The sequence below is a fragment of the Archocentrus centrarchus genome, chromosome 9, assembly GCF_007364275.1.
Source record: "Archocentrus centrarchus isolate MPI-CPG fArcCen1 chromosome 9, fArcCen1, whole genome shotgun sequence".
In the NCBI taxonomy this organism is placed as follows: Eukaryota; Metazoa; Chordata; class Actinopteri; order Cichliformes; family Cichlidae; genus Archocentrus; species Archocentrus centrarchus.
The window spans coordinates 308,983-369,930 of record NC_044354.1 but is presented as its reverse complement, the minus strand read 5'-3'; the positions used below and the strand labels follow the sequence as shown (position 1 = coordinate 369,930).

The 60,948-nt window shown below is 43.3% G+C and overlaps 4 protein-coding genes across 7 annotated transcripts; all 4 read right to left on the bottom strand.

Annotated features, from left to right (window-relative positions):
* Positions 1 to 212: 212 nt before the first annotated feature.
* On the bottom strand, positions 213 to 11,758 carry LOC115785806 (protein transport protein Sec24C). The gene is made up of 21 exons (XM_030737678.1): positions 11,409 to 11,758; positions 10,409 to 11,095; positions 10,074 to 10,132; positions 9,382 to 9,435; positions 8,980 to 9,091; positions 8,685 to 8,812; positions 8,439 to 8,574; positions 7,720 to 7,829; positions 7,437 to 7,549; positions 7,164 to 7,355; positions 6,631 to 6,727; positions 6,447 to 6,551; positions 6,199 to 6,366; positions 5,329 to 5,425; positions 5,102 to 5,250; positions 4,801 to 4,939; positions 3,838 to 3,959; positions 3,566 to 3,745; positions 2,752 to 2,949; positions 999 to 1,088; positions 213 to 648 (listed from the first exon to the last, which is right to left on the bottom strand). The coding sequence occupies exons 2-21, from the start codon at positions 11,046 to 11,048 to the stop codon at positions 508 to 510; spliced, it is 3,030 nt and encodes a 1,009-aa protein (XP_030593538.1). The 5' UTR covers positions 11,049 to 11,095; positions 11,409 to 11,758; the 3' UTR covers positions 213 to 507.
* Positions 11,759 to 12,299: 541 nt separating this feature from the next.
* Positions 12,300 to 18,631, bottom strand: LOC115785956 (uncharacterized). 2 transcript variants are annotated; one of them, XM_030737911.1, is made up of 7 exons: positions 17,336 to 18,631; positions 16,866 to 16,949; positions 15,899 to 16,171; positions 15,579 to 15,737; positions 14,132 to 14,404; positions 13,300 to 13,461; positions 12,300 to 12,941 (listed from the first exon to the last, which is right to left on the bottom strand). In XM_030737911.1, the coding sequence occupies exons 1-7, from the start codon at positions 18,603 to 18,605 to the stop codon at positions 12,649 to 12,651; spliced, it is 2,514 nt and encodes an 837-aa protein (XP_030593771.1). In that variant the 5' UTR covers positions 18,606 to 18,631; the 3' UTR covers positions 12,300 to 12,648. The 2 variants fall into 2 exon arrangements, with proteins under 2 accessions (XP_030593771.1, XP_030593772.1); XM_030737912.1 differs by having other exon boundaries at positions 16,866 to 16,946.
* Positions 18,603 to 23,527, bottom strand: LOC115785957 (sialidase-like). Of its 3 annotated transcripts, none has more exons than XM_030737913.1 (7): positions 23,480 to 23,527; positions 21,560 to 22,253; positions 20,522 to 20,577; positions 20,233 to 20,313; positions 19,874 to 19,963; positions 19,664 to 19,759; positions 18,603 to 19,195 (listed from the first exon to the last, which is right to left on the bottom strand). In XM_030737913.1, exons 2-7 carry the CDS (start codon positions 22,191 to 22,193, stop codon positions 18,626 to 18,628), a joined length of 1,527 nt encoding a protein of 508 aa, XP_030593773.1. In that variant the 5' UTR covers positions 22,194 to 22,253; positions 23,480 to 23,527; the 3' UTR covers positions 18,603 to 18,625. The 3 variants fall into 3 exon arrangements, with proteins under 3 accessions (XP_030593773.1, XP_030593775.1, XP_030593774.1); XM_030737915.1 differs by having other exon boundaries at positions 20,522 to 20,574; XM_030737914.1 differs by having other exon boundaries at positions 23,455 to 23,490.
* Positions 23,528 to 24,887: 1,360 nt separating this feature from the next.
* Positions 24,888 to 26,168, bottom strand: LOC115786046 (nuclear factor 7, brain-like; the record flags this gene model as incomplete). Its single annotated transcript, XM_030738054.1, has 2 exons — positions 25,102 to 26,168; positions 24,888 to 24,894 (listed from the first exon to the last, which is right to left on the bottom strand). Coding segments are annotated over exons 1-2 (1,074 nt in total), but the record flags the coding sequence as incomplete, so codon positions are not given.
* Between the last annotated feature and the right edge of the window lie 34,780 nt (positions 26,169 to 60,948).

The following is a 60,948-nucleotide window of genomic DNA, read 5'->3' as shown; positions in this document are numbered from 1 at the left end:
TATATGAGCCACGTGGACTCATTAGACTGCTGCACTTTAGTCTTCCTGACTCACAAACGATACTTGAAACTTCACTTCTTGACTAATAATTAGAGCAGCACCGCGAGAAAAACACACAGAGCTGCAATAAAGGCTGAATTCATTCATTTATTGGACATATTTCTCACACAGAAACACACTGTGGGCATCTCAGACACACACACACACACACACACACACACACACACACACACACACACACAAATCTCAGGCAAAGATTAGAGGGTTTTCCATGATAGAGGAATAAATTATAAAGATATTAAAAACAAAGCACAGATTGATTTGGAACAAAAAAAAGTGACACAAACAGAAAGAACAGCACACAAATGTCACCACGTGCTCCTTATTTATGTGACTATAGACGTTCTTTATTACTGGATCGCATTAATGTCTAAGACAGCGTCGCTCCCTCTGCTGTTGGTGTCTGAGGTCGATCATCGGTGGTGCTGAAATATGAAAGTGTGTGCATCACTGCAGCAGGCGGACAGAGTTGACATGGAGATGGTAGAGGAAGTCTGCGTAGGACGCGCCTCCATTGGGACTCTTGTCTTCCACAAGGTGGCGCTGCAGGGCCTCCTCGCAGCTGTCTCCCTGCTTAACCACCCACAGCTGAAAGAGAACGACACACAGGAGGTTCCAGCTTTAAAAAAAGCTGCTTTAAATACACAAACCGCAGGTAGGACGGGACGGGGCTGAGCGAGGGCACTTCCTGGGTTTTCAGCTCTCAGGAAGGTGGAATCTGTAAATTATGATGCATACCTGACCTACCAAAGCAGTTCATGCTCCAGATAAAAGATTAAACGGCATCAGGATTCCTCAAAGATGCAGCGGATCTCAGCGTGCAGCTTTCCAAAGCAGAGCAGGAACGCGCTGACTGAACTCACTGGGAGCAGCGTGCTGACGCGATGCTGTCTAAAAAATAAGCTCCGCCCTCAGCTGGAGCAGGAACAGCAGCTCACCTTGCGGGTGCACGGAGCCCGGGAGCTCAGTGTGTCGATGAGGGAGCGAATACCGACGGACAGACGGTTTTCCACAACCGGCAGTTTGGTCTGCAGGAAAATCAGAACAAAATGAGATGAAAATGTGAAACAGATCTTTTCCACAGGAGCTGCAGTGGACTCAGAGCTGGTCAGAATTCAGTTAAAGTCTGTGTTTACAGAACAAATCAAAGAGTTCAACAACTCCTTTCTTAAAAACATGAATTTTTATATACAGTAAAAACTATGTTTATTTTATTTTTGCCTCTAACATCTATTAACTTTATGTTAAACCCCCCACAGATGAAAACGATCACACCGTGTTGGTTTTATAATTCAGTCATAGAAACAGAATATTTTCCACCCCGGGCTCACTGACGCTGATCTGGAGTAACTTTAAATAACTCGCGGTGCTCGCGGCGGCAGCGGGCCGCCTCAGTCTCAGCATCAAACATGACACCGCTGAAGCCTCCTGGAGCACATCTGTCCACAGCTGCAGCTGCTGTGGACAGATGTGCTCCAGCTGCAGGTTTCCGCCCGGTGAAGCGAACGGCCAGTGTTCAGTTAGTACTGATGGCGCCCCCCGGAGGCAGACGTGTCTGCTCGTTCTGCTCGTGAACAGTGATGCCGTTTTATTATTTCTGTGTGTTTTCTAAATGTATTTATTCTATTTCTCTCTTTTATGTGAGGATCTTTATCCTGGCATCTGTTGTGAACGGCAAAGACCGAATTTCCTTGAACAGGGAAACATTAGATGAGATAAAACTTTATTTATCCCTTTAGGAAGATTCCATCAGGGAAATTAAAGACAATTAAACATGTTTCTGTAATGCGGACATGACAATAAAACTTCAATTAAACTGGTAAAATGTTTCCTTTCTCTCTGGAGTTTTCCCAAGTGTGTCATCCCACAGCCACGCAGACAGGATCTGAGAGATGGAAGAAGTCACTTGGATGATCGATGCATCTCTGCTAACAGATACTCCCAGTATATATCCCAGTACTGACTGGTTTTTCTTCCTCTCACACTAATTCAGTAAAGTTATTCTTAAAGGAAAAATCGGAATAGTGTCTGTTATTTTGACCGCACACTGACGGTGCTGTCGGGATCAGTGCCTGACATTAAACACACGTCTGTTGTGTGTCTGTGACCCCACAGGGTCAGAGTGCAGCGGTGCACACTGCAGGATCTCACTCTCTGTGACGTATCTGCAGGATCAGAAAGCTGCACACTAACAGGTTTCTGACTCGTGGTTACTTCCCTGAGAGGAATATTCCCTGAGTGCAGGTTCCAGCATTGACAATAAAATAAAATTGGAAAGATGTAAAACTGAAAACATATTTCTTCAGCAGCAGCCTCCCTTTATGCATTTGATTCCACTTAAATCAGCACTCAGCTTCAGTCCACTGAGCTCGTGTTGGGGCTCAGTCTCTGCTGCAGAAACTAAATCATCCCTCTGATTCCCGTGGTGATGATGTGAGGAGCGACCGTGCAGTCAGCGCCCTCATAAACGCACAACGTTTCTGTTATTGTGATGGAGTTGTTTTTGAAAACATAATGCTATTAAATACGACTCACTTTCATGGATTTTATGACCTCAGTTATTATAGGGATCACATTTTCAGATTAAATGAATACACTGAATGAATTTATCAATATATCTTTGATGATATCTCTGCTGGCTGATGTTACATTTATGCTCTCTGTACATCCATCGCTCCCTTCAGTCCTCACCTCTCCGGAGGGCAGGGATGAAAAACAGCTGGTGTTGAAGAGCTCAACCAACGTGCATGCTGGGACTTGGGTGCCCACCCACAGCAGCAGGGTGAGGGGTGCGTGAACCAAATAAAGACCTCTGGGCTCCAGACTAGCAGCAGAGCAGCGCAGCGCCTCCTCTGGTTCTGGAGGGTTGGAGCTGCCAGCTGACAGAGGCTGCAGGTGACAGGTGAGTGAAAACCTCAATGAAATAACTCTGCAAGCACAAACTGTCAGAGCCACAGAGGCAAAGCTAACGGTGAACATTTAAAGAGAGAAATCACTGACTGCCAGGCTCGCTATTTTAAGAGCGCAGTCTATGCTGACTTGTTCAATGGAAAAAGAGGTCACAGGTCACCACTAATGCAGGGCTGGAGAAACGTTAGCTTGTCGATGACTCATCAGCACCATGGCCAGTGCCGCCTGCCTGTGACTGTAATCGGTTCTTAAAATAGACAATACTTTGCTCCATATACAGGAAATCAATCCTCTGTTACAGGAATCATACTAATAAAAACTGTAACTGAAGCTTTTTACTGTCATGCATGAAGTGAATGACCACAGGAATCATTTCTACTTGCTCCCAGACCATCCTGTCACAGATGAACTTCTTCATATTTCCCTCTGCTTTCTTTCTGAGTTACTTCATCATATCCAACATTTGGCTGAAGCCAGTTTTATTTATTTCCCTGCAGTTTTTCAGCTGTAGTGTCACACATCAGCTTCACCCTGACAAACTCCCATATTAACAGAATAAAGACATAAGAGGCAAACGCGTGTTGATGGCACTGACCAGAGGCAGCAGCACAGGGTAGAAGTGCGTGGCGGTGCTGCAGGTGTCCATGCGCAGCACCTGGCAGCGCTGCTGCAGGCGCTGATGGACGGAGCTCCTCAAGCCCGGCAGCAGCACCTCACTCTTCCTCAGGCTGTTGATGTAAACAGGAAGAGCTCGCAGATACTGTGGAAGCACCAGCTGCAGGGCAAACAATGCAGTGTGCACGGTCAGCAATATAATAAAAACCATAAACAGCAGCATTCATGCACGTGTGTGCATGATGTACTCACCTGCCCCGCAGACACTGAAGCAGAGCAGCAGTGTTTCCGATAGCACGCCAGTGCCTCTGTAACCTCTGTCTGCAGCTCCTCCCGCAGCTCCTGCAGGGGGCGCTCCAGCGCTGCACAGTACACTGAGCAGACGGGAGAACGAAGGTGTCATTAGGATCTTATTTGGAGCTTCAGGTGGTAATATTAATATTTATGGAGGATGTTGATGCCTTAATGGTTAAAAGCAGAGACGACAACAGAATCTGTACTTCATGCTGATCATTGATTCCCGTGTTAATGAACTGCACGCTGCATGTTTATGGAAGCTCGATAACAAAAATCTCCTTTGCTGAATTTTTCTAAGAAACTCTCCCCTGATGTGCTTCAGTACAAACACTGAGCCAAGAACACATCAGCCAACGCCCTGCTGTGGACGGCTGCACCGATAAAGAGATGAAATTAATACTGAGTTCAGCTTATTGGTGCGGCCTTAAACAACAGTCCTGGATTCCCACTGGGATAATTCATTTCAACAGATTTAAAAAGACAAGTTCATGTTTGCATGAAAATATTGCCGAATATTGTACATTTATAACTTCCAGGCTTTCATGCATTAAATATGTTGGTATTTTAAACCAAAAGAAATTCATAATCGACATGATCGTGATATACTGATATTTACTGTACTGTGTAGATTATAATGTCTGAGGCTCCACCTGGATATCTGGGTGGGTGTTGTGGTGTTCAGTTATTTTCCTTATTAAAATGCAGGCAGCAGCTCTGGAGCCTGACGTCACTTTCACTAACAGCAGTGATCATCACACTTCAGTTCAGCCCAGTGTCGCTCTCTCTTTCTGGCTGCAGCTCTCTGAGTCATCATTTTACCCAGCACACCTATTTCCTTCAACATGATATTATTGATATTTTTAGAAAGTGAGAAAAGCTCAGGGGCAGCTCTAACAGTCTGCAGTGCGACCTCCTTACTCTTCTTGCAGTAGAAGGTGAGCAGTGTTTGGGCCTGGTAGTGACGGAAAGTGTCCTGCAGCTGCCGTGAGCACCGCAGGGTCACAGTGTGAACCCGGGTCCTCCTGTCTCCTGATTGGAGGGTGTAAGATAGGACGACCTGACACACAGGAGGGGACAAACGCATACATCAGTTTTAGTGTGTAGCTCCATGTGAACTGGCTCTCAGTATGCAGTTAACATGAATATCACCTTATTGGTTAATTACATGTGTAAAAAGCTTCACAATGGACAGTCAGTCAGCTGGTGGTCCTGAACCCACCTGTATGGCTACGCCTCTCGACTCATCCAGAGCTCTGCTGTGTGCGAGCTCCACAGCCAGCGTGGTCCACCTGTCCAGAGTAGCCATGGTGACGCGTCCAGGGTTAGGACCGGGGACGAACAGCCCGTAACAGCCGGACACTCGCAAATCTGGAGACACACGAACTAATAACGTTAGCATTTTTCAGAGCGCTCCCCGCACGCTCACAATAAACACACGAATCTCACCTTTGCTGACAAATATCCTGAGCTCAGCCTTGTAGCCTGTGTCCGTCTCCACAGTCCTCTTCAGATCAGTGCTGAAACGCTCTCTGTCCAGTTCCCCCTGCAGTACAAATACATTTACAACCAAACATCATGAAACGTGTTCCAGATTTTCACCTCTGACCAAAATACAGAGAAAAGAGCTGCTGCACAGCTGAACGTGATGCCCCTCTGACTCACTCCAGTTTGCTTCAGTCTATCCTCTTGTCTGTAGATCTAAAAATCTAGATTTTCTTAGTGTTATTCTAAGTGTAATATACAACATTTAATTACACACATTTTAAAGAAGGTTTGGTATAGTGAAGCTGTAAGGAGGGAGCAGGATGTCATTAAACTTTCAGTTTGAGCTGCAGCAGCTCGTCTGTTGGACCGAAGCACACGGGTCAGCCTTCGCTCCCCGTGTCATCACTGAGCCTCAGCGGCCTCTGACCCCGTCGCTGGTTCACTGCTGTTCCTTCCTTGGGCCACATTTGATAGATCCTGACCTCTGCAGGATGGGAACACCCCACAGGAGCTGCAGCCTGGAGATGCTCTGAACTAGTCGTCCAGTAATTTGATTTCAATCAAACTCACTCAGATCCTTTTGTTTTTCCATTTTTCTGCTTCTAACACATTCAATCTGAGGACTAAATGTTCACCTGCTCCCTGATAAATCCCACCCACTAACAGGTGCCATGATGAAGAGATAATCAGTGCTATCAGTGCTCATAATGTAAAGCCTGATTGATGCACATACAGTCTACTGTACTCTAATGTAGAAATGTGGCTGTAACAATATCCAGGACTGCAACTACTTACTTTCTAGTGACACAGAAAGAAAACCTGCTCATTTACCTGAAGGTGGCTGTAAGTGTGCAGAGCTCCACCTGTTAGGTACGGAATGTCCCCGGGCCAAGCCCCGCCCACATCTTGGTGGGAGAGGACAAACAGATGAACGCCACATCCCTGACGGACGCACTCTTTGGCCACTGAAACGGCCGATTCTGATGGCTGAAAGATGGACTGAGGGGAAAAACATGAAGATCACACTGCATCCCTGCTGCCCACAGGTTTGAACTGCTTACAGCATGGAGACAGGGTACCTTTGGTTTGTTGGTGCCAAAGAAGCCTGAGGAGGAACTCGTGTGTCCAGTCTCTATCAGAGAGGTAGTATGGAAGATCAGCAGCTTGCCAGGACAACTCAGACCCTAGTGTGTAAAACAATCGATTATGATTTTATCAATAAAACACACAAAGAGAACCCTTTACTGTAGCACTGGGCCCAACCTGCAGTACAGCGAGCCCTGCTTTGACGGGCAGCTCCATGGGAACTCCACCGGAGTCAGCGCCCTCTGTGTTAAACTGAGGAATCAGCTGCAACACGCTGCACGGAGGAAGGACACACAACAACAGACACGAAGGACACAAGATGTTATTTTAACATCAAATCAAAAAAAATGTGTCTACCATGATCTGAGTCCCAATACTTCATAAAACCAGCTCACTGGTTTCATTTTTCTAAATGAGAAAAGATAAAAAATAAAATGTAACATGATGGAGTTTGTGATTCAGTGGGGTCAAATTTATCGCTGCGTTATCACAAATAACTGATATTAGTGGTCACAGACCAGGTACCCATCTACGAATCAACCAGTTCAAAGGTCACACATCTGCAATAATCTCCAACCACTGTTTCCCCCTAGGGTAACATCAGAGGCACCACAGAGGTTAAAGCACACTGAATAAGATCAGCTGCCTGAAACTCTGTGCAAACCAAACAGTAACTCTGCATCAGTTTATCATTCAAACAGATCTGTTACCTCTCGATGCTGCTGACACAGTCGTTGAGGGGCACCAGAAGCCCCTCCCTCACAGGAAGCTGCAGGTCTTCTGTTTCTGTGATGACCAGCATGTGTGGGCGGGACAGTTCGGGACTGAGGTCATACAGGTGGATCCTGCTGTCATACGTCATCAAACCAACACGGACCTCCGACAAAGCGTCTCCATCCTCCCTAAAGAACCAGGACGAAACCTTAGAGACGCCCCCGGATTCATCACATCTGCACAGGAACACCTCTGAACACCTGTTTCACCTGCTCATGGAGTTAAGCAGCACGAGTATCTGCTGTGTTACAAATTCCAAGTGTCCCCCTCTCAGCGCCGAGGCAGACACGTCTATGGCTAAAAGCAGTGCAGCAGGTTCCCCCTGAAACAATATGACACACGTGATTTTCACATGAGACCCTGCCTCACAGTTACGGTTCTCAGAGTCCACATTCAGGAGCAGCTGATGATGAGACACATGAAGAAAGAAGAAGAAGAAACAGCCTTTATTGTCCCACAGAGGGGAAGGAAGGCGTAGGGAGTGACGCTGACCTTCTGAGAGCTCAGGATTTCATACGACCCCATGCTGAGTTCAGGCCTCTTATCCTTATCAACCCGCACCCCCTCTGCACCTTTGGTGGGCTGGTAGTGCTGCCACGGCACTACAACACAATCAGAAAGAGCACAGCTACACAACAAGGAAGCAGCAAAACACAACAAACTGCATTCAGCTTAGGTTCAACAGTTCATTACATTGAAATAGCTTTTAAACGCATTTGTTTAATATTTGTTTAATATTTAATATTTTCCATTAATATTTTAATCATTTTTGCCAAGTATCATCTCTTAATCATATGATTTATAATCATTATTTATGGAGCACTTATAAAAATAACAGTCACAAAGTCATAAAAATAAGTCATAAAATCTTCATGTTAAAAGAAAAAAATCTTTTTGTAAAAAACAAAACTGCAGTGTAGAAAAAAATACAGGAATTCTTAAAAGGAAATAAAATAAAATTCAATTAAATTTTATTTTATTTAAAGGAAAAAGGAAAAAATCTCCCATGAAAGTTTCTTTCAGGATGAGACTTAAAGGGCCGGATTATCACTCCAAATCTCTGCCCCTGAGCCAGATAAGCACAGACCCACAGACCCACACCACCACTGACGGAGCTTTCTGTGTGTGAACTTGATCACATATATATATAAAAACCCATCCACCTCTTTTTGCTGAGGTTTTTGGTATTATGAGGAGTATTTAAAGCTTACCTTCACTGAGTTTACCACAGAAGGGGCAATAAAACCTTTGACCACAGTCCTGCCAGCCCATCGCTGGACACATGGAGGCGCCGCACCGCCCACAGCCCACAACACACTCTGTTTCTTTGCACAGTGGGAGCAGCTGCTACAGGCAACAAACACACATGTTTCACACACATGTTCCTGCGTCCTCAGCAACCTAATTTCTAAGTGGAACATTAGAACATTCTGTAACAGCAAACAGAGAAAACCAACCTCTTCAGCACTTTGTTTTGCTAGAGGGGTGACCAGAGCTCCCAGCGGCAGGCGGCTAAGCAGAGCGGCCTGACCTTCACAGGGCACGCAGTACGAAGTGGAGCGGATGGCAGAAGGACTCGCATTACCTACAGCAGAGTTAAACACAAAGACGGCATGAAGGCTGGCCGATGGGAGGGGTGGACAAAAAAACTGGCACATCAAAATATATTATATAAGTGAATATGCCATCTGCAGCCAAAGTCCTGAATAAAATACATTTGTAAGGGCTACAGACTGTGCTGTGTGTGCTCACCTCTGTCCTCCACGATACAGGAAGTAGTCGCCAGCGGAGGAAGACCGGAAAAAGGCTCAGCGATAAAAACCTTCCCCTCCCACTCTGCCCAGTCCTCCGCCATCACCTTCACCTGAGGCAAACAGAGAGAAGCACAATATGGTAACATTTCACCATATTTAAACAGTCTGTGTGTGAAGATATGAAATTACTTTTTATAGATACAACATTAACAAGTTCATACAAAAGACAAAAGGCACTGATACACAAACTGGACCTGTTACTGCTGTACTCTCTGTCTCTTTATGCGTCATCCTTCAGGCTAAAAGCCTGAGAGAGGTCGGGCAGGACACTGACCTTCACTTTGAAGGAGCGTGTAGGAGTTAGTGAAGAAAAGGCAAAAAGGTGAGAGACTGAACTTACAGCGCTAGGCAGGAGCTCTGGGTCCAGACCATAACGGGACTCAGAGTTAGGAGACTGCAGAGGAAACACAAACTCACGTTCACCCAAAGACGTCACATATCAGATTCAGCATGAGTGAATTATTTCTACAGCTGCTAAAAACCAATTAATAGAGAGAAAAGAAATAAAACAACTAATCACATCATTTTATTAGGGGTGGCTGTAGCTCAGTAGGTAGACAGGTCACCTACTGATCAGAAGGTCAGCGGTTCGATTCCTGGCTACTCCAGGCTACATGCCAATGTATCCTTGGGCTAGATACTTAACCCCAAGTTGCTCTCCAACCGTCCCGTCGGAGTATGAATGCGTGTGAATGTTAGCTAATTAAAAGCACTTAGCTTAGTAAACATGGAAGTGCTTGTATGAATGGGAGTGCATGGGTGAATGTAAAACATGTTGTATAAGCGCTTTGAGTGCTCTGACTGAGTAGAAAAGCGCTATATAAGAACTATTTACCATTATTCAAAGAGAGGACTCGCTGCAGCTCTCAGTTTTGCAGCAGAGTAAACTCATATGAAGATGTTACCTCAGAATGACAAACTTATGAACAAATTTGTTACATTTATGGGTTCTATAGACTAGATGAGACTAAATGATTGACTAACATATGATTTAAAAGATACGTGCATATTTAGTATTAGATGCTTCCTCACCGGAGGTGTGAAGCTTTTGACCTGTGCAGCAGCACTGGGAGCAAACTGGTTTATGCTTCCTGGGGAGAAAGAAGAGATCCAGATTAGTAATAAGTGATCTATTTTTATCCAGACTGCAGCACATGTATTAAAGAATAAGAGCTGCACTTTGATTGGTACAGTAACATCGTTCATGCTGAATTAGGAAGCTTCCTTGCAAAGCTCTGCATAGTTTTAATGAGCTCATTCCGAATGATACGGTGATGATATTCTCTTGTGATGCTTCTGGGCATGTTTATCTTAAAAATCTTTAAAAGATATTACAAAAGGATGAGACTCTGTATTAATAAACTCACCTCCAGAGTGTGGTGGAAGTGTCCACTGAGGTTGCTGCTGAGTGGGAGAGGTGGGTGAGGCGTGGCTGTGAGTAAATGTAACGGATGACCCGGCATTTGCTCCCTCAAATGCAGGCTGAGGTATACACTGTGGACTCTGGTTTCCAAATGATGGAGGCCTGATGGGCAAATGATTCTGATGTGGCGACTGTGGTCCATTCACTGAACCCTGCTGTGTGTAGGGATGCTGGAAATGGTGGGCTGCTGCTTGGTAAGGATTGTGAGGGAAATTAAGTGACACACGCTGGGTGTCGCAAGGCTGCATGCCTTCGTTCATATTTCTTCCTTGGCTTGCAGCCGGAATCGTGGATGAAACATCGGGAATGACTCGCTGCACACTCTGGTCAGCGTTATTAACATACGGCACACTGTGAGGAGCGTTGTTGTTGAGTGAAATGGCAGTGAGGTCCCTCTGGAAGTTGGGGCTGGACACCTGGATGTGGCTGTAGCAGGGAGTAGAAGGAGATCCCGGGTTGAGATGCTGAAAGCTGGGCAGAGGGTCATAGAGGTGTCCTGGAGGTGAAGCTGTGGACCAGCCCTTTTGACCCACCCACGGCTGGCAGGGTGTCTGGCTCTGATTGGCTGAGGGGACGTCCATCATGCTCCATAACCATCACTGATAGGCGTATTGCTCTGGGGAGGCGGGACCTAACAAGAGACAAAACGGGAAATCTATCAGGAGGGTCGTAATGTGATCCTGTGTGCTCTGCTGGCTACACTTCGAAATAAATTACTTTGTAAATAAAACGCAGACTTTTCGTTATGACTTTACTAGCTATGATTTTTTAAAAGCAAATTTTATCAGAAACTATCGAGTCACTGTAGCACTTAGCTGTCACTCGGATAGCACCTAAACTCTCTGGAAATAGGCCAGTAACCGACTCCAGATAAGCAGACATGAGAACATAAAACGCTCAGAATTCAAGGAAAAATTCACATTCCGTTATAAAAGACTCAATACCGTCAGACATCAAAGGAAACGGCGGCTCAGCGTGCGGCTCTTTAACGTTAGCGTCTTCATTTTCGCCTCCGCAGCGCCGGAAACGAAACGCTTTACGTTATGCAAAAATCTTTAAGAAAAATCCACAATGAGACAGTATTACATTTTTGAAGCTTTTGGTGATAGCGCCAACATCACCGGTTACCGCTATACACCTGAGGGTTACCGCAGCGGGAGCATCATCACGCTAGCATGTCTCACAACACATTTCCGCATGTCCTTTCACAGTAAAAGCCTCCTAAAATTACTAAATGTTTCGGCATATTTTTCTTTTAAACCTTACGAAGGTTCAGTCACCCAGTAGCTGAAAATGTTTGGTTCTCTCTTTTTTTTTGGTATACACAGTAACCGAGTTTGTATATTCTACTTTATCATCTGCACTGAATGTTGCAATATGAGAATAACAGTGCTGAGTGACAGCCTGAGGGTGCCACTGTTTTGCAGTGAATAGCACTCACTGCTTGGTGAAGGCTGCTGGTTTGAAGCTCTTGGGAGGTTTTCCTGTGCCTGCGTGGGTTTAGGTTTAACAGAACAGCGCAAAGGCATGCTTCTTAGGTTAACTGATGATTATAAGGGTATGCCCCACCTCTCTCTGTGTTATAGATAAGATACAGGGATGAACAGCAGTTCTGCCTCCAAATAAGCACTTTCCTTTTGAAAATTTAAGACATCGTTTTGCTGATAGCTTCATATTAATATATGAGATAAAATTCAAACATTCTGAATGATGTTGCTACTGCTCCTGTTCTTTTACTGGAAATACAAACAGATGTACAGAAGTAGTCTGGATTGCACAAATATCTACAATAACATAACTGAGGTAGTATTTGTTCACAAAAAAGTGCTACAATATCATTCTTGGCACTTTATTTTTGTGAATTTATTTAACAAAATCAAATGAAGTATCATGTGCCAGTGAACCAAACAAATAACCAGATAGTGTATTCAAAATTGGTCACAGTACCCCAGAACAGCATTCAGCTCATTCTGAATAAAACTGATTTTGTGTCCATGAACAGTCTGTTAAACAAATTTGAAAAAACAGCTGCAAATAAAAATGAAAAATGGTCATTAATAACCTTTTACTGGCAATGATGATAGATATTCTCCTAATGTGATGAGAGACAGTGATATAGAGATTAACAGAAAGATGAAGACACTGGAAACAAACACAGCTTTGACTATGAACAACACATCAGATCTACAGCTGTTGGTAACATGCTGAACTCTCCTCTGCTCGTCTCGGCCTTTTCCTGCTTTTTGGTGAATCCTGGGAACAGTCACTTTGTCTCTGCAGGGTGGTGATCCTGTTCCTGACGTAGTCCTTTACACCTTTCCACGAGCGGTTCCTCAGAGCTTCTGGCTCGGCCTCAAGACACCTGACGCAGTCGTCCTTCTGGGGCACCTTGTGCTCCTGAATCAAACTCATCATGTGTCTCTCCACAGCACGGACCTCTGCCTCCCCCCACGTGTGTTTGGTTTTATGGTGGGAATCTGTGAGGATGGACAAACAAAAACACTTTCACCTTGTTTTGACCACAAATTAAGCTTGGACAGAATCTTTGCCTCAACTTCCCGCTGATCTGTATGAATGAGAGCTTTCAATTTCACTGTATGACAGCGTAATTTCATCTCATATATACTGTGTAGATATTTCTCAGAGATACTGTGATGATATCTTTAAATACAATCTGATTGTATCTGATTCAAAGGTGGCTGACCTGCTATCGTGATTCTAGTATTTTTCTTCATCTATTAGAAGTTTGTGTGACTGTGCTGTTATCGTGATGAAGGAAGTCTCAGCCAAAGGTGAACAGAAGTAAATGAAGTCTATAAAGATGTCCACTGTTACCTCGTCCACCTGATTTGACAGGTCTGGGACGTGCATTCTTGCTGGAGCGCGTTGTTCCTCCACGTCCTTGTTGATGATAAGGAGGAGCTGCTCCATCTCCTGCACTGGAGGAGTCACTGTGATCCCATGAGCCAGCGTGCTGCCTGCTTACAGACTGTCTCACTGCATCGAACACAGAGACAAAAACACACACGAGTCTTCTCTGTGTTGTAAAGCCACAAGTCAAGAAGCTGAGTGTCAGCCTCTCCATTAAGATGTGTTATCAAGTTACTTTCTGCTCACACAACAGGGTAGATTATTATTGTTCACAGCTGATTGTTGGTGGTTTAACAAAAACCTATCAAAGGACGCCAGAATACCAAACAGTGTAACAGATACTGCAAAGGTGGTCACAGGACCTTAAATCAGCTTAAAATGTTCAGCTAAACCTGATCAGAAATGTAAATGTTAGCATCCATGAAGAGTCTGTCAAAAAGACATGAAAACAAAATCAAACATTCATACAGCTGCAAACTACAGATGCCAGTGCCGCCCCTGAGCCTCAGTGACTTTATTCACAAATCAAAATATTAATAAATTCAAACTACTGTCACTTTGCATCAATCACAAAGTTAAAGGTTGCTGCCCGCCTGGCAGGGTGACAACGAGGGGGTAAAAACTATTACTAGCTAACTGTTTACTAGAAATCTTAATCATAATGTGGCAAAAGGCACACGGACACAGAGAGGAGGAGAGAGACGAGGAGGGAAACATGAGGAAATGAAGAGGAATGATGGAAACAGGTTTGGCTGTTAACGACATCACATCTACAGCTGTTGGTAATGTGCAGTACTCTGTTGGGGGTCCGCCTTTCTGGGCCTTTTCCTGCTTTTCGATGAATCCCGGGAGAATCCACTTTGTCTCTGCAGGGTGGTGATCCTGTTCCTGACGTAGTCCTTTACACCTTTCCACGAGCGGTTCCTCAGAGCTTCTGGCTCGGCCTCAAGACACCAGATGCAGTCGTCCTTCTGGGGCACCTTGTGCTCCTGAATCAAACTCATCATGTGTCTCTCCACAGCACGGACCTCTGCTTCCCCCCACGTGTGTTTGGTTTTAAGGTGGAAATCTGTGAGGGTGGACAAACAGATGAACGTGAGTGATGAATGAGAGCGTTTACCCCAATGCTCAGAATCAGAAACAACCAGCATGACTGTGGAGGACACTGATCCTGGATCAGATGTTTTGGGAAACATCCCTCATGCCTCATTGGAACTGCAGCTACTTTTAAAACACGACATCACTCAAAACTGTAAAACTAACGGAAAAGTCTCGAGGATATTCGGCTCTGTGTGAACTGTAGCTGCACTTCTCTCTGAGTGGGCGTGTGTGGCTGTGATAGGGTACCTGTTATACCTGATACTCCTAAATGTAATCAGCTCTAACTGTGCACTGATGTTTCTAACCTCTGTTTTGTGCACAGTGACAGCTGCACATACGTGAGATGATGAATGAACTCTTTGTTTTCTAATGAAACAGCAGAGTTGAGCCAAATGCCCCCCAGTCAAAGTTGCTCTGGTTGGTTTTATTCTTTATCCTCTTTGGTCACCACAGGAAACTGTTCATCAGTTACAGCTCACATTATCTGTGGTTCACCAAAAGCTTCAGCTTCAGATCCTGTAATATTTTCCACTGATATGCTTCCCCTTGGCCAAATTATTAAAAGTCACAAAGTCTCTCTCCACTATTATAAGATAAGGTTTATTTGTCACATGCATTATGCAGAGAACACTGATATTTACTGGGTGACCCTAAAAGCCTCGCTGCTGTTTTCTCACTTTTTCTCTCTTTAGGCTAAACTACTGCAATTCTCTTCTTTCTAGTATAAAAGAAAGTCACTCTCTCACCCCCAGCTAATGAAGTCTGCAGTCTGATACTGCCTCGTGTTAGCAGACAGGACCCCCGTCTGTATGTGTCAGGATTCATTTGCAGGTTTTACTGAACACATTTGAAGCACATCAGGGTCAGGCCCCAGTTTAAAAAGCAGTAATGTTAAACCGCAGAGCAGCACGGCCCTGCGACAGGCTGGCGACCTGTCCAGGTGTGCCCCGCCTCTCGCCCTGTGACGGCTGCTATAGGCTTATTATAATTTCATCATGTCTTGTAATTTCTATGTTTGCTGTTTGTCCAATTTTCTGTATTATCTCCATTATAACTGCTTATTTAAGGTTTAATGTTCTGTAAACTTTGTCAATAAAGACATTACTCAGGAAAATGAAGTCTATAAAGATGACCGTTACTACCTCGTCCACTTGATTTGGCAGATTTGGGACGTTTAGTCTTGCTGGAGCTTGTTGCTCCTCCGTGAGCTGGTTGATGATAAGAAGACGCTGCTGCACTGCCGGCACTGGAGACGTTATCATGATCCCGTGAGCCAGCCTGTCCACTCGTAGGCGGTCTTTCTGCATTGAACACACACAATATAAAATAAATCAAGTCATCAGGTGCAAACAGATTACAGATTTTACAGCCACTGAAGAATGAGCAGAGGAAGAGGAGATGTAGAAGAAAAAAGGTTTGGCTGTTAACACATCAGATCTACAGCTGTTGTAATGTGCAGTACTCTGCTGGGGGTCCGCTTTTCTGGGTCTTTTGCTGCTGCTCGGTGAATCCTGGGAACAGTCACTTTGTCTTTTCAGGGTGGTGATCCTGTTCCTGACGTAGTCCTTTACACCTTTCCACGAGCGGTTCCTCAGAGCTTTTGACTCGGCCTCAAGACACTTGATGCAGTCGTCCTTCTGGGGCACCTTGTGCTCCTGAATGAAGCGCATCAAGTGTCTCTCTACAGCACGGACCTCTGCCTCCCCCCACGTGTGTTTGGTTTTAAGATGGGAATCTGTGAGGATGAAATAAGAGAAATAAATGAAGTTGAAGTCGATGGTTTAGCAAAGACTCAAATAACCCAGAAATGAGGGAAACTCCAGTTTCCTGTTTCAGAAACAGAGCCAAGTTAGTCTCAGGTAAAGTCCTGAGGTCACACTCTGTGAAGCTCACCTTTCTTCAACAGATTCGCTCCGACTCAAACGTCTCAAAATAAAACCTATAGATATACATACAACACATCTTTGTGCCTCTGTGCACAATAAGGCAGCTGTCAGCCATTTCCACAGCACTGAAACACTTACAGCATGATACAACACGATGTGCTGCACTAATCAATGGAGTAATGAACAATATGTTTAATAAAACTGGAGTAGATGCAGTTTAAAATGCAGAGACTCAACGTGTGTGTCTACTGAGGTCAATAACTGTGTGTTATTATAGTTTTAATGTTCACCTGCAATCATTATGAATTTAGTTACATTGTGTAAATTCTCTGGACGAGTCCACACAGACCGCTGTGCTTGCCGTACGATGACGAAATTTATTATTTAATCTTTGACCCGAGTGGACCCCGGAGACTCGGGAATCGAGTCTTAAGAAATCTTTGGCATCATTTACTTTTTTCTGACCAGCTCTCTCTCTTTTCTCCCTTTTTTGTCTTTATCTAATTTTTCACTCAAAAATGAAGGAAGGGTCCCCGTTATCACCTCTGACAGATTTTTTGGAGTGTCCTCCGGGTGCCTGAAGATAAAAAGCTGCTGGTCCATCCTCACCGTGTTTCAACATCTCTGCTGGAACCAAGACAAAAACATTTTCTCAGAAATCGTGTTTCACACATTTCTTCAGATAAATTACAGCTGCTTGTTATATTATAAACACTGATTTTGAACCACACTTTTTCTAACCAGGTAAAAACGTGTAACTTTCCTACAGATGTAACAGGTGCGCTCCATGTATCAGATTTCTAGTGGAAATACACACAGTATAGCAGTAAAGCTAACTTTATGTTATGGGACTCGAGAACAGCTGGAAATCTCTAATTGGCTGGAAGCGCTCATTTATTCCTGAACTTCACAGAACAGAAACTTCAGACTTTTGGAAGTGAAGCCGTTTCTGATCTGTGTTCAGATTGAATAATAAAAGCCGGCGTCGGCCTACATTTCACCCACATCATTACCTTCAGACTCCACTTCAATATCATCCAGCGTGGAGTCGTTGCACTGCCGCAGGATCTGGATTTTGTTATTGGGCCCAAAAATTTGAGTTGCTTCATTTTCATCCAGGTTCATCAGCTGCAGCATTTTTCCAAAATGCTTACGGATGTTTTTTGAAGTCAGTACTTCAGAGATCTGGGCTCCACAGTCTCTGATAAATCCTTGGATGCATTCCGACCCCCTGTAGGTCGACAGAGTGTTTGGTCGGCCGAAGAGGAAGGGATTCTTACCGGGGACCCCGCACGCCTCACGAGACTCGGCGAGAAGCTCCAGAGCCGACACAAACGAGGGCTTCAGGAAAACTGGGACCTTCCTCCCACCGTCCCCTCGTACGTCCACTCTGGTGAAGAACCTACACATCACTTTTTCCAACTCTGTGACAGATGGGTCCAAGTCATCAGGCGCGTCAGACATTATTCGTGACGTGAAATCCATCAGCTGGATTGTGGACACCTCCCGAGGCTTTCTCCTGTTGAAGAGGATTGTCCGGGCGAGCATTACGCGGGCAAGAGCGACATAGTTTCCAGTAGAAACGCCGTCTCTCAGATTCTTCTCAGCCGTGAGATGAACCTTCTCCAAGTGGAAATACAAGCGCTTTACGTCCTGAGCAACGGGCACCTGCTTTGCTTTGTTTGATTTACTTTCTCGGAGGCTTTTTAACGCGGCTGAAGAAACAAGTTTGGTCCATTTCTTCTGGTACACAGAGAGGAATTTTCTAGCAGACTCGGCCTGCTTTGTATCACCAGACTTTACGGCATTATTCTCAACAATACTGCAGGTCTTCTGCAGGCTGTGACCAAGCTTGATCGCAACTGAAGGAGAGGCGTATCGTTTGGTTTCTGAATCATAGCCTGCCAGGACGTTCACTGCAGCCAGCACGTGTCGGAAGTTCGAGGGATGAAAGAAGTCCTCCAGCTTTTGCATTGGGGTTGTTTTCTGAGCCTCGAGCACAAGTCTCGCTATCTGACGGAGGTGTTGTCTTATGTATGCCTGCTTGTTCGCGTCACGGCCGTAATAATTGTGCATGTATTCCCCAAACTGCAAGATGATCCGGTCGTCCATCACAGCTCGCGTCACGTCGTCGTAGATCATATCGCTCAGAATGCTCCTGGAAACGTCGCTGATGCCGCGGCTTTCACAGTCCACAGACGCCAGCACGCACTTCGATGCGATCCGCTTTCTTCCGTACTCGGATTCCTTTTCGTTCTTCCTGTTCTCCGTGCAGGACCTCATGTGTTTGAACAGGTTTCTCTTCACAAAAGACCATGACAGTGAAGACAGGGCAGAAAGTCTTTGGCCCGTCCGGCCACCTTCGGTCTCTGTCGTACAACAAGAGCTCCCTCTCCTGTTTTCAGAACTTTTTTATTATGTTCAAAGTTTCCTTGGTTTCTTAGTTTTTTCCATATATTCTGTCTTTCCTTGGAGTGTTTGGGATACTGAAATGCTGCAGCAACCTCCGGTCTGTCACTGTGAAGTAACTCGAGATGCCGCGACAGTTTTAAGACACACTTGGAGCAAAACAGGCAGTAATTCCTTTTGTCGTAAACGCGATACTTTGAATTTGTTCGTCTGGTAGCTGGTAACACAGGAGTCTGTGATGCTGCTGCCTGACTAATCATAGGGGTCTTATTTACAGGAGTGACACTTTTAGCCGAAGAACTTCCTGATTTTTGCTCCTCTGAGGCGGGTTCCTCGCTCGCGGGGGACGCTGGATTGCTGTGACTAGATTCATCTGAAGACGCTTCTTTGGACTCTGCATCACTGCCAGGTAAGTAATCACGATCATCATCCTCCCCCGACGTGTCAGAAGCTGTGTCCTTTTTCTGAAAGAAGTAAAAAGATGTTTTTTTTAATGTCACCAACAACCTCTGACTGAAACATGTTGACTGAAACTTGTTGCCAACTGCAGATTGTTACTAAGTTCTTGTAGTACGTGTTGCTGTAAATGTGTAGCAGCATTTCTGGGGAGGTGGATGTGAGATAAAGTGTAGGACATTCAGTTTAATGCAGTAACACAAATGAAACTTTACTGGAGGAAGGAAACACCAACATCTAAAGATATTTTGGATTTGGTGTTTTTAAGGGTGGTGGTTTGTGGCCTATGGATGATGACATCATCGCGCTAGATGAAATCCCTCCCACCACAACAGAAATGATCTATAGTATAATAGAGACGGCTTCATTACCACCACCACTCTCAGTGTTTTCATGTGACTAAGATGTGATTAGGGGTCACTTATAATCATTAATGATAACTTCATAATGTAATACTAGACAGTGCAGGTAAATACAGCTGATTCTGCAGGTGATGCCGGATCTTCTGGCGTATCACAGGCGTCGTTTTGCTCGTCATCGTATGAAGGTGAAGAATCTGCTGAACGATGGGACTGAAAAAAACAATAAGAAAGAAAAATGCATTCATGGTGTTGAACTGTGACACACAGCATATCAAAAGCCTGCAAAAGCATCAATGTGCAGGTAATAATTTACTGTGCAGTTACCTTTGACCTCTCTGCAGTCTGATCACAGTGGGCTGGATCATCCACGGACGGCTGCCCATCACTGCTGTTATCAGGTGGCAGAGCTTCCAGCTTAACAGGAGGACAGTGAAGTAAACAGGAAGCAACTATTTTAAAGCTGTACTGAGTAACACCCACCAACCATCTCTAAGACAGTCTGACTGCATCTCTGTGCTACATGGAAACAATGTAAACATCATCACATGTTTCTGTTACTGCTGCTGTAATGTGGACAGTTCTGATCACAGATGTGACATCAGGGTTTCAACCACGTTTGATGGGAACTGTTTAAAAGTAACAACGACTTCCTTCAATGAATAAAATCTGCTTTAAAATCTTACAAGTTTGTCCATCTCTGCCAGCTGTTTGAGCAGCTGAGCGCGCTGCTGTAAAACATCTGAACGCCGTTTTTCATGACTGGCCTGAAAGCAGACATAAAGCATTTTAAGATAAAATAGAAAAGTAATGATCTCTGATGAAGATCTTTAATTCATCATGATGGTGGTTAAAAGTCATTTTATGTTAGACTTCAAAGTGGCTTAAAATATCAAACTCTGTAAGAACAAAGAGGAAAAACACAAAAAGGTCAAAGAGCAAAAGTTTTTTTGTATTTGCTGTAATTTTTCTCACCAAAGTCGATTTATTTGCATCTTTGTTGGCGTGAACGGAGTCATTTACAGCTCCTGCTGAAAAGAGTGACGTTAAACACAAGAACACAAAGTGTTAAATAACTGCAACTTTAAACAGGTCAAACAATCTGCAGCGTTTTAGTTCACGTTTTAGGAGAGAGTGCACAACAGGCAGATTTGACTGTATGAGAAAAAGACTTTAAAACATTTACGCTTGCTAAAAAAACATTAGCAATAAGCCAAAATGTTATTTTGAACACCATCACCAGTCCAGAAATTCACAACTGCATCCTTCATGTATTTATTTAAGCCAACTGCTGTTCAGGCCAAAAATACCTCATCTGGAATATATGAAAGATTACAGGAAATATTTACAGAGACACAAATCCTGATCAGATTGTGTCAGCAAAGACTTCTGGCATAAAAATCTGCAAATCAAACATGTGGAGCTACCTGCTGTGATGATCCGTTCTCAATAAAGGAGGAGCTCAAATTGGCTTTTTATTCATGCAGCATTAATTAACCCTCTAAACACAATAAGCACAAATCTGTGCATGTATTTCAGTCAAGTTGCACAAAGCCTGGGTCTATGTATGGATCCTTATATGGAAGGAAACCGAGTTCATAAACATCTGAAAATATTAATCAAGAATTTAATCACAACTCAACTCTTAAAGTTTAATCTTAATATCCCAATTTCATACTTTTCTAAAACACCAAATGTTCACCTCAGTGTATATGTGCTAATCTGTGTTTGATCATAAATTAAAAAAAACTGCATTCAAATGTACCAAATTCAATCACAGGACCTACAAATTCAAGAAAGGTCTGAAAAAATCTGGTTGTTTTTGCCCAATTTAGCCTTTAAGGCTCCAAAGTTTCTCACACACCAACTGAAGTACTGAACACTCAGCAGTTTGGATCATTCAGACCCGTCACATGGAGGCATCTGTTTGTTTACATCAGCCCTGCGTGTCTACCTGCATTAATGAGATGAAGAACATGAGTGTAACCTGCAGCTGTTACAGCTACATCTTACCTCTACACTGTGATGGAGGAACCCACTGAGGCTGCTCCTGAGAGGCAGATGACACGTAACTTTGAGTGTTTCCTCGAACATGAGCTGACTCCATGTTTTCTCCTTCAAAAGCAGCTTGATGCTGTCTGCATGACGGTAGGCTGGGGCGTAGATCCTGAATCCCACTCAAGCCCTGACTGGATATCGGATTTTGAAATGCCTTGAAGGGGTCGTGGGGTGAGAGGACAGATAAATGCTGCGGCCTACAAGGCTGCAGTCCTTGGTTTGATTGGCGCAGAGATGATGAGGTGACGTTTTTTCCTTGAGTCGCTGTTACCATAATCGATGAAGGGTGATGGTTTTGCTGACCGAAGGAAATGGCCTGGGAGAGATTTGGGATATCTGTGGCAAACAGCGAGCTGGACGATGGCATGCTGACAATAGGAGAGCCTTTGTACATGGCAGCATGAGGGTTGTTTCTGGAAGATAAGGAGCTCAAGTTGCTCGTACAGCTCTGATTGGGCGCCTGCATGTGGTCATAAGACGTGGAGAGCGGGTTGATGAGCGGTCCTTGAGACGAAGCTGCTGACCAGCCATTCTGGGTCATCCACGAGGGACAGGGAAGTTGGCTCTTATTTGCCGTCGGGTTATCCATCTTTGTCCAGAACCATCAAAGTTCACTGACTGGAGCCTCTTTCTTCCTTGAACACGGGTCCTAACAGGATCATAAAACACAACTTCATTACTTTTCTGTGGTTTTGAACATAAACTGTGATGTAGCTTCATGGTTTGGAAATTAATCTTCAACACAGTGAAGACAGAAAGAAAGGACAAGAAAGTGAAATAAACAAGCAGAAAAGCCGAGATTAAAATAATTAACACCAAAACATTTTGGGAACTGCACACAGCTCAGACAACATGCAGACGCCTACAACCACACAATGTCACGGCACAAGGGGAAAATTTACTTAACTAGCCAAGAAGCTGCTGGATGCACAACATCCTTTGTTAAGTGTGCACATTTTCTTCTTACATGTTACTGATTAGCTTCAAAGTAACTGAGATCCTACGATTAATGACGATTAAATAAATGTCAGAAATTCAACTGTTTTTAGATGTCTGTTACTAAAGGGCCTCCTCAAACCAATTACACTCAGCTCTGTTTTAATTCAGTATTCTGATTTTACTCGGTTCTCAAAGCACTTTGCAAATTCTGCCTCTTGATGAGATTTTCATTATTATTACGATTTTTAATGTTTTATGCTCACAAACCCGAAGACACATGAAAATATGTAACCAATGCGCTCTTCGCTGGTTCATATGATCTCACTGTGAGCAGTTTTCAGGATTCCTTCTTTCATATAATGAAAGGCAAATAAGCTGAAAATAAAGAAAAACTTTCCTTCTTCAGCATATTAATTGAAAAACAGTCCACTAAGTAAAACTGCTGCTAAAACATCTAAGTGATAGATGAACAAAATGAAAACACCATTCCTCCCACCATGGGAGTGAATGGGATGAAACAATAGATAAACAGTGCTCTATTCACTGGTTAGACTGGAGACACAGTCCATTTTTATAGTCCGGAAAACTTAGCAGGAAAACGTGTTTTCGTTGAGGGTCACCGACCCTCGAAGCTGCAGCACACTGAGTCTCTGCAGTGCAGACATTACTGAGCATCTTTGCTCACAGTAAGGATGGACAGTTACGACTAAACTGCTGCAAAATGCTCAAATCAACAAAAACGTAACTAGCTTAACAATCATGTGCTACTATTTCAGGTGTCGGACTAGCTGTTAGCCGTTAGCACGTTCAGCTTTGAAAATCATGCAAATATTCTTAAAACTGATCCTGGCTCCAAAATGACCGACATGGACTAAAGAAAGAGCAGGAAATTAATTTAATTTTCCACAAACCGCTTAAACATCAGGAAAACCATACCTGCGGCCATCACCGGAAACAAAGGTCGGTGTTTACTTCACAGCGTCACCGAGAGTGTAAAACTTCCGCCGGATTTTTTCAGAATAAGAGACATTTCTACAAATATAAAACACAAACTGGAATTTCATTTAAGAAAAAAAAAATCAACGATCCAAATGTGGAAGAAGATCTGAGCTCTTTTACTTGAAAAGAAGGACTGAATGACTCAACTCAATAACATTATCTTCTGGCACATGTGGCGTCTGGGGGTGTAGAGAGGTCTCCGGTTCAAATCCGAATAACCCCTCACTTAGAAGCTAACACAGATCACACACAGAAAACGGGGAAGCGAGTAAAGTTTGATCATATGAAAGAACTATTGAATTAAAGTAACTGTTTCTATATTCTAACTGTGTGCCATTCTTTTATATGCTGAAGGTAAAATACTTAAGCAAAGGATCCCCCTCTGGATTCTTGATATCTCCTCCTGCCTCTGTCCTCCAGATGCATTTAAGGAATTGAGACATCCTTCAGCTTGGCGTGCCTGGAGAACCATATACCAGCAGTAACTCCTCCCAATTTATAAAATTTCTCTTCCAGTTTAGAAAAACAAACTTTGAGGTGTTTATTTATTTTCACCTTTACTGGCTTGCACAATTAGGAGCAAACTGTGAAGTGGTCTAAAACATGCAGCAAACACACTTAATGTTTCCCCTTCTAACAGAAACTGCTGGCTGCAGGTGTGTTGAAATGTCACACCAATGTCTACTATCCATGTTCCACAGGTGATGCTATAAGAGAGACCGACAGACTAGAGAGAGTCGGGGGTGTAGCTCAGGGATAGAGCATCTGAGATCTCATCTGAGAAGTTAAGTGACAGGGCTGCTGTATGGATTGCAAATGTAAACAAGATGGGATAAAACATTTTCTTCTGGAAATGTTTTTTACAGAAAGGGCCAAGACAACAGTTTTTTTTTTTGGTTTATTTTTTTTATGGGTTTTGTGAGCAACAGGGGTATAATTAAACCAAGAGCTATTTCATAGTATCCACCATTTTCAGAGGTGTCAAAAGTACAGACATTAGTAAAGGTACAAATATTTGTGTTAACAATACTCCACTAAGAGTTGAAGCAGTGATTCAACTTCCTTATTCAAGTAAAAATAAAGAATACAGCCTCTTAAATGACGATAAACAGCAACTTTAACAGCATAAATGTTCAAGAATGATCAAACCAATGTTTCTGTTCATATACATACAGAACAATTCTCTCAGACAGTGAACAGTAATCTGTACTGACACACAGGGGAAACAAACAGCAGCTCAGTGATTATATCAGCATCAATAATCTGCTTCAAAAATACCAATAAAAAATTACTTCAGTGCTTTCAAATGAAAACATCAGAAAGTAACAAATGAAAACAGTTTTGTTTGGCAGCTGAAAAATAAAGAAAATATACATGTGATCAAAAAAGTCTCATTGTGTGCTTTGGGAATATCCTGAACATTATATAAAACAGAAAGATGTCCCATCATGTCATTGGTGCTAAAATCTGATTCTTTAAGCCTAAATAAAAAAAAAAACACATAAAAAAATCACCACACAGACGTTAAAAAAGAATCACTTTACTGTGAAATCTGACACATTTTGATATCACAGGTTTTGGTGTCTCCTGATTTTCCAACACTGAAATATGGGAAGAGTTTCTCAGTGAAAGTGTGTCTGTGAGTGCAGATGTGAGTCATGTCTTCAGGGTTGTAGAAGGACACCTCCCCCCTGTCATAGTCCAGCTGGACTCTGATCCTCTGGAGACTCTTCTTCACTCTCACAGTCTGATTGTTACCATTAGTGTATTTTCCACTGCGATATATAAAACACCAGAATCCATATTTTGGTGAAGCCAAACGTTTTTCCTTCCTGTCAGCTGACTTTTTAACTAAACCCACACTCCAGTCAGGATGGTCTCCCACCTCCACCTCCCAGCTGTGTTTCCCTGAGCTGAAGCCCTCAGAGCCTAAAACATTGACATACTCAGTGTTTCTCTCTGGATTGTCAGGAAGCTGCTGCTTTGTGTCTCCACGTCTCACACTGGTCAGATCATCAGACAGACAGAGACAGGGGTTTGCAGTGTTTGGGTCCAGAATGACAGGACTGAAGTGGAGCTTCTCCTTGATCTTCTCCCACACTCTGAAGGACAGGTTGCCCAGGTGTTTGGCCACATCTATCAGTGCTCCTGAGAGCAGCTGTGGATCTGACAGTGAGCTCTGGGCTCTGCTCTGAGTGGCTTTATAACTGCTGAGGAATGGCACGCTGTGTTTCTGCAGCTCTTCTTCAACAGCAGAGATGCTGTCTGACAGAGAGGAGATCTGCTCCTCAATCATCTTCATCTCTCTGCTGATAGTCCTCCCCTTCTGCTCCTCTTCCTCCCTCAGAGCTGCCAGTCTGGACTCCTCTTCCTCTCTCAGGAACTGGTGGAGCTTGTTGAACTCTGCTCTGATCTGCCTCTCTGTGGACAACAGCTGCTTCTTGGAGTGTTCAATCACTTCATTGTAGGTTTGCTCCACTTGTTTGTTTTTATCTTGTTCCCAGAATTTCTGCAGGCAGCTTGAACAGAAGCTGTGGCTGCAGCTCAGAGACACAGGATCTCTGAAAGTCTCTGAGCACACATGGCAGCTCAGGAAGTCTTTGCGATGTGTGGATTTCTCGGCCATTTCCTCTGTTTTCAAATCTCACCAAACTGGATTCCCTTCAGTTTGTCCGTTTCAATCCTCACAGTAAAATCAGTTCAGAGATCTCATGACCTGTAATGGTGTCCAGGTTACAGTAATGCTATGATCTGCACTGAAATTCATAATCTGCACTTGTTGAATCCAGATCATTCACTGGTTAATTTTAATTCTCTGTTATCTGCTGTTATAAACCGCAGAATGGGGTGTGGCCTGAAAGCTGAAACTTACCCTTAGTCTCTGACTTTAAAGTTTATGATCAACTAAAATGGAAAAGCTGATTCAGAAATGTAAATGAAATGTAAATGAAGATGAATAACTGATATAGAATTTTTAATTCACTGTTTAATGTCAGTAATGATAGTTGAGTGTCTGTCCTGGACTTTGTTGCTCAGTGAAGTTTATTTTTTATTTTCTAATATTGTTTTTATTGTTTTCAGATCAACCCATTTTTTTTTCCACAGGTGGTCTGATCCAGCACGAGCTGATGTGTCTGAGATCTCTTATTTTTTATTGCACATCTTTCCTATCTATGGACACTGGTTTGTACCAGATATTAAATAATTAATTTTTTTATTTTTATTATCATTTTTTAAAAAGCCTGTCATGTCTGGCAGTTTTCACAATCAGAATGATGATCTGAATGCACTGATTTACCAACATATTTGCTTTTACAAGAGCAGCTCTATAAGTTTTCTACAGGCTACTCTTGTTAATGTTTGTAGTTTTATTTTTTATTTTATTTATTCATGCCTGGCCTGACAGGTAGGAAGTAAGGGGTAAGAAGAAGAGGGATAAAGAGAAAGAGAGAAGGAAAGAATAAAATAAATAAATAAAAAAAAGGAGACAAAACAGAAAAATAGATGCACAAACAGATATGACATACACATATTCACATGTCTATACACATGAATATACACATACACACAATCTTGCTGTGGTTTGTAGTAATGTGTGTATGCGCCTCTGTCATAGAACGTACTCAATGATGAGGGCAAGAAGCCTCAACCACGCCCCTAAGGATCCCGAGGCAAACAGGAAAGGACCCAGGGGATCCACGGCCCACCAGGAGCTCAGAAGACCCAAGGCCGCACATCCCGATGGCAACTGCGCGCACACCCCAGATGAGGAAGGAGGGAGAGTCCAGACAGAGCCCCCATGGTCAAAGGGCAAGAGTGCAGAGAGCTGGAGGCAATGAGCAGCCCACCCCACTGTAGGCCAGCACCACCAGCACGAGCCGAGAACGTGGCCCCGAGGCCCCAGGCGCCCGAGAACCGCCCGACACCCAGCAGAGCCCCCCCCACGCCAAAGAGGCCCGAGCCATCTTTATGCCACAACTGCCAAGGGAGCGGGCCAAAAGCCACACCAAGACATCCGGCCATACACCCCAGAACCCACAGGCACCCACAGCCCAGGGGTGGCAGTGACGATCAGTGGGGAGCAGCAGGGAGCAGCAGGGAGGGGTAACTCTCCGTGTTCTACAGGGGCAAAGGCTCAGCAAGCCACAGACCCAAGCCCAGCTGTCCACACACACACACGCACGCACACATACACCGCAGTCACACACTCATGCACACACACACGGACCTCACACATACACTAACTGTGGGTGTACCAGCACAGAGCCAGCGTCAACCTAGGGAAGCTCCCAACCCATCCCCGAACCACTAGCCAATCCCTACCCCAGGCTCGGTGCATGAAACCGGGGTGTGGGAAGACCCGCTCACCCACTCAATGTGTTTGGAGTGATGTGTTGGGTGTATGTGAGTGTATGTATTGGAAAGAATGTGTATGACTGTGTGAAAACTACAGTGCTATCAAAATTGGAGGGACAGATGTAATATGAGCACTGAATAACAGCACCCATCCACACCACCCCCCAAGGCCCTCAGTGTCTAAGATGTAAATAAAATTGAGGAGCAGGCAGCAGTGAACAGACAAGTGGGGCCACCTCAGCAGCGCCACCCACTAATCACTGTGTGACACACCAGCCCCTCCAAGACCCTACGTGTTTGTGTGATTTGTTTTTTGAGTGGGAGGAGGATGGGTCAGGATACATATGACCGGGAGGTAGAAGACTATCCCCGGAGGGAGAGAGCCAGCTAACTACTGGCTCACTAAACACCCCAATTCCCTACACCCAACCGAAGGGCAAGGAAGGCGGGTCCAAGGTTTCAAGTGGCCACACCCCCAGGGGACCACCATGCTCAAGGCCGGCACCCACCACCCACACTGCAGACAAATATGACACAAACAGACACCCCCACCCCTACACATATATACACACAGGATGCGTGGGCACCCCAGAATTGCAGAATGCCAGCCAGACATCCTGATGCAGGATTAAGTTTAAAGACTTTACAAAAGCTAAAATGCAGTGGTGGTCTAGAACTTCCAAACTTTTATCACTATTTCTTAGTCAATAGATTACAGTATGTTTCAAGGTGGATCAGCTCAAGCTCTTTAGGCAGCCCATGGCTGGATCTAGAACAAATACTTTGTGGAAAAATAAAAACCTTTCATTAGCCCCAGTATTAAACATCATAACTGTTATAAAAGCGTTAGTATAAACACCTCTCCGACAGTTATTTTTAAAATTTCGCACTAGTCTAAGTCTTCACTTATCCCCTGTAAACTAACACCCATTTGGAACAATCCAGATATTTGTCAGAAAAAGAAAATGCTGAATTCTGTTATGGCGTGATAAAGGTATAAATAATTTAGAACATATTATCCAAGATGGAAACCTTATTACATTCCAAGAACTTGTCTGTGTAGATTCTCAGTCATCCAGGTCATAGTAGTCTCTGGAGCTTGAAAAAGGCGACTGGACTTCTTTTTGTTTCTTGAAGACGTTTCACCTCTCATCCGAAAGGCTTCTTCAGTTCTCAACCAAATGGTGGAGAGACCCAGGTATTTAAACCCCTGTGGGCGTAGTCCCATGGAGGTGGTTATGACCCTCTATTGATCATGTGCGTGAACACATGTGCCCAGGTGTGTAGAGGGCGTGGGTCATATTTAATCAGTGGTTTCAGTTGAAACCAATTTAGGACTCCGCTCCATTGTTTCCTGTGGCCTATTGAGGTCACTGGAACAAAGGTGTGAATGGGGGTTGAGACGTCTGGGAAGGGAGCTCAGGACAGCACTGTAAGCGGGGGAAAGATGGTGACGTAATCCACCTCCTCTGTTCAATGATGGTTGTTCACAGTGGACATAGATGGCTTCTTTCACTCCTCTTTCAAACCATCTGTTTTCCCTGTCCAAAATGTGAACATTGGCATCCTCAAAAGAGTGCCCTTTTTCCTTCAGATGCAGATGTACTGCTGAATCTTGTCCTGTCGAGGTGGCTCTTCTATGTTGTGCCATTCGTTTGTGAAGAGGCTGTTTGGTTTCACCAATGTAGAGGTCCGAGCACTCTTCACTGCACTGAACAGCATACACTACATCGCTGATCTTATGTTTGGCGGGTTTGTCCTTGGGATGAACCAGTTTTTGTCTTAGGGTGTGACTTGGTTTGAAGTATACTGAGATGTCATGCTTGGAGAAAATTCTTCTGAGTTTCTCTGACAAGCCTGACACATATGGGATGACAATGTTTTTCTTCTTGTCCTTCCTATTCTCTGTAGTTTGTGTTTGGCCTTCATTCCTGTGCACCTTAGCTGATTTGATGAAGGCCCAGTCGGGGTAACCGCATGTTTTGAGGGCTTTCTTAATGTGTGTGTGTTCCTTATGCTTCCCTTCTGCCTTAGAGGGAACACTTTCCGCACGGTGTTGTAGGGTTCTGATCACCCCAAGTTTGTGTTCCAGAGGGTGGTGGGAGTCAAAGAGGAGATACTGGTCTGTGTGTGTGGGCTTCCGGTAAACTTCAATGTTGAGGCTTCCATCTTCCTCGATAAGCACTGCACAGTCCAGGAATGGTAACTTGTTATCTCTGGTGTCCTCCCTGGTAAAACGTATGTATTTATCCACTGAGTTAATGTGACGAGTGAAGGCTTCTACTTCTTGGGTTTTGATTTTGACCCAGGTGTCATCTACATATCTGTACCAGTGGCTAGGTGCCATCCCTTTGAAAGAACCAAGAGCTTTACTTTCCACTTCCTCCAGAAGATGGAAGCCTCAACATTGAAGTTTACCGGAAGCCCACACACACAGACCAGTATCTCCTCTTTGACTCCCACCACCCTCTGGAACACAAACTTGGGGTGATCAGGACCCTACAACACCGTGCGGAAAGTGTTCCCTCTAAGGCAGAAGGGAAGCATAAGGAACACACACACATTAAGAAAGCCCTCAAAACATGCGGTTACCCCGACTGGGCCTTCATCAAATCAGCTAAGATGCACAGGAATGAAGGCCAAACACAAACTACAGAGAATAGGAAGGACAAGAAGAAAAACATTGTCATCCCATATGTGTCAGGCTTGTCAGAGAAACTCAGAAGAATTTTCTCCAAGCATGACATCCCAGTATACTTCAAACCAAGTCACACCCTAAGACAAAAACTGGTTCATCCCAAGGACAAACCCGCCAAACATAAGATCAGCGATGTAGTGTATGCTGTTCAGTGCAGTGAAGAGTGCTCGGACCTCTACATTGGTGAAACCAAACAGCCTCTTCACAAACGAATGGCACAACATAGAAGAGCCACCTCGACAGGACAAGATTCAGCAGTACATCTGCATCTGAAGGAAAAAGGGCACTCTTTTGAGGATGCCAATGTTCACATTTTGGACAGGGAAAACAGATGGTTTGAAAGAGGAGTGAAAGAAGCCATCTATGTCCACTGTGAACAACCATCATTGAACAGAGGAGGTGGATTACGTCACCATCTTTCCCCCGCTTACAGTGCTGTCCTGAGCTCCCTTCCCAGACGTCTCAACCCCCATTCACACCTTTGTTCCAGTGACCTCAATAGGCCACAGGAAACAATGGAGCGGAGTCCTAAATTGGTTTCAACTGAAACCACTGATTAAATATGACCCACGCCCTCTTCACACCTGGGCACATGTGTTCACGCACATGATCAATAGAGGGTCATAACCACCTCCATGGGACTACGCCCACAGGGGTTTAAATACCTGGGTCTCTCCACCATTTGGTTGAGAACTGAAGAAGCCTTTCGGATGAGAGGTGAAACGTCTTCAAGAAACAAAAAGAAGTCCAGTCGCCTTTTTCAAGCTCCAGAGACATTCCAAGAACTTATATCAAAATATAGAATTGGCATCGGTAGATTTCTGGAATATCAGCAACTGAAGTCCATCTTACAGGGAAGATTTAATCTCAATCAATTGAATTTAGAAATTCTCATCGCCTCGGGTTCTCTGGGGCCCTTACTCCTCAACTCGGGGGGCTCGGCCTGGGACCTCCCTCTCCCGTCTGCTGGGGTGGGCGTGTCTTTGGAATGAGTGGCTGCAGGTCTTCGTGGCTCTTGATAGGCTGCTGGTGGCTTGGGTTTCCTGGGGCTTTCTCTACCCTCCTCTAGCTTCTGAAGGGCGGAGCTGCAGCGTTCTGCCCTCATTGGTAAGTACATTTCATGACACAGACACAAACATCCATGCGATCACAACACAACAAAATTGTTGGTTTGTGTAACCATGCTTTGCTTGTTTTGTTTTTCCCCACACAAACTTGTTTTTGCAAGTATTGTTAGTATTTTTTATGTTCAACAAGACTATCGAGGCATTCTGGAGTAAAATGTTCCTCCCAGTGTCAAAAAGCTTTGTCTCAGTTGCAGGTCACAGATGCTCCAACAGGATAATGACTAAAGATTTGTAATTTTGTTCATGCTCTTCTAATTTGAATCTCACAACTCATCAATACAGTTTGTACTGTTGTCAGTCAGAACTCTAGAGCTCTCACTTTCCTGGATACTGTCCAGCAGTGAATTCAGTCCAATTACCTCAAACTTGAAATATATATAAAAGAGTAAAGCCAGTAACACACTGTCAGTGACAACAGTGAAATTGACCTTTAATTAAAAGCCAATATTAAAACATGTTTATGTTCATGGTTTAGTTGAAACAAATAGAAATACTACAGGTGCATGTCATGGTACTGCTATTACACCCAAGCATATCCTATGAACTCATCCACCAATTTATTAGGTACACCTTGTTAGTTATGGGTTGGTCCCATTTTTCCTTCAGAGCTGCTTTAATTCTTCATGGCACCGAATCAACAAGCTGCTGGAAACATTCCTCACAGATTTGTGTCCATGTTGACATGACAGTGTCACACAGATGCTGCAGATTTGTTAACTGCACATCAAAATTTCCCATTGTCCACATCCCAAAGGTGCTCTGCTGGACTGAGATCTGGTGACTGTTGAGGCCGTTGGACTGCAGCATTTTTTCTTCTATTGTCCACTTTTGGTGAGTCTGTGTGAGATGTAGCCTCAGTTTCCTGTTCTTAGCTGTGAGAAGATTTAAACCAGATTTAGATCCAGATATAATATCTACCAGTAATATCTGGTAATATCTACCAGTATCCAGATTCTAATTAAATCTATTTAAATTGAAATTGGTCAATTAAAAACAAAATACATCCTTTATCAAATAAATACTTTCAGGTTTTAACAGGAAAACTTTGGTATGGTATCAAAAGCAGCTTTGGGCTTAGTGCTAATAAATCACTGGCAGTGTGAGCACTTTCCAACAAAATGTAAGAAGACAGCTCAGCAGAAACCTTAGAGTTTACAAGGTCAACTCACATGTGATTATTAATAATAATTATTGGACTTGCACTTGCATGTTTCAGCACTGAGCCTTAAGGTTACTTCAGTTTTATACACAAGGTCAGATTGTGTATAAAACCGCTGTGGATGAATGGTGCAGGAATCAGTACAGATACACACTCATGTGCACATAAATTTAAACACGATCTTGTGATGGATTATTATTTTGAAAAGTGGAAAAAACATTATATAGTAGACTCATTTGGAAAAATGCTTTTCAGAAACATATGCATGATATTATTGGACCATAATTATAGATTTATTGCTGCAGCTACTGAGGATTTTAATTATTTATTGATTGCGCAGGTAGCATCATCTGTAATAAAGCAGTTTATCTGTAAAATAATAAGTAACTAAGGTGGCTGGTGCCATCATGCCCCCTTGTAGCCATGCCTCTGATCTGGACCCTATCATACATAAAACTGTACATCAATGCCTCTTACTGTCCTTGATGTCCCACCAAAGAGATGCTTTCAAAGTCATGTCATCTTTTCTGCAGGATCATCACATGATCCAAAGTATGATCATATGATGCTTTTTTCATTTTCTGTTACTTGTGATTGAGGTGATCTGCCAGCAGAGGGCAGCCTTTTATTTTTGCCTCTGCTGCGCTCCCTTGTTCTGATTTGCATTACATTTCATTCCACTCTGTTGTATTAAACTCTGCTGCATTATGATATTACATTATATATATATCAAATTAAAATCACCATTAACGTTCAATGTAAAGGCCTTCACAGAGCTCATCAGCCGGGGTCAGAAGTTTAAAGACGAGTTGATGGGTTTGCTGTGAGTTGGAGGTCACATGTCTGTGACACCTGCGACCTGCAAGATGCATAATTCTTCATCAGCAGTGAGCAGAGAATAGTGATTAGTGATAGTGATCTTTTGGCTCCCAAGTGGCTCATCAGATTTTACTTAAAAAAAATGTGTAAATGGATTACTAATGTAAAAACATACATCACATCAAATGTTTCTTTATATACTCAACATAGAATAGAAGGGTGCCAGGGAGGCTCAGTGTTAGAGCAGGCAACCACATAGGCCTACATGCTAGTAAAAGCTGGCATCGCAGGTTCAAGTCCTGGCCTGTGCTTTTTGCCACATGCCCTCCCCCATCTCCTCTCCCGCCTCACCATCATAACCTGCACTGTCAATAAAGCTGCTGTGGCCCAAAAAACCAAAAAAAACAGAATAGAGTGCTCTAAATACAAACTATAAAACAAAAGACTGACACTCAGAAAAACCCTCTGAGGGGTTGATCCTGTTTCTCCTTCCTGATATGACCTGCCCTGTTCTTCTAATTGCACTGATGGATGACCAGTTTGTATATTTCAGTGCAGGTTGTTTGTGGAGCCTGCTTGATATGAAATTTTAACTTTGCAGTCTATGCTCTGCCTGTCTATCCCATTAAAATCTGTCCAGACTTTACTATGTTTTCTGTCACTCATTTTCCTCGCCGTTCCTGCGTGTAGCCTCTATGTAAAGCGCAACTTCCTCTGGCTCTTTCCTGTGTCCGAGCAAACTTTGCAGGAACCCCTCCCTCTCTGGTGTTTCTGTACTAACTGTGCGGTGTGTCCGTGGACACTCCCTTCCTGCTCAGTGTAGACGCACAGATGCTGCCACCAAGGGCGTAGGAAAGAGTTTACTATTGGGGGGGACCAGAGGTGGGAAGTAACGAAGTACAAATACTTCGTTACTGTACTTAAGTAGATTTTTCAGGTATCTGTACTTTACTTAAGTATTTATTTTTCTGACTACTTTTTACTTTTACTCCCTACATTTTTACGCAAGTATCTGTACTTTCTACTTCTTACATTTTCAAACAGACTCGTTACTTTTTAACGTCAGAGAGAAGTTTGCATTTCCGGTCAGTGCGCCGTCAAACATCAAACGATCTGAGCCTAAACGGAGGAATAATAACACATTAGAGACAATCGTACTGCGTATCCTCCATCACCGGGGCTTATCTCGTACAAAGGGATTAAATACGCAAACCCATATAATTAATGTATCATTTATAGCGCTATAATCGGGCCGGACCGAGTCCGTAAGTTGCGCTGCGGCACACAAACAGCTTAGCTAGCGCTACTGAAGAGGAGCGAGCACGAAGGGAGTAACGTGTGGCAGGTAAATGCAACGTTTTTAAATGCTCAACAAATATCAGCAAACACACAAAGTGTGTGCAGTTTGTCACACAGTGTGTCTGCTAGCTAAAAGAAGAGCTGCTGTGTTTCAGGGAGAGCAAAGAGAGAGAAGTTCACTCAGAGATGGAGAAAGAGGACAGGAGAGGAAGAAGAGAGGTTAGATTTAAAGGTAAGGACTGGAAAATAAACTGAAGTATGCTGACTTTGTGTAATTCAAAGATTGGATGAAAATACTACAGTTTAGTACGTAATAAACAGGTTATCTTCTTGTACTGTATTTACAGTAAAGCTCTGTGTTGGTGCACTTTGTGTTGATGGTCAGAGTTACAGGTTACATCAGTGCAGCAGAGATGAGTTTGAATCAAAGCTGCTGATGCTGAGATTCATTCACTGAATCCAACATTTCTACAGCCTGTATGGTGTCAGTGTAGGGGATGGAGATCAGCTCAGAGAGCTGTGAAATACTGGGTTACATCTTTGTGAGTTCAGTTCATCCACACAGAGCAGTAAACCTCAGAGCAGCAGCAGCAGGTCAGCTGATCACAGCCTGCACACCAACATCATTTACTGCAGCTACAATAGAAAGCTGTGATTCTTCTCCCCATGCAGAGCCACTACAGCTGATCTTAGGGTTCCTCCACCTTCTGAATCCCACTGTAACCCCTGAGTATCCTCATGTTTGTGTTTAGGTGGAGGCACAGTCACCCTCTACTATGGAGGACACAGAGAACAGAGCTGTGTTTAAATTCACTTTAACAGTTTGTGTCCTACATAACAGATTCAAGCTGAGTGCATTCATTAGGATTAAAATTTAGATTGGAATAACATTTGTATTCTCATGTACTATTTTATATTATTACAATAATATATAACGAGGTTCGGTTTGTTTTACACAAAAATAGCAGGTAGAAACATCCTCCAAAAAACTACTTTTACTTTCTTACTTTGAGTACATTTCAGAGCCTGTACTTTTTTACTTTTACTTAAGTAGAGAAGTTGAACCAGTACTTCGACTTTTAATAAAGTATTTTTTAACATAAGTACTTGTACTTCTACTTAAGTACAGAATGTCAGTACTTTTGCCACCTCTGGGGGGGACACATATCAGAAACCTGACAGATCCGTAAATACTCTGAGCAAAGCATGAAAAAAATGCCATTTGATCTTTTACTTTCTTCTTTTTCAAATGCTTTAGGGAAAAATAGTGTTGTGTACACCTATATTATTGCATGTATAATTTACACATGTATATGTTTTATAATCGTAAGACTATAAAACCACCAAACAAAATGGCTTAAGTCTTTTATCAAGCATAATGACCATGCCATTCCAGGCTGTACCCTTACTTTATCAGGTGGCCGCACTGGTATTAGCAAGCTAACTACACTGCCTGGCCAAAAAAAAGTCGCCACCAACAAAAAGGTCACACAGTAACATTTCGTTGGACCGCCTTTAGCTTTGATTTCAGCGTGCATTCGCTGTGGCATTGTTTCAATAAGATTTATTTCCATCCAGTGTTGCATTAATTTTTCACCAAGATCTTGCAGTGATGATGGCAGATTCTGACCACTGCGCAAAGCCTTCTCCAACACATCCCAAAGATTCTCAGTGGGGTTGAGGTCTGGACTCTGTGGAGGCCAATCCATGTGTGAAAATGATGTCTCTTGCTCCCAGAACCACTCTTTCACAATTTGAGCCCGATGAGTCCTGGCATTGTCGTCTTGGAATATGCCCGTGCCATCAGGGCAGAAAAAATCCATTGATGGAATAACCTGGTCATTCAGTATATTCAGGTAGTCAGCTGACCTCATTCTGTGAGCACATAATGTTGCTGAACCTAGACCTGACCAACTGCAGCAACCCCAGATCACAGCACTGCACCCACAGGCTTGTACAGTAGGCACGATGGGTGCATCACTTCACCTGCCTCTCTTCTTACCCTGATACAGCATCACTCTGGAACAGGTGAATCTGGACTCATCAGACCACATGACCTTCTTCCTTTGCTCCAGAGTCCAATCTTTATGCTCCCTCACAAATTGAAGGTTTTTTTTCTGGTTAGCCTCACTGATTTCTTTCTTAAGGCAACACAGCCGTTCAGTCGCAGTCCCTTGAGTTCCCTTTGCATTGTGCATGTGGAAATGCTCTTACTTTCACTTAGGCTATATATATATATATCTGTAAGACTCTTTCAAAATAAGACACTTCTATTCACAACAGTCAGGTTCAGACAATGTCTATGAAGTTTACATCTCTGCACAGAGGTAGTCGGGTACTGTCATCTTGACAATAAAGGTAATTTCCCAAACTATTATCACACGGTTGGAAGCACAGACTGCAGGTCCTCTTCCCTGCAGTCTCTCCAGTGCTCAGGAGGTGGCGACTGCTCTGACAGTAAAAGGAAGTCTGCTTGGATAGAAATTGCTGAGAAAAAGGACCTTACTTCTAACTGAAACTGTGACCTCAGTAAATAGTTTCCTGACAGGTCTCAAGTCTTATTTTACACAACATGAAGTTGATTTTGTAACCCAGGGTCTCCACTGAAGTCAAAAAGCACATTAAAGCAGGTTTTGCTTTAGACCCTGCCTACATCAGATCACTAATGTACGAGTCCCTCAGTTATTTCAGTCAGATCCAACCTCAGCTCATCATGTGACATTAAATCTGTCAAGTAGATATCTGCTTAAATGCAATAAATTATCTTTAAACATTAATAAAACCCACTGCATTATATTCTGTTCTATGAAAATTTGTAAAAATGTTGAAAATGTATGCATCACGATCAACGAAAGGATCGTTGAAAGAGTCCAACACACAAAAATTTTAGGAATATGTAATGATGATTTTTTAAATTTCAAAAAAACATATTGATGAATTGACAACCAAATTATCCAAACAGGTTGGCTTGTTTTATAGAATTTGACATTATCTCTCTCTTGAAGCTCTCATAACCTTGTATCACAACTTATTTGAACAACATTTGAATAACTGCAATATCATATGGTGTAACACGTATCCAAGCTATCTTGATAAACTGCTCACTTTGCAGAAGAAAGTGATACGCGCCATAGCATGGTCTGAGTTAAACGCTCTCTCCGATCCTCTCTTTTATAGGCTTAAGCTTCTGAAGCTCACTGAGAGCAACACTTTTCATAATGCATGCATGTTTATTGTAGTACACAGACTAAATAAAAGGCTTTGCCAACTTATTCCAATAATTCATCTGACCCACGAACACAATACTAGAAGGAAAAATCCGCTGAAGGGGAAAAAATACAAACTGAGAGGTCCGGAGATCTGGAATGAAATTAACAGCACAATACAAAAATCATCTTCTCTAAAGATATTTAAGAAACTTTTGAAAAATGAACTGTTACAACATTATACTCAGACAAACTCAAATGGCTGCATAACAAACAGTAAAACCAGAAATAAAAATCAGTATATATTATAAACTAATGTACATCCATTATCATCTAATAATTATGTCTAATATAATGTCTTAATAATATCAGGATAGAAAGTATAAGGATGAATTTGTCACCTCAAATAACTGATTTTTTTTGTGCTTTGTTTTCACACTTCTTACAGCTGTATTCACAATCAATGTGATAAGGTTTGATAAGTGCAATATCATGTTCAAACAATAACAATGTGTGACACCAGGTAAGGGAATGTACGAGTGTATGTGGAGGATGTGAAATAAGAATAATGTTTTGACTAGATGAGAGTGTGGGGGTATGGACTAACTGTATTGTTCTTGTAATGTAATGTTTTTTGTTTTGGGGGTCCCTGTATGAGCTAAAGCAGCTTCTTGGGAGTGCCCCCCTTTTTCCAAAATCTTACAGGGGTGGTGTTGTGCACATGTGTCTGTCTTAGAGGGTTTTGTTGGTTCTGTAGGATTTTGTAAATAAATAAATAAACAAATAGAATGCTTGAGCTGAAGCTTGACGACAGGAGAGTACGTTTAAAATAATGTTAAGGAATCTTGTAAGAAAAAGGTTGAAACTAGTAAATCAGTTTTCTAACTGGGGTAACGGAGAAAAGGAGCCGAGAGGAGAGATTTCAGTTGTTCACAGTGGAGTGGGCCGCAGTAAAGCAGGAGAAGACGGAAATAAAACCAGAGAAAGGAGGAGCATCATCGGGGAGCAGCAGGTCATATTCATGGAGGATCACATTTTAAACACAGCTGAATTATTCTACAGTTTTTTTCTTCAGAAACTTCAGCGCTGGGAGACGTGAATCAAGGCCACCAGCGATACTCTCACAGGCTTTGTTTCGTTAGTGTGGAAAAATACACACAAAACTGTGATGTGTTCTCACACACCCACATATTGACACACACAAAAAGCAGGAAAAGATCGCATAAACATACAAGGCTTATCAAACAGACCACCCCGAGGAGGATCTAATAACAACATCTAACAACAAAATACAGACTTTCATCTGAACAAACGAGCTGAATTTGTTCTCCCAATTAAAGATCATTTGTGTGTGTGTGTGTGTGTGTGTGTGTGTGTGTGTGTGTGTGTGTGTGTGTGTGTGTGTGTGTGTGTGTGTGTGTGTGTGTGAGATCATTATTCTGCTGCAGCAGGCGTGGAGCTCAGCAGACAGATGTGCAAAAACAAACAAGTGTGTGTTTAAGACAGCAGGGATGAGACAGGCGTCGCTACCCGACCACTGCGATCTGCCAAAGACACCTGGAGCCACCTGTCACACACACACACACACACACACACACACACACACACACACACACACACACACACACACACACACACACACACACACACACACACACGCTCCTCAATGATCTCTCAGGGAAGGAAGCTAATTTGTTTCACCATGGAGACACGAGGTGGAAAAGACACTTTAACCCTTGGAGGACTCTCATGTATATGAAACAAGGCAACCTATGTCTCTCTCTCTCTCACACACACACACACACACACACACACACACACACACACACACACTCTGCTGTTTGCTCGACGTTTTTGCTTTATTAATCACTTACAGTCCCGTCATTCAGCTAATATGTGCTGTGTACTGGGGATAGTTTTGCACAGCTTGCATTCTCGTACCTGCAAACAGTCCTCAAGGCTTGTTGTTAATATTCATATCCTGCCCCCCAACACAGAGCTCACAGAGGCCGGAGGAAGCTGTGAGCAGGGGTGGTCTCTGCCCACCCAAACGTGTGTGTTACTCACACAGTAAAAAGTAAAGATAAAAAAATGTCTGTTCACAAATGGAAAACAAAACATTAAGTACCTTCATCATGTCGGGTGGTGGGCAAACTACAGCCTGCCTCCAAAGGCACCAAGTGGCCCCCACCTTTACTCATCATGTTGGAGACACACAGAAGCAGACCTTCACTGTATGAGCTGATTTCACGCATACACACGTCTCTGCCCTTTGAAGAATCACACACTTATGAGGCAAACATGGCTGCAGCAGGGTTACTCACACTGACAATGTAAAGATGTGCATGGATACAAATTTATACACATCTGTGCAAGCTGAAGATAGAAGCAGCAGATTGACTGAGGTTCTCCCACAGACATGATTACTAATAACTTCTGAAAGCATCTTCTCTATAGATAAAGATACGTTGTACAGAAGAAGGTTTCTGATGTTAGCTGGTTAACTTCTTGCTTTTTCTTTGATTTCTGGCTGCAGCATTTCTTTTCTTCACAGTAACACGAATGTGAAAGAACAGATATTGTTGCATGTTGTCATGAGATCTCAGGCTGATCTTTATCTGTATTGTTAATGATCATCATTAAATGTGAACATTTCTACTTTTTCTACTTTAGACTGAAAGGACAGGAAACATTTATTTTTTATTTTCAGAGGTTGGTGTCACTGGCCTGACCTGCTTGAGACCAACTTGAGCTGCATGAGGCTCATAAACTAAAATAAAAATGACACCATTGGTATGTACCTACATATCCACACATGCACCTCCAGGACCAGCTCTGACTGTCACAGCTGTCCGAGCTCACAGCCTCTGGACAGCCGGGTTTGTGTGACCAGCCGTTTTGGGTGTCACTGATTGGACCGTTACTCCAGCTGGAGCTGCAGCCTCGTCGGAGTCCTGTGGCGAGTTCTGCATCATTAGCCGCCATCTTGGCCCAGATGCCTCCTGAGTCCTGTAGAGGGAGAAGGAGGCCAATTAATGTTGATGTGAGGGGACGTTTCATTGGAGTGGAGAGGCTGGAGGTCAGCTGTGAAGGTCAAACTGAACTCATACAGTGAGCCTACAAACCTGTATTTCCAGTTCAGTTTGAAATGAACAGAAGCTGACCTGAGGTCAGTTCTGGGTGGTTGAAAATGGTACATTGCTATGGTGACTTCTGCTACTGACGTGTCCTACTCCGGATTATGGGATGTTCAAGATAAACCCACTCTCTAATGACCAGATAATTCCCTGGAAAACAGCGTCACCGTTCCCTGAGGAGCCCATGGAATGTGGCGTGTAGATGCTTAAGTGACTCTGTAGCTTTTAGAGGCCATCAGAATCCTCCGTCTTTCCCTGATGAAGCTCAGTGAGACAGGTTATCATCACAGCAGACTTTATTCATGCTTGTAAATCCCTGAGTGCCATTCTACTCAGACCTACACATGCCTTAATGATGGGGCAGTGATACTAATACACCTATTACCTTATGCAGCTTTCCTTTTTGTGAGCTTTCGTCTGAATGCTTTTATGCTCCCACTGACCATCACAGCATTTTCGTCTATCACACACACAAACTGCTGCTTTGGTTACAGCTGATCTGTTTCTTGTAGCGTGTTTTAAGAGTTTTTAAAATATCACATGCGTCCCCCAACCAGTTTATTAGGTACACCTGTTCACCTGCTTCTTAATGCAAATGTCTCGTCACCAGCAGCCCAAAGCATTTAGACATGTTGAAGATCACTTGAAGTTCAAACTGAGCCTTGGAATAGAGAAAACTGAATGGGGCACAGTTGTTGGATAATTCAGAAACTGCTCCATCTCCAGAGTTCACAGAGAATGGACCAAAAATGAGAGTGAGAGGCAGCTCTCTGTTCAGACTGTGTTGCAGGAAGGCAGCAGTGACTCAACTCACCATCCAAGGTATGCAGAAGAGCATCTGTGAATGCAGAGGAGCATCGAAGCAGGTGGGCTACAGCAGCAGACGACCACACCGGGTGTCTCTTCTCAGCTAAGAACAGGAAACTAAGGCTACAGTTCACACAGGCTCACCAAAGCTGGACAACAGAAGGCTGGAAAAAGGTTTCCTGGTCTGATGAGTCAAAGTTCATCATACCAGGCAGGTAGAAGCAGATTTCTTCATGAACGTGAAAGCATGACTCAATCCTGTCTTGTGTTGAACATTCAGGCTTCTGCTGGTAGTTTAATGGTGTGGGGGATGTTAGGGTCATTCTGAAGCTAAAAGGGGTCCAACCCAGTACTACCAAGGTTTACTTAATAAAGTGTATATTTGTATATTTGGCCTGAGTGCAGATGTTAGTCTGTAGATTTTCTGTAGATGTGTTTCTGGATGGTGATCTTTTTCCTGAAGCTTTTTTTAAAAAATCCCTAAAAGTGAAAGAAAGTTGGAACTCAGTGTCTGAGCAGAAAGTTAAATCCAATGAAAATGCAGCACTGAGAGGAAGTATTGTATGAATGCAGAGATCAAGATGAACTTTAAATTTAATGCTTGCATGTCAGAGTATTTTAGAGCCCTGGAGAGTTTCACTGAGCCCCTGTTAATGTTGTTGTGACCGTGGAGCTAATGCAGCATCCTGTCATGTTGTTGTCCCTCAGAAACTGTTGTGTGCGCGCTGAGTGTCTCACTAAGGGGGAGCAGGGGAAGGAGGGGGTCATTACAGTACATTAAGAGGGGGATTATTCTGACCATGCTGACATCAACATGTTAGCTAATTGACATGGGGGATCTACTTGCTGCTTACCAAATCCTCTTTGGGCTCAGACTGAATAAAAACACTTAAGGGGCGAATGCACGTCTGCAAGCGTGTACTTACAAATGCAGTGAGACCTTACAGCTGTCAGTCCATGTGAACTTTGCATTACCAGGAGAGCTGCAGTGTGACAACACAAATGTGCAGCTGGATCAGATATTAAATGATTTTCAGCTCCCAGTACAAAGTCTGTGTGATGTCAGATTGTACCCGTGTGGGAATCGTGCAGGTTCAGTGAATCCACAGACAGTGAGTGGGCGTCACGTGTCCCGGCTCAGGCAGTTCCCACCAAACAGTTTCTCCAGCAGTGAGAATGTGTCTAAAGCATTTGAATCTCTGGGTTAGTGCTGCATATGAGAAAGGGCAACGGTATTAATGTCAGCAACTTATGACCCACTGATTCAAGTAGTTTCCCTGGAAAGGGACCTCACAGCTGGTATAGAGTATGTGTTACACCTGGGGCACACCTGGTCCATCACAGGACCAGCACAGACATTCCTAAAGCCAGTTTAGAATCTGCTAACAAACATCACAAACATGGCTGTGCAGTGTGAGAGGAACCAGCAACTCCAGCAGGAAGTTTGAACCTTCTGCCTAAACTTCCTCCTGTGCAAATGCAACATTTTAACAAGTAGATTTTGGGGCCTTTGGAGGGTTCAAACATCTCATGTGCACATTTGAGTGTTTACTGAAAAAGTGACCAACACTTTGACAGGTTGGTCTGTTTGTCTTTAGGCTGAGAGCAGTGACAGTGAAACGAGCTGCCTGAAGAAGTATTCTGATTTAAACTGGAGCTGGTAAACAGCTTCATCAGCCTGACGATACATTTCATTTCAGGCCTTATTTTAGGAGACATGGGAACCCTCTTAAAGCCTCAGAGACACTGAGGTCCTAAATAACTTTTAGTAAGAGATGAAAAATCGTGTGAATGACTTTATTTAGAAGTCAGGCTTGTTGAGTGTTTATTTTAAAGTGCACAAACCCCACTGATTGTTGGCACGTGGCCGTGCAGGAGCCATAAATATATATGACTGTACTGGATCTACACATGTTGAAGCATCAGTGAGGTTCACAGCCTCGATTCGGTGGTGCTGGACTGAGTGAACCATCAGCCGTTCGATCCCGAGGCCACCTCGAGCGTGACCGTGTTTGAAATGGCCGAGGCCGCTCCAGCTGCAGCCTTCACCTGGGTGTAGCTCAGTGCAGAACTGTGATGTAATTTGTTGTGCGGAGCAACAAGTTGACATTCGATTTGTGTGTCACGTGCTCAAGGCTGAGCTGCTGTATCTGTGACAGTGTGACTCATAAATTCATAGATGATGTCAGGTCAAAGTAACAGCCTCATCGCCGCCACGTCCTCACTGTCCTCTTTATTTCCTTTTTTTGCCACTTCACTCGTCTCCTTGTTTCCTCTTTTTTCCCACATCTTCTGTTTTGGTTTCCTCCTCTGTATTGATTTCCTTTCTTCCCTCATCTTATTTTTTCCTTATCTCTCTCATTTTCAATTTCCTTTTCTCCTTAAATCCTTTCCCCATCTTTTCATTTCCTCTCTTCTGTCCTCATTTCCTCCTCCCTCTCCTTTTCCCCCCCTCTCCTATTTCCTCCCCTCTCATCCAGCCACCAAAGGCTCAGAGGAGCGTCATTGTGGAGCATCTCCAAGCTCAGGGCTCCAGATACAACACACCCAAAGCTCTCTGCTGGGACGGAGGGAGAGAGTCTGACAGAGAGCATTAACGTTAGCAGCAATAAGAGCAGAACACATCAGGAACTTTCTTCATCTGCTGCACCTTCTCTTTTTTCAAGAGCTCTACTTGGAAAACATTTGAGAAAACGACATATTTTAAGTGATTGGCTGTAAATTACAGTGAATACAATAATTTATTTCTCAGGGATGATTTTTAATGTGAATAATGGAGGGTATCAAAGTCAGAAAGTTTGGATTTGTTTTAGAGTTTGTTTGCCTAGAAACACTAATTCACTATGATGTAATAGTGTTTTTGTGTGTCATCCACAGGAGGATATAAAGACTAAATGATGTCTGCATGTGGACATGCCACTGAGGGGCGTCGAGTGGGAACCTGTCCCCACTGACCTCAGGAGTCACGTTCCTGATGAGTTCATGGTTTCATTCTCTGCTTTCAAGCTTTGATGCATTATTTTGTAAATTATTACCTCATTTAGATTAAAATGGATGATAAAGTAGGGAATGCTTTTGGGTGTATGAGCGTGCAGCATAGGGCAAAAGACCAGTGGGAACATCCACAGTGACGCCTCCCTTTGGTTTGTGTTACCTTTAGCTAGGGCTACGTTAGCACCCTGATGGGTGATTATGTTCACTTCCAAGTCTAAGATGACCAAAAGGCCAAAGAGCTTCAAAATGACGTCATGGATGACCTCATGCGGCTGTGGTCATCATTTAAATGATGAAGATGCACGCCTGCAGCTGGTGATCTGAAACTGATGGTAAACAAACAGTTTGCAAAGAAAGTCATTAAAAAAATATGGATGTTTCTAATTGGTAAACAGATGTAAATAAAAAGCTCAGACATTTTTTTCTCTGTTAGGGTGTGAAAATCAGAAAAATGTAAAAGCAAAAACTACTTTGTGGTAGTAGGTCAGTACTTCAGGATGCTGATCATTAACAGCAATGATCCTGGTTTGATTCTGGCTGTGGACCTTCCTTGCATCTCTTCAGTGTTGCCCTCTAATGACACACAAAAAAAAAAAAATCGAAAAATGATCACAAACAGGGCTGTAAAACAGCGGTTTGCTCAGTTGACGCTCGTTAACCTCAGAACTGCAGCATTTGACTAAATGCAGGTAAAGACGAACATCTCTGCAAACAGCTGCCGGTGGCTCGGCTCCAGGTTTCATCCCTGAAGGATGTCACAGAGCATCCTCTCATCCGTCTCTGCAGCACTGAGTGAATCTTGCTCACAGGCACTGATCAAACTTAACTCGTTTTGGTTTTGAACATCTGCGGTGGACACAAATCTGAGACTCATCACTGAGTCGTGTTTGGGTTGTGGCGAGGCTGCACTTCCTCATTGGAGACGCAGATGCACAAAAAGGGCTCTTTAAGTGTACATCTGGAGCTCGGAGGCTTTTGTTCATGGAAGAAGTCCTTGAGTCTTCTGAGCTTCATTCAAAGAAAAAATTACAGGAATGCAAAAATGTTGGTGCGCATGGAAACAAAAACTTTGGCTTCAGTAACTCAAATTCTAAAAGAAAAAGAAAATAGCATGTACACACACTTACATATTCAGTGTTTCTTGTGGTGAGATATTGAAGCAGGGTTAGGGGTTTGGATTTGGTCTGCATACAGCTCTGAAAGTAAAGTTTGCTCTCAGTCTTAAACAGGTCGCGTGGCATCACTCAAACATTTGTTTGTGGTTATTGTTGAACATGAGAAGTTGTGTGTTGCTGTAGTTTGTTTTTAACCACCTCTCACAGCCTTCATCACCAGGCTGCATATTTCCTGAAAGCAAAGCTGTGAGAGAGCATTTATGATTCTGTGATTTATACATCAGCGTTGAGTCATTTCCTGTTTCTTCACAGATGAAGCCGTTCACACTTACTGCTGAAGCAAATGAAATGGTGATGTTTGTTTTGGACAACAAACTGCTCGTTGGTTCTGCTTCTTGTTGACATAAAAATTAAAACCGCACCACCAGTTTTATCATGATCTCAGTGCACTCTGCCTCCTGAGGCCAAAGGATGTGCTTGCACAATCAAATAGATCTCAAAGAGGCTGAAAAGATTTGATCATCACTGCATTACTTTATTTTTGGATATTCCAGCCTGTAAAATAAGCTCCTCTGTTAAGTGCAGGATGTTTGCTCGTTGGGTTTTAATGTGGTCTCTGCAGCCTCACAGAAGACAGCGCCCCAAACCTGAAGCAAGGTCTAACGATGGAGGAGGGAAGCATCTCTCTGATATTTTTAAAAGTATCAGTTTCCACTGAGCCGGTCACAGTGACCCACAGTCACAAAAGAACAATGACGGCGTCTCATGCAGCGGAGCTCAGCATTCATTATTTATCTACAGACTGATGTGCAAAAGGAAATCGGTGATGATTAGTACGAGGGCCCATTTGTGCCAAAATTATGTTCACGTGCCCTCGGTCTGTGAGCTGAGAAAAAAACAGCTTTAATTTAATAGTTGCACCAAAACAGTTTTGAAATGCAGTTCAGAAGATGAGCAGAGAGGAGCTGTAATTTCATGTGAATTTGATTCACTGAAACAGATTTGATACAAAATTTCAGGATGTCAGCTTTTGCGTACACCTGCTAACATCCTCTCCACATGAAACCACACGAATGCTGCTGAGTGTGTTTGAAATTTGGATCTAGGACCAAAAAATGTCAACAGGCCAAAGAACTGAAACGAAACATGTCATGAACCCAGGAGGATTCTTGTCTTTGTGGTATTTTGAGTTTTGTATCTTTTACTTTCAGTGATTATTTCCTGTTGGTTTCTTTATGTTAGCATCTGAAGTCTGTTGATGGTGACAGTTTCTCTATCTTTGAGTCCTTGTTTCATTTTCTTCCGGCCTCCCCAGTGTTCCCCGTGTTTGTTGCTCATGTTTGTATTTTTTCTGGTTAATTTGGTAGTTTTTGTCTTTTGTGTGTAGTATTTAGTTTTACTTCCCCTGTCTCAGCATCATGGATTTGTTCCAGCTGTGTCTCGTACCCTTGTGTTTCTCATCTCCCTGATCACCTCGTGTGTCTGTTTAACCCTCAGCCTGCTTGTGTTGAACAGTTCATCCTCAGTTGGTATCCCTTCATGTCTCCAGTTTGGAGTTATGGACTTCATCAGCTGCCTGTTGGATTTCTGCTTTGCTGAAAAGTTTGTTTTTGGGTCATGACAGCTTCTGTCTGCTGCTCCCATTAGATCCAGATGATCCACTGTGGTGCCCCCTATCTCACCCTATCCCAGCATCCTCTTCTGTCACACCAACCCTCCTTCACAACATCCATGAACTTCCTCTGAGGTCTTCTTCTGTTCCTCCTGCCTGGCAGCTCCATCTTCAACCTCCTTTATCCAGGATATACTCTCCGCCTCCAGCACATGCCCAAACCATCTCAACCTCAGCTTCTGAGCCGTCCCTCTGATGGACTCATTTCTAATCGTGCACTTCTTGGTCATGTCCAGCAAAAATCTTTGACTCTGCGAGCTCGGCCTCTTGTCTTATTGTCAGTGCCATCATCTCCAAACCAAACATAGCAGGCCTCACTACCATCTGATAAACCTTCCCTTTCACTCTTCCTGCCATTCTGTCCATCCTTCTCACAAAGAAAACAAAACGTGTTCCTCGTCCTCCATCGAGTCCAAAACTCTAAATGTAAAAATCAAAGAAGAGGCTCTGAACATCCACTGATGCTGAATGCTGTATTTTCACATTTATGGCAGAGCTTAAACAACCCTTAAAAATACATTAATGTGTCCAAAATATGTGAGGTTGAACCGAAAAACATGCAGCCCTCATAAAGCGTGTTTTCTATCATGAAACTCTGCGCTGCAGACCTTCCTGCGGTTTCCTTTGTGCTGTCACACAGATGTTGCTACTTCCTGTTTTTCACTGAATTGTAGGTTTGTCATTTAAAACCATTTTATACTGATTAGAAGACTAATCTCATCATGCAAAAGATCTGAAAAGAACAAATGGGACCACATCACACATGAAGCATGTGCCAGCTGTGGGCTCTGCGGCTGTCGGGCACATTTGGGATTCCTCTGTTGTGGTCAGTCTGAAAGCCGGAGCTTGTGTTTGTATTTTTAGGGTGAAAAGTTCACTTAAAACATCCAGTGAAAACCATCAGTGCCATGATTGTGTTTTCTTTGTGAAATTTTGAAGTAAATCTGCTGCTTCCTGTGTTATTTTTAACATGAAGTGGTTTTGTTATAATTGTGCGTCCGTGTGTAGAGTATCACCACATCTGAGGAGCCGAATGAAGCCTGAAACTAATTGGCCCCTTGACACAGCAGGAAGGCCCGAATCTCCAAAGAAAACATTTGGTTTGGAAGCTTTGATGGAGCTCAAATATTCTGCAGCACATTTCAGGAATAATTTCCATCCATAACAACCTGCTTAATTCCATATAACACTGCAGTGTGTGCAGGCGTACCGAGGACGTCAACAGAAAACGTTTGCTTCTGCCTGAGTTTTATTACAGGTTTCTGCAGTTTGTATTTTCAGGTCTGTCTTATGTATTTTAGTTATTGGTCATGCTGATAGTCATATAGTCTAGTATGTTAGATTCCCAGGTCTCCAGAGTTCCTCTTGTCCTCCTGATCCGTCTGTGTTTCTGTGTCTTCGTCCTTCGTCTCGTGTTTGTTTCAGTCCTCTGTGTTTCTGCTTCCTGTTCTCGCTCTTCCTGTTTTATTTTGACAGTCTCCTGTTCCTGGTGTTCGGTTTTGTCTCGTTAGTGTCATCCAGCCCAGCTGTTTCCTCTTGTCTTGTTACTTCGTGTGAGTATTGCCTGCATTTTCAGCAGAGGTTTCCATGCTCTGCGTTCCTGTGTCCCATGTTTCAGAGTTTTGTCCCTTAGTTTGTATCCTCTGGCTCCGGATCAGCCCAGAATATATCCTGTGTGCTTCCCTTCAGTTTACGAAGCTGAATCTCCTGATTTCAGTCCTGTCTGAAGCTGAAGGCAGTGGAATCAAACTGTTTATTAAGTGGATAAAGATCATGCTGTCATCACAATACTGCATATCTGGACAGTGTTTGTATTTTCTTCACCTGCTGATTTTCAGCTTTCAGGCTCCAGATGGAGGAATATTGTGGATGCTGCATTTTTTTTTTTTTGTTCAAAGTTTCTTTATTTGTTTTTTTAAATGCGCATGAAATTACTTTGAGATACAAATTGTAGCGTTCCCAGATCCCACCCCAAACATAGCCCTGCCCTCTTACACCAAGATTATAAAAAACATACAATATTCAATCAGAAAGTGGAAATTTAATTATGAGCATAACAAAAAGAGAAACAAAACAACAACAACAACAAAAATGATGCATTTGCATACAAGTTATTTATGAAAAACAAATACATGAGATTAAAAAAAGGGAGAGAGAATGGGAATGATTCTATGAATCGGAGATGTCCAGAGTGTCTGTGTAGATTCTCAGTCATCCAGGTCATAGTAGTCTCTGGAGCTTGAAAAAGGCGACTGGACTTCTTTTTGTTTCTTGAAGACGTTTCACCTCTCATCCGAAAGGCTTCTTCAGTTCTCAACCAAATGGTGGAGAGACCCAGGTATTTAAACCCCTGTGGGCGTAGTCCCCTGGAGGTGGTTATGACCCTCTATTGATCATGTGCGTGAACACATGTGCCCAGGTGTGAAGGGGGCGTGGGTCATATTTAATCAGTGGTTTCAGTTGAAACCAATTTAGGACTCCCCTCCATTGTTCCTGTGGCCTATTGAGGTCACTGGAACAAAGGTGTGAATGGGGGTTGAGACGTCTGGGAAGGGAGCTCAGGACAGCACTGTAAGCGGGGGAAAGTTGGTGACGTAATCCACCTCCTCTGTTCAATGATGGTTGTTCACAGTGGACATAGATGGCTTCTTTCACTCCTCTTTCAAACCATCTGTTTTCCCTGTCCAAAATGTGAACATTGGCATCCTCAAAAGAGTGCCCTTTTCCTTCAGATGCAGATGTACTGCTGAATCTTGTCCTGTCGAGGTGGCTCTTCTATGTTGTGCCATTCGTTTGTGAAGAGGCTGTTTGGTTTCACCAATGTAGAGGTCCGAGCACTCTTCACTGCACTGAACAGCATACACTACATCGCTGATCTTGTGTTTGGCGGGTTTGTCCTTGGGATGAACCAGTTTTTGTCTTAGGGTGTGACTTGGTTTGAAGTATACTGAGATGTCATGCTTGGAGAAAATTCTTCTGAGTTTCTCTGACAAGCCCGACACATATGGGATGACAATGTTGTTCCTCTTGTCCTTCCTATTCTCTGTAGTTTGTATTTGGCCTTCATTCCTGTGCATCTTAGCTGATTTGATGAAGGCCCAGTTGGGGTAACCGCATGTTTTGAGGGCTTTCTTAATGTGTGTGTGTTCCTTATGCTTCCCTTCTGCCTTAGAGGGAACACTTTCCGCACGGTGTTGTAGGGTCCTGATCACCCCAAGTTTGTGTTCCAGAGGGTGGTGGGAGTCAAAGAGGAGATACTGGTCTGTGTGTGTGGGCTTCCGGTAAACTTCAATGTTGAGGCTTCCATCTTCCTCGATAAGCACCACACAGTCCAGGAATGGTAACTTGTTATCTCTGGTGTCCTCCCTGGTAAAACGTATGTATTTATCCACTGAGTTGATGTGACGAGTGAAGGCTTCTACTTCATGGGTTTTGATTTTGACCCAGGTGTCATCTACATATCTGTACCAGTGGCTAGGTGCCACTGGTACAGTGGCACCTAGCCACTGGTACATTTGTGGACAAAAGTTTCTACATTTGTGGACAAAGCCCAGCTCGCACAACACATCAAAGGCAAGGAAAGACAACTACGTAAATTTCAAACTCTGCAAACCAAGGCATACCATTCATCTGTTAACAAACAGGACGACACGATAAGCAATGGAAACCAAGGAAAGTGGGTGAAGAACCTATCAGACAGGGTCCTCACCAAACCAGAAGAAAATGTGCTAGCCAAAGGACTCAACTTTGCCATAGCCCCACAACAGCTTCCTATAGTAGACCTCATCACAGCAACAGAAACCGCTATAAGAAATAACAAACTTTCTCATCCTGTAGCAGAACAGATCAGGATGAAAGTTTCAGCCACTCTCTCCAGTGCAAGACTTCCTCCATCCAACCTCACCATTCAGGAGAAGAAGGCCATCACAGCCCTAAGCAAGGATCAAAACATCACCATACTGCCAGCCGACAAGGGGAGGTGCACGGTTGTGCTGAATTCATCGGATTACCACAACAAAATTACTACACTCCTCAGTGACAACAATACTTATGAGGTCTTGAGACGTGATCCCACAAGCAACTACAAGAAAAAAGTTGTTTGCTGCCTGCAACAACTTGAAAGGAAAAAGCCATTGACCGCCCCACTTACTACCGCCTGTACCCTGGAGAAGCCACTCCATGCATTTATGGACTCCCAAAGATCCACAAAGAAGGAGTCCCACTTCGACCCATTATCAGCAGTATAAACTCGGTCACCTACAACATTTCCAAACACCTCGCCACCATCTTATCACCGCTTGTTGGCATCACACCCCACCACATTGAAAACTCTACAGATTTTACTAACAAGGTCCAGAATCTTGTACTGGATCCAGATGAAACCATGGTGTCCTTTGATGTGGTTTCACTTTTCACTTGCATACCCACAACTGAGGCAGTGGAGACCGTCAGAAGACGACTACAGGAAGACGATTCCTTACTGAACAGAACCAGCTTCACCCCAGATCAGATTTGTGCACTTTTAGATCTCTGCCTTACCACAACATATTTTAAATACAATGACGGATTCTACAGACAGAAGCATGGATGTGCCATGGGCTCCCCAGTGTCTCCCATTGTAGCCAACCTTTACATGGAGGAAGTGGAAAGTAAAGCTCTTGGTTCTTTCAAAGGGATGGCACCTAGCCACTGGTACAGATATGTAGATGACACCTGGGTCAAAATCAAAACCCAAGAAGTAGAAGCCTTCACTCGTCACATCAACTCAGTGGATAAATACATACGTTTTACCAGGGAGGACACCAGAGATAACAAGTTACCATTCCTGGACTGTGTGGTGCTTATCGAGGAAGATGGAAGCCTCAACATTGAAGTTTACCGGAAGCCCACACACACAGACCAGTATCTCCTCTTTGACTCCCACCACCCTCTGGAACACAAACTTGGGGTGATCAGGACCCTACAACACCGTGCGGAAAGTGTTCCCTCTAAGGCAGAAGGGAAGCATAAGGAACACACACACATTAAGAAAGCCCTCAAAACATGCGGTTACCCCGACTGGGCCTTCATCAAATCAGCTAAGATGCACAGGAATGAAGGCCAAACACAAACTACAGAGAATAGGAAGGACAAGAGGAACAACATTGTCATCCCATATGTGTCGGGCTTGTCAGAGAAACTCAGAAGAATTTTCTCCAAGCATGACATCTCAGTATACTTCAAACCAAGTCACACCCTAAGACAAAAACTGGTTCATCCCAAGGACAAACCCGCCAAACACAAGATCAGCGATGTAGTGTATGCTGTTCAGTGCAGTGAAGAGTGCTCGGACCTCTACATTGGTGAAACCAAACAGCCTCTTCACAAACGAATGGCACAACATAGAAGAGCCACCTCGACAGGACAAGATTCAGCAGTACATCTGCATCTGAAGGAAAAAGGGCACTCTTTGAGGATGCCAATGTCCACATTTTGGACAGGGAAAACAGATGGTTTGAAAGAGGAGTGAAAGAAGCCATCTATGTCCACTGTGAACAACCATCATTGAACAGAGGAGGTGGATTACGTCACCAACTTTCCCCCGCTTACAGTGCTGTCCTGAGCTCCCTTCCCAGACGTCTCAACCCCCATTCACACCTTTGTTCCAGTGACCTCAATAGGCCACAGGAAACAATGGAGCGGAGTCCTAAATTGGTTTCAACTGAAACCACTGATTAAATATGACCCACGCCCCCTTCACACCTGGGCACATGTGTTCACGCACATGATCAATAGAGGGTCATAACCACCTCCAGGGGACTACGCCCACAGGGGTTTAAATACCTGGGTCTCTCCACCATTTGGCTGAAAACTGAAGAAGCCTTTCGGATGAGAGGTGAAACGTCTTCAAGAAACAAAAAGAAGTCCAGTCGCCTTTTTCAAGCTCCGGAGATGTCCAGAGGTGCCATTTCTTCCACGTGGTCCAGAATTGGTTGCCAGGTGATGTAAAAGTTGTGTGCACAACCTCTTATAGTATAGAGAATTTTTTCCAGAGTTAAATGATGCATAAGATCTCTAACCCATGAAGCAAAAGTTGGAGGAAATTTATCTTTCCCTTTGAGCAGTATGAGTCTCCTTGCTAATAAGGTGCTATCATATTTTTTCTGCACAAGCTAAGATTAAGTTCTAATGGTACCACTCCAAATATCCCAATAACAGCAAGGGGTTCTATAGTTATTCCTAATACATCTGAAAAGAAATTGAAGATTGATAGCCAGAAGTTTCTTAGTCTTGGACAAAGCCAAAACATATGAGATAGAGTCGCTGGTGATGATCCACAGCGATCACAGTTGGGTCTATATTTGGTGCAAATTTAGCCAATCTTGCTTTGGACCAGTGTAACCTATGGGTAATCTTAAATTGTATAACTTTTTGTTTTAAACAAATTGAAGAAGAGTGTATTTTTTCTACTATCCCACATGTTCTCAGGAAGTTTTATATTTAAGTCCTCTTCCCATTGTTTTTTTAACTGCAGCAGAGGTTTATCATTGTAGGAAGGATGCTGCATTTTAAAATGAAAGAGTTGCAGTACAGATGGACTCAGGACAGCTCTGCTTTTGAATCAGGATGTTTTTGTACAAAATGGATCAAATTAATTAATTCTCTGAACATCTGAAAAGTTCAGGAGGTCATGTGATGTGAGCAAATCTTTCTTTGGTCCAACACACACATCATTCCTTTGCTTGCTCCTGACACACAATGAATTGTGGAGCAAAATGAAACTTTTATGAAATGTTTTCTGGTGTGAGAGTTGTACCTGTGCCACTGTGTAAACTGGCTTTGGTGCTGTGTGTGTAGTGTTTCTGAAACATTACAAAATGAGGGAGAAACACAAACACAGTGTGTGATTCTGCCAATTTAGAAACTGCCCTCAGAATTTAGGAGTGACTGAAGCGTATTGTTCACCAGGTTGAAGGACAGAGTCTCACCTTCAAGAAACCTTAAAGCTGACAAAGTCAGACTTCCTGATGTTGATGGTGGATCAGAAACATCTGACTATCTCAACATGCAGTTGCTGAGGAGGAGAAATGTTTTTGTATTGTTGATGTTCAAAAACCTTTTTCAGTCTTCAGCCTGAAAGTCTCAGAGTTTTAAATAAAAATGAAAAACAAAAAGGCGTTAAAGGGTTTGTGGTACAAACACAGGAAATCTTTAACATCTGGCAGAAAGACTAGTTTAACTCTCAAACATCAGTCCTTTAAACTAAAGAGTGTAAACCACCTTTATGCAAATGAGCTCTTGTGATGCATGCTGCTGTTTTACTGCTGCATTTGTTCTCATATTCTTAACTTTTAATGAATGCATTTATGCTTCCTGACTCAGCCCACTCCCCAGTTTATTGTTATCAGCTGTTGGTAACTGAGAGGGGGTGTCAGGTCCATCTGGATTCAGCACACTGGAGTGAAACTAGGAAAGAAACCTCCTTCCTCCTCAGTGATTGTATAGAATTTAGTAGATGTGGTGATGGACTGGCTGCTCAGAGGCTGAGGAGGTTATGTGCTCAAACTCTGGGCAAACACAGATGACCCCCCCCTCCCTGAGCCTGGTTCTGCTGGAGGTTTCTTCCTGTTAAAGGGAGTTTTTCCTTCACCAAGTGCTGCTCATAGGGGGTCGTTTGGACTGTTGGGCTTTCTCTGTATTATTGTAGGGTCTTTACCCACAATACAAAGCACCTCGAGATGACTGATGTGATTTGGGGCTTTATAAATAAAACTGAATTGAATTGATACTTTGAGGGCTTAAGTACACACTAGGTAATCAGGGCAAGTGGAAACAACAGGGGACAACAGGTGAAACCAATGAAACTAATAACAGAGGAAGCAAAACTGAACACAACGCACAGGAAACACGAGACTGTCAAAATAAAACAGGAAGTGACCAAAGATGTTACACGCAGACTTAACACCTGGGAGGACTGAGACACAAAGGGAACTAAACAGGGTCAAGACACCAGGAAATCAGAATAGAAACAACTATAATACCTATAACCAAAAACAGAACACAAGGACCACAACAAGAAAAACTAAGAAACACAACCCGAAATATACAACTAAACAAAACTACACAAAAGGAACATAAAACACTGGGTCACTGGGACCATGACAGTAACTGCCTGTGATTGATAACTCGACCCCATTTGATCACAAACTGATTGTTGCTGTTTGATGCACCAAAGGTGCTTTAAGAGAATCACAGCCTCACAGTCTCAACCAGGTTTCACTCATGTGACTGCAGCACAAATGAAAAAGCCTTATGGGCGGGGCCCTTAACAGGTAAGATTTTAGGTACCAAATATGAAATCTTAAGTTTAGATTCAGATTCAAACGCTGAGATTATTCTGCAGGATGTGCTTACTCTCTGATTTCTCCTCTTCTCTTTGTGTCTGTTACTCTCTGATTTCTCCTCTTCTGTTTGTGTCTGTCCTTATTTTGGGCTCGCTAACTCACACTCACTGACAGGCCTCCAAACCTGGCCTGTGATGTGTGTTTCTACAACAGTGTATATATATATATATGTTTATCTGAGAGTCTGAGAGGCTACTGTCACACTGCAGGTCGTCATCCTTTTTCTCTTTTTCTTTCCCTTTTCTCTTTTTTTGGGGGTGGAGGGGGGTCGGGAGGATGACAGGTCATGTCTATTCTAGGATCTGGCACACATCCCCCACTAACATGCACTGACAGCAATGTCAAGACAACACTTGTGTTTGCAGAGTTGGTGAAACAAAAGCTGCCACGACTGCTTTTTGTTTCCGTCCTGCTTATTTTTACACATATTTATAGAAAGGAACAAAATTTAGCTCAGTTTTTACTGCATGTGGTTCCACATCGACACATGAAGAGCACAAACACTTCCAGCCGCACTGATTTAGAAGCACTAATTTTGTTTGTGTGTGTGTGTTGAGTGACGTGGGAGCTGGCAGTTGTGTTAACTGGGCTGATGTCCCAGGTCACCTCAACACACCTGAACAGAACATGTGAAAACTCCTTTTGTGCCAAAACGTCTCTTTTACTCTCCAGAGGAGCCGTTTACCTGCAGCTCTCATGGCAGGTAATTAGTCTGAGACTCTGAGACTTCAGTACATGTGCGCTGACACACTCGCAATCACCCTGCTGCTGAGGTTTTATTTAAAACGCATCACGTCAGCAGGGCAGTTAGAAATCACAGGCACTCGAAGCCACAGAGACTGAGCGGGGAAATGGCAGCACTGAAGCACATTTTCAAGACGTTTCTGGTCACAAATCACAACATTTTTAATGCAGCACAAATATGTGCTTACTGTAGGATATTACAAGTATCCAACATCAGCAGGCTGAAACAGATACCAGGATGATGAGACGTGTCTAAACCTCACTGAGTGTCTCTGAGTGTCTAAATATGTTAAATATGCTCTGTTTAATGAATTTGTTCAAAAATAGTTCAGAAAACATTTAGAAAATATCCAAAACAAATGTGTCCATTATTTAAAAATATAAAATATAAATCAGTTATCAAAGATACAAACAGGTTGAAACTGTTATAAATAATAACCATAATATCTGTACACTACGACGCTACCTGAGAGTCCATCCATGGTATTTATGTACTGTGCAGTTACACATTAGAAACAGCTCAGGGCTCAAACTTTCACCCACACCTTAAAACAAATAGAAAAGCTCAAGTTTTCCAGTCTGTTAAAATAGAACACACAATAGAAACCAGTGACTCACCAGGTCAGCAGACTGGTCAATAAGTTACAAATTAAACAGCTGAAGCTAAATGAACCCCCGTGAGTCAAAGCTCAGAGACACAGCTCAGACGGGGGGGCATAAAGATAACTCATCATCCAGCTGTTTACAGCAGCTGTTTGGAATGGTGGCTCCATGAATATGGAGTATTAAGGCTGGATGTTTGTGAACTCTGGCCTGAGTCATTTCTTCCCTTATGGAGGGAAGGTGAGTGTGCGCTTGTTAAACCACCACCCAAACATTAAGGAAACAGCAGTGAACCAATAACACAATAACACAATTACTCTTTGCAGTTTTGGGTCCAAAGCTGATTCAGCGCTCAGACTTGGCTGAGCTGGGATATTATTTTATACTCACACAGTCAGAAACTTTCACTGGAGTGGAGGCACCACCTTAAAATAGTGCTTTATGTGAAGTGATGCTGCATGGAGGGACCAACATAAACCCTGAGCACCACATATATCTTTTAAGGTTTTAAAAAGCACTCTTTACCTTCTGGAATAATGAGAAGCCCTGAACTTGACGGTCGCCTCTTCTGGGGTTGTTTTCCTACAGTTGCTGCTCGCTGACTGTCTCAGCCCACACAGACTGCACACATCAAGGCCGCAGAGGCTCGATGTCCACGCTGGCAAATGCCGGCCAATTAGCCTCTGTTCTAGTTTGGTTTGTTGCGGCTGTATTCCTCTTCAGCCGCTAATGAACACAGTTTGTTGTTCGGCAGCTTCCAAAGAGAGCTGAGAGCCGTGGTGGGCACCAGAAAGGGGCTGCAGTGACTCCAGTGCAGACCAAATGTTCACAGAGCGGGTTTCCCAGCAGCTCTTATCTCAGTTCCACACAAAGACATGTCTGAAATGTAAATCATGTTGATGCAGATTAATTTAACCTCCTCTGACTCGACAGTGCTCGATTCCTGTTAACAATGATTACATGATCCCTGTGAAGCTCACACTAAGTTACTCTTATTGAATAATGTGGTTTTTCAAAAAGCTCGAAATGCTCAGTCGGTTCATTTCTGTGAAAAAATGTTTCAGATCATCAAACCAATGATCAGATTAGACAACGATAACCTGAGCGAATACACAATGCAGTTTTTAAATGATGGTTTCATGTACTGTGGGTAACCACTGTCAGACCTGCTGAATAAATCACTGATATGGAAGCTGTCTGACAGAGTGAAGCAGGCTCAAAGATCTCAGCACATCATCCACGATCTGAAGAAGCAGCCGAGGAACAAAGTCAGTGACATCTATCAGTCTGAGAGGGTTACAACACTGTTTCTAAAGCTTTGGGACTCCAGAGAACCACGGTGAGATCCACACATGGAGAAAACAGTGGGGAACCTTCCCATGACCTACCACCTACCAGAATCACTCCAAGAACCTCAACGGCTCATCCAGGAGGGCACAGAGCAACATCTAAAGACTGCAGGCCTCACTCGGCTCAGCTACAGTCAGTATTTATGATTCAACACTAAGAAAGAGGCTGAACTCCAAGGAGAAAACCACTGCTAACCAAAAATACCACAATTTACCAGAAAACATCTCGATGATCTCCAAGATGATCTCTGTGGACTGATGAGACATTTGTGAGCTGCTACATGTGACAGAAAACCAACACTCGACTTGACCAGCCACCAGTTTGTGCCCACCTCTGAATGACTCAACAAACACAAAATGAGATTTTGTGCCTTCATCAGAGTTTGTATCTAAATCAGACTGAGATGTTTTAGCACAGCTTTGAGCAGACGTTCATCCAGGAAAACCAAACAATTCTGAAAGGAAGAGAATCCCAAATTTGTTCCACAGCGATGCTTGATCGCAGCTCTTGGTTGGTGGGATAACCTGTTATTAGATTTAGGGAGCAGCTTTTTCCCATGAGGCAGGCAGGTTTTAAAACCTGCATTTTGCATTTACTTTATCTTTACTTTACTTTATCTTTGTCTAATATTAAAATTAGTTTGATCTCAAACATTTAAGTAACATTATCACAGCTCTGTAGACTGGAATCTCTCCATAACTTACAAATAAATTACCATCAAAATTTGTGTGTCTGTATGTTTTGTAAGTATGTTGCTCTCCGAAAGATTGACCTTAGTGATTGTGATGATCACATGACCTGACCACTCGAGTGAACGAACAGGTATGAATAAACTGCTCAGTGATGTGATTTTGTGGTATGATGACAAAAACTGCAGCATAGATAAGATAAGATAAGATAAGATAAGATAGTGTTTATTTGTCACATGCACAGTTATACACAGTACAATGCACAGTGAAATGTATTTTGTACCTGCAACCTAATAAACACACACATATAAATAAGAAGAATAAAAATAAAAAAAAGTAATTCACACTATACACTATACTCTATATACTATACACTATACACACTTTTTAAATTATAATATTTACACTGTGCAATAATGGTCCAGTTAGGGCTCAGAGTTGAGCAGACGGATGGCTTGTGGGTAAAAACTCTTCTTCAACCTTTCAGTCTTAGCCCTCAGGCAGCGGTAACGCCGGCCTGATGGGAGCAGGGAGAAGAGAGAGTGTCCAGGGTGGCTGGGCTGTTTTAGGATCTTCATGGCCCTCAGCCTGCACTGCTTGGTGTAAATGTCCTGCAGGTTGGGGAGGGTGGTTCTGATGGTCCGTTCAGCTGAACGAACCACCCTTTTTAGGGCCATGAAGTCCTGCTTGGTGCAGTTTCCCATCCAGGTAGATGACGGATGTTGATGTTTCCACATACGGAGGCATAATCAGTTTCTTTGAAAGAAGCAAGAAATATTGATCAGATTGTTGCTTTATGTTGTGTCAGTAAAGATCCCGTACTATCAGAGAGAAACCCCAACAATCAGGCGACCCCCTATGAGCAGCACTTGGTGACAGTGGGAAGGAAAAACTCCCTTTAACAGGAAGAAACCTCCATCAGAACCAGGCTCAGGGAGGGGGGGTCCTCTGCTGAGGGGGAAGGGACACATCACTAATGATTAAATGCAACAGTGGAGTGTAAACACAAGGAGAGGGAAAAAGGTGAGTGAGGAAGAAATGTTTGGTGCATCATGGGAAATCCCCTGCAGCCCAGACTGTAACATCCTTACTCTCCTCCCTGCTGAGGATGTTTTGTGTGTTTATTGTGTTGCTGTGGGAAACACGTCTGCAGATATCGAACTTTCATTTTGGAACTATTTTTTCAAGCATCACTAGAGAAAAAGCTGTTGTTCAGTGTCAGAACACACAATTCATCAGTGAGGCTG

Excerpts from the sequence above, each read along its gene's own strand:
- LOC115785806 (XM_030737678.1), bottom strand. The coding sequence starts at position 11,048 with ATGATGGACGTCCCCTCAGCCAATCAGAGCCAGACACCCTGCCAGCCG. Across the intron at positions 7,356-7,436 it reads CTGCTTAACTCCATGAGCAG|GGAGGATGGAGACGCTTTGT; the intron begins GTGAAACAGGTG and ends CTGGTTCTTTAG. Across the intron at positions 649-998 it reads GGGCTCCGTGCACCCGCAAG|CTGTGGGTGGTTAAGCAGGG; the intron begins GTGAGCTGCTGT and ends GTTCTCTTTCAG.
- LOC115785956 (XM_030737911.1), bottom strand. The coding sequence starts at position 18,605 with ATGAGGTCCTGCACGGAGAACAGGAAGAACGAAAAGGAATCCGAGTAC. Across the intron at positions 15,738-15,898 it reads AAAAGCGGACCCCCAGCAGA|AAAGACCGCCTACGAGTGGA; the intron begins GTACTGCACATT and ends TGTTCAATGCAG. Across the intron at positions 12,942-13,299 it reads TGTCAAATCAGGTGGACGAG|ATTCCCACCATAAAACCAAA; the intron begins GTAACAGTGGAC and ends CCATCCTCACAG.
- LOC115785957 (XM_030737913.1), bottom strand. The coding sequence starts at position 22,193 with ATGGATAACCCGACGGCAAATAAGAGCCAACTTCCCTGTCCCTCGTGG. Across the intron at positions 20,578-21,559 it reads TCCTCCATCACAGTGTAGAG|CAGGAGCTGTAAATGACTCC; the intron begins GTAAGATGTAGC and ends CACTCTTTTCAG. Across the intron at positions 19,196-19,663 it reads CATCACCTGCAGAATCAGCT|AAAAAGGACACAGCTTCTGA; the intron begins GTATTTACCTGC and ends TACTTCTTTCAG.